At 28.4% G+C, this 72,089-nt stretch overlaps 1 protein-coding gene and 1 long non-coding RNA gene across 2 annotated transcripts; one reads left to right on the top strand and one right to left on the bottom strand.

Moving 5' to 3' along the window:
* The first annotated feature begins 24,987 nt into the window (after positions 1–24,987).
* Positions 24,988–45,787, top strand: LOC136080524 (uncharacterized). Its single transcript, XM_065797301.1, has 4 exons — positions 24,988–26,029; positions 28,684–28,740; positions 34,458–34,552; positions 45,132–45,787. The coding sequence occupies exons 1-4, from the start codon at positions 25,294–25,296 to the stop codon at positions 45,498–45,500; spliced, it is 1,257 nt and encodes a 418-aa protein (XP_065653373.1). The 5' UTR covers positions 24,988–25,293; the 3' UTR covers positions 45,501–45,787.
* An 820-nt stretch (positions 45,788–46,607) lies between these two features.
* On the bottom strand, positions 46,608–52,133 carry LOC136080523 (uncharacterized). The gene is made up of 3 exons (XR_010638503.1): positions 51,907–52,133; positions 47,054–47,122; positions 46,608–46,749 (listed from the first exon to the last, which is right to left on the bottom strand). It is a non-coding gene; the product is annotated as an uncharacterized LOC136080523 (long non-coding RNA).
* Positions 52,134–72,089: the final 19,956 nt, after the last annotated feature.

Genomic DNA, 72,089 nt, shown 5'->3' with positions numbered 1-72,089 from the left:
ACTGTTTTTAATTGTTGGAAACATAATAAATCAGAGCAAATAAACTTTTTATTTTTTTTATTCTCTAGTTATTTCCTATTTGAGAATATAGCATTTAACATTTCAATAAGATAATTACAACAATATTGATAAAATTCTATACTTCCTCACGATCTATTTCATTTTAAGCACCAATAATGGAGCTTACTTATTTGCAAAGTTAATATAAAGCAAAAGAAATATAAATAAAATATAGTAAGTAAGTGTTGCATGCAATTTGTAAAAAATTAGCTCAAAAGTAAGCATTGTTTCTTGTTGCTATGCATTTCCTAAGGGCTTCCTTTTGAGATTGCAATTATAAATTAACATTTTATATTACTAAATTACTCATAAACGTAGTAAAAGTATACATTTTTGCATTGTAGATTTTAAAAATTATATTTTGCAAAATTGAATAAAAAAATTCAAAAATGTAATATTTTATGGGCTAGTACCTCCTTGAAAGACGGAGAAAAATCAAACGTCAGTAATTATTGCCCTATTTCTATCCTTCCTACGTTTTCAAAAATATTAGAAAAAATCATCTTCGAAAAGATATACAACTACCTGATTTCAAATAATTTACTATATAAAAATCAATTCGGCTTTCAAAAAAATAGTTCAACTGAACAAGCCATTATTCAGTTTACACGTGAAGTCTCAAATTCTTTTGCTAAATCACAATATACACTTGGTGCTTTTGTCGATTTATCAAAGGCTTTTGATACAGTCAATCATGAGATCTTACTTAAAAAACTTGATTTCTACGGATTAACTGGTAAATTGATCAAACGATATAAAAGCTACTTGTCAAATAGAATGCAATTCGTCTACCACGGAGAAGAATTGCTTCCTATTGATCTTCAAAATAAAACAATAATTGAAATAAAATGTGTTATTCCACAGGGTTTCACAGGGTTCCACAGGGTTCCACAGGGTTTCACAGAGTTCTATCCTTGGTTTACTTCTCTTTTTAGTATACATAAACGATCTAAATAAGGCCCAAACCTTATGAGGACCATGTTTACAGACGATAACTAACCTTAATTATTGATAAAACAAAATGAATTCTTTCCCACTCCTCAACAAAAAATCCTTTTTATTGCTGCCTGGGGAATTACAGGTAAAAGTAAATTGCAATGTCTTTACCGGCATCAGTAACATGCAATGCGATTAATATTTTTTTTTAATCGTTTTTCAAATACAAAAACTTTATTCAAAGATATGAATCTAATTAACGTTTATGAACTTAACTTGTATAATACTTTATGTTTTACGTTTTGTTGTATGAACAACCTTTTATTACATGTTGATAAAGATTTATTTACCGTTAAAGTAAAGAATAAATATAAATTGCAAAATAAAAACTATTTAAAAGAACCTTTTTGTCAAACAAAGTTAAATCAATTGACATTTTGCCAGATAACGACACCATTATAACACGCATTGCATTTTGAAATCGCCTGGAAGCAAACAATCCTATTAAATATATAATTCTATGTGAAAACCCATCGATTATTGCATTAGCTTAGATTATTATTCTTATTTATTTGTTTGAATATGGTTTTTTCTTCAGTAGATTTGTCAAAGTGGAAAGTAGATAACTTAAAAACGTATTTATTAACAAGAGGTGTCCCGCTTGGTTTAGGAAGTGCACAAAAAGCACTTTTGATAGAAAAAGTTATTATGGCAGAAGCTTTAAACCAACCATTGCTACCTATCACTGATAACCGTATCAATAAAATAAATAGCAGTCAAAGAAGGAAGTTAGTTGTTGACGATATTCTACATCTTCCATTTCCTGAAGATTTAAAAAGTAACTGACAAAGTGGAAGTCAATATCTTGCTAATGCGACTTTAGAAGTCATTAAAGAATATGCTACTAATAAGAGTTCAATGAAGGCGTTTAGAGAAGGAAAAAACTTGCAATATTCTGGGCATGTTAAAGATGTCACCTTTAATAACATTGTTGAAAGTATTCGGTATTGTTATGTCAGAGCTACTGTTGTTCCACAGACAAGAAAAAAACGAAAATCCATATTTAGTTTGGGTATGTTTTTATGGTTCAGAGTATGTTTTTACTGCTGAATGTTCGTGTATTGCAGGTTATAGTTCATCCTGTAAGCATGTCTTCAGTTTATTTCATTGTATTGAGAATGAAGTCAGGTTAGGCCATAATAAAACATGTACTGGCAAAAAATAACAATGGGATGTACGAGTTGAAAAGCGTCGAAAAATACACGAACAATGTGAGATAAGTTCAGTTAATTTTAGGCAACCACATCCTGAAAATGATGATGTTAAACCTGGTCCAAGTAGAAACTTTTATGAACCTCGTTCACGAACAGACATTGATGTCACATATTCAGCTGAGGACTGGGGGAATATTTCTAAACCTACCAATGGTAATGCAAGTGTTTTGCAGTTTAAAAAAACAAGTTTTTATAAAACAGATATTGATTTTACAATTGCTACAGAATATCCTAAAATGATTGATAAAATAGTTTGTATAACCGATATGAATTTGTTTCATTATAACTTAAAAACCTGTCGAACAAGTTCTAATATTAAAAAAATTTGCAGTATAACAAAAGACCAGTCAAGTTCTGTTAATTGGTTTAAATATAGAAATGGTGTTATTACATCATCAGTATCCCTTGAGGTAATTCAGAAAGTTAGTGATAGACAAACAGTTACAAATCCAACATCCTCTTTTAACTTATGTGTGAAGATTTGTGAACAAATTGAAACTATTTCCAGTAGTGCCCTATCATTGGGACGAAGCAATGAAGAATTTGCTTTCAATTGTTATGTTAGAAAAAACAAAAGTTTACATAAATATTTTAGTTGTAACATAGCAGGCTTGACAATATGCTCTGAATATCCATTTCTTGGTGCAAGTCCTGATAGAATTATCAATTGTACTTGTTGTGGATTTGGTTTATTAGAATGCAAATGTCCTTTTTCAGCAAGAGATAAAACCATTTCAGAATACTTTTCAATGCCTTCTTGTTTTAAGTAAAAAGTAATGAAAGTTTTGCAATCAAACTTAATCACCCTTATAACACCCAAGTTCAGCACCAACTATTTGTTACAGGTGCCAATTATTGTAGCTTTGAAATTTATTTACCCAAAGAATCTTGCACATTTCGTTTTGCTATGGATCCAAATTTCTTTTTAAAATGCCTACCAAAATTAGTTACATATTTTAACGATTTTATGCTTCCATATTTATATGACATATATTTTGTAAGAACCACTTTCACCAGCAGTAAAGTTATATAAAAAGCCTAAAAAGGTAAAAAAGCAAAATACAGCAGTATTATAATTAAAATAATTAACAGATAATTACCAAATGTAAAACTGTAGAAAACTATATAGTCAATATATATACATAATCAAATAAAATAAAAAATCAAACATCAATATATATATGTATATATATATATATATATATATACATATATATATATATATATATATATATATATATATATATATATATATATATATATATATATATATATATATACATATATATATATATATATATATATATATATACATATATACATATATATATATATGCATATATATAAATTATGTTAGTCTATTTTTAAATAGAGTGCTCAATGTTCTTAAAAAACAGCAATAATAAATTTGAAAAAAATACATCTAATTTTCTTCAACAAATTTTTTCTCAGTCAGTAGGTTCATCAGGAAGTGTGTGTATATATATATAAATATATATATATATATATATATATATATATATATTTATATTTATAAATATATTTATATATATATATATATATATATATATGTATATCTACATATATATATATATTTATATATATATACATATATATATATATATATATATATATATATATATACTATATATATATATATATATATATATATATATATATATATATATATATATATATATATATATATATATATATATTTCATACAATAATTTATTCAACAAATTGTTTCTCAGTCAGGAGGTTTATCAGGAAGTGTGTGTAAATATATATATATATATATATATATATTTATATATATATATATATTTATATATTTATATATATATATATATATATTTGTATATATTTATATATATATATATTTGTATATATATCTTTATATATATATATATATATATGTGTGATAGAGATGCAATATTACGACCATGGGACATTAGTTCAAGCTTAGAAGCTAAAACTGGTCCAACTATATTTATAATAATTTTTGTGATTTAAGAAGAGAAAGGGCATCATTGGAAGAACTAGCCCAAATGTGACAACAGTATTCCATACAGGGACAATTAAGAAATTTGTAGGAATCAAAAGTATGAAAATGGTGAGCAAATGAATGACAACCTTAGCCGATGTTAACTTTGGAATTGTTTGTTTGTAAGGTTTTCCCGAGAAGTGGTTACAATAAAGTAATCCAAGAAGACTTAAAGTAGATGTCTCAGTAGAAGTGTTACCATTTATCAATATAGGAATATCATCAGCATAGAGATAATTACTTTCAGTACACTACTATGTATAGTTCTTTATTTATTTTTAATGTCAGTTTATATCTTTGATTATTTACTAAAGTAGAATTTCTTTACTTGGCACAATATCTTTATTTCGTTTTTTTTTTTTTTTTTAATACAAACTTGACATTTGTAACATTGTTAAACTTTTGTATATCCAGGCACTTTGTAACAATTTAATGTAATAATATATAAAATTAAATATCACATGCGAGGGATTAGCGAAACGTCAGAGAATTCAGGGAATGTCTGCAAAAAAAAAAAGAGCTATCAGGGAAATAGGGTTGAATTTTGGAAAAATCAGGGTAATCTCAGGGGCAATAGCTGCAAGCTGGTTAGACATCTATCAGTCGTATATTTTATACATAATGTGGGCAGATTGCTTTATGACCTATATACTTTTTTGCAATGTAAGGCATTTTTTTTAAAAAAATCAAGTGCTTTTTTTCTGAAGTTAAATTTTTGTAAGTATAAGTTTAATCAGGGAAACAGGTCAAATTCAGGGAAATCAGACTCTCTGACATCGTATGCGCGCTCAGCACTATGCAGGTGCAATCACACTGTGACCTGAACTTTTAAGGGTTCCTAAGTATAAAAAAAATACTAGTTTTAGAAGCTACAAGAGGTTTTAGTGTTAGCAAGATTTTTAGTTATTAGGAAAATATTATCGGATCCATGGTATACACGGTTCAGGGTCAACGACACCGGTTTCGAAGATGTGGGGGATCATGATCATCAATTTGTAAAAAAAGTCCTCGATATCTAGATTTTTAAAAAAGAAAAAAAATAGTGGAGGTTACGTGCCCCCCTTTCTCTTGTCTTTATGGTTCTGACATAAGTCCTTAAATAACTATTATAACGGTGCCTCTTTTTTTATGAAAATTTAATTTTTGTGATCAACATAACTATCCACCAAAACTTCTTGCATCCGTCACTAGGAATAAATATAAGTTTTTGATACAAACTTTGTTGTTAACATCTACATTAATTAGATAATTGATAATAATAGATCAGATATTAATTTAATCTTCAGTGATAAAACAATCTGAGGAAGATCCAGAGTAACCTTTAGAAACAAAAGAGATAGAACCGCCTTTAGTACAAATTATTTCCGGTTATGTTAAAAGAACGTAAATGTATGTATGTTTATTCGTTTTTTGCAATGATTATGCATTTCAAAAATAAGTTTTTATAAAAAATTTAAAATTAGGCTATTTCACGAAGACGGTGTAACCAGATTTAAGCCTACCATTGGCTATTGATATAATAGTAGCACTATCATTACACCAAAGGATTTCGCTTTTTTATTATTTTTCAACTATCTCTACTAATTTTTTAAAATTAGGTAACCGAAACGAAATAATAAATTTCTATTAAACTATGTAAAATATACTTAAATTATGTAGAACACACAGAATTATGTAGAATATGAAGGACTAGATATATTCGCAAAAGTTATGAAAAAGAACGTCAAAGCTATTCGACGACAAATGTTTCAAATGGTTTTTTTTTTTTTTAATTTATAATAAAATACGCTTTTTTTAATACCAAGTTTGGCTTATTTAAAAAAAAATTACGGGATAACAAAATGTAGCTAAATATATATATATATATATATGTATATATATATATATATATATATATATATATATATATATATATATATATATATATATATATATATATATATATATATATATATATATATATATATATATATGTATATATATATATATATATATATATATATGTAGATATATATATATATATATATATATATATATATATATATATATATATATATATATATATATATATATATATATATATATATATATATATATATATATATATATATATGTATATATATATATATATATATATATATATATATATATATATATATATATATATATATATATATATATATATAAATTAATTTACTTTCTTTTAGATAATATTTACAATAAATAAAAAACCGTACATAGAAACTAAACAAAAGGTCAAACCCTAATAACCCTGACAATCACTTAAATATTCTTTAAAATGCGGAAACTTGTAAGCTAGATACTCGGGCAAATTAGAAAAAAAAAAGTAATGTTTGTTAAAAATATTTATAAAAAGTAATAAAGTTGTACATTGTATTGATGTCAAATCCTAATAATGTCAAATGCTAAATTTGGCATTTGACATCAGCTGTCTGGACATTTGACACCTTATTATGTTTGCATACCTATAATGACTATAGTAGATGCATAAATAAATCAGTGTGACAATATATCCTGAAGATTAAAGCTTATTTGTCTATAAAACTGCAGTTTTTCAAAATAAATGATATTTAACTGTGCAAGCAAAGATATTAAAATGCGAATAAAAAAAAAAATTAATCAAACTCATAACATAATGCAATAATAACCAAAATCTAAGGAGCAAAATCCAGGTCAGAATTCAGCACCTTCGGACCGTTTTCGAGACTCACCCGAGGGGGGGGGGGTTGAGTCTCAAAAACGGTCCTCTCTCAAACGGGTCTCGGAAAGGGTCTGAGGATGCCGAGTTATGACCAGGATTTCGCATGCTGCATAGATATTAAAATGAAAATTTAAATAAAAAATTTCATAAAATAGCACAATTATAACTAAAAATTAAACACAACAGCCTGCGAAATTCAGATCAGAACTTGACAAACCCCGAACCGTTTTTGGGACCTGCCTGAAGGGAGCAACTAACCACTGTTCCTTTTTGAGAAAAGATGAACAGTGGTTCGTTGCCTCTCTCAAAAGAGTCTTAAAAAGGATCTAGGGAGTGATGACTAGAATTTTGTAGGCTGCAAAGATATTAAAATACAAATATAACAAAAAATTAATCAAATTTCATACAATAGCACAATCAGCTGACCACTGTTTTTTTTTTCAGAAAAAATGAACAGTTGCTGGGTGCCACTCTCGAACAGGTCTTGGAAAAGGTCCAGCAAGCGCCAAGTAACAACCAGGATTTTGCAGGCTGCACACGGTACAACTAGTTCAAAAAACAGATTTCAAAAATAACATCAAAGAACAACAATTTATGCTGCTGTTGCTTTAACTAGAGGTGGTTGCAGGTTAACAATGGCAGCAGCAATTATCCATATATCATCTATAAGAGGGATTAATTTAAAAGGTAGAGTGTTCTTTAGAAGTCGAAATTCTTTCAGCCTTCCAATGACACGTTCAATGTAGATAGAAATAAATCTTGAACATTGAAACCTTTATCAAAAAATGCAATAAAACCGGGAGTGAATCTTCTTGCAACATTGCAATCTTCAGTGATAAAACGATCTGAGGAAGATCTAGAGTAACCTTTAGAAACAAAAGAGATAGAACCGCCTTTAGTACAAAATATAAGTTTTTTTAATATGTTTCTACTTTTATAAGAACTATATGTTTGATATTGAGCATTAGCATTGGCAGATTTTTGAATAGTTTGTTTAGTACAGTCACCAATACCTTCAACATAAACAAAATCTCCAATAAAATGAGGATGTGTAAAATTTAATGTTTCTTCTGGAGTAGGCCAATATATTAATGGTTCAAATTCTCAGGCTAATAAATTAATAAATGTAGTTAAAATCCTAGATGCGTGACTTACTGAAACTTTAACGCGAAATGCTAAATCTTGTAATGGTGAGTCAAGTCGAATACGCATTAAAGTAAGTAACACTTCATCTTCAACAAAAAGCTGTCGTGATGGACCAGGTTTCTTTTTACTTAAAGGTTTACCAGCAGGACTAAATTGATATTGCTTTGGTTCAAATTAACGTTTATGATCCATGAAGTATAAAATTTTATGTTTAGCTTGAACACGGCTAACAATATATAATAAAACATTTTCAGTTGGACACCCAGTTTACAATTTTATGACTTTGGGTAAAGAACGCACTGCCACCCATGTTAAGTTTTTATGACTACTTTGTTTATAAAGTGTTGTTGGTGTTAGATAAGTTGCTGGTGTGTTAGGAATTAAATTGAGTTGTTGTGTAGAAAGTTGCTTACCAGATGCTGTTGATGATAGACATGGAGGAGATATTGACAGAGAAGACGGTTGGAGAATGTTGTTGTTATTGTTACTGCTACTAGTAGTGGTGCAGATACTTGAAAAATGTGTATTTTTTTGTTTTTTAGGTTTTTTAGAAACTTTGTTAGGTGCATATATTGGTAATTTTCTTTTATTTTGAGGAGGAGATATTTCGCATCCTTTCAAATATAACCTTGGATGAGGGGATAGCTCAGTTGGCTTCCCATATTCAAAATGATTTGCACATACTTTTGTATTCTTATTTACAGCATACAGCTTTCTTTTTTTTGATAAAGGGTCGATTATTTCTCTGTTAATAATTTTACTCCATGTGGAAAAATATTTCTCTTTGCAAGTAAAAAATTTTAATTCGCTGAAACTAAATGTCTTCCAATCATGATCTTTCAAAACATACTTTTCTTTGTATCGACAATCGTTGTTACAACCAAAAACTGCACAATGATCACTCTTACCCATTAATAAAAAGTGTTGCGAATAAAAAAAAAAATAGTTGTTAACCATATAGATAATAATGATCAACTTTTAAAAAACTAATTAGAAAACAGCAGGATATTTACAAATTTAACTATTGTTTGCTCCCAAGCAATCCCAAAATGCAATGCTAAGTTATAATGACGTCATTATCTGGCAAAAAGTCTATTTTGTATAGATTATCGAGTACCATATCTCCGGAATAAAATTCAGCTTAATTTTGATTCATCTATCTCTTTTTCTGTTTTGAAAAACAAGTTAAAGAATATTATTTTTTCAACGGATAATGCATTGAAATATTTTTGAGATATTATTTTAACCATTTATTATTTCAAATGTTTTAGATTATTATTTTGTTATAAACTATTTGTATTATATTATATTTATGTTGTAATTTTTATATGGTTTTGGCGACAAGATCGATATGATCTTCTTCCAGATTCCAAGTTTATATGTTTATATTACATTTGGGTGTGTCGATTTTTTTTTTCTTCAAATATCAAAAAATAGTTGTGAAAAAAAGTATTTTTATGATTAGTTAAGAACAGAAAAATTTTAAAAATCAAAATTCATTAAGCGCTAGCTCGGTAAATTTTGATATGAATTTTTACACTTTTGGTCATTTTAACGTTCATTATTGTTTTTTTAATAAAATTGCACTGATAACTGTTTTTGTATCTATTATCATGAACTACAACGTTCTTAATAATACTGAAATTTAAAAATGCATATTTATATCAAGTAAGCGCTGATGTTACCTATTCGTCATTTTTACAAGGCAATGCCGTGGCTGACGCCCCCTTCCCCCTCCCCTCCTCCCCCCCCTCCTTCCCTCCCACACACACACAAAATTAGGCGAAAGGGCAAAAAATTCTATAAACCCTTCTTCGATTAAGTATTACTAAATTACTCCATTAATTTGATAAATTAATAATAAATGGGCTGTTTAGGGGGGAGGGGGTTGGAGTTAGACTTGCCACGACCCTGTTAAAAAGAAAGCATTTTTCTTTACAAAATAAGCATTTTTCCTTGTTCATGTAATTCTTGTCCGCGAATAGAATATAAAAACTAACCCTGTCTATAATTTTAACTATTAAAAGTATTAAAGATACATGTTTTTAATTAAGACATCGCTTTTTAGTCTTTAGCTACTCCACCTGTATTTTAACAAGGGTTGCCATATCTTTTTTGTTTCTATTTCTTGACATTAAATGTCTACTTGCAAGCTGAGCACGTATATAAGATTCTCTTCTTTTGTGTGTGTAAACATGGCTTCAGTAACCATTTTGACGCATCTTTCAACTGACTGTGTATGATAAGTCCAAGAACTTCCATCGGATAGTTTACAAACTCTTTGATGGTGGCAGATGTAAGAGTACAGATAAGTCGTGGCTCAGTAACATTTAAGTCCTATGTTATAAGGTCTCCTAGCTGATCAGCATTAGGATTTATTTCTGGTGCTTTTCTTACTCTGATTCTATTTATCTCCAACTTGAGTTAATTATCTCTTTCTCCTCGAATCTTAAGAATCTTAGTGCGATGGGTAAACTCCAACACCACATATCAAAAAAATGACAGCTTTTCAGGAGAGCCAAAAAACGTGATGTTTTTCAAAAAAAACAACAGAAATAAAAAAATAAAAAAACGTCAAATTATTAAATTCTTTTGTTTGTTTATTTAAAATTTTGATTTGATTAAAATATCAGGTGTAAAATTGGCCATAGTTTCTTATTCACTACTTAACTCAAAACACCCCAATTTTGAGATACGTGGTGTTGGAGTTTAGCCATTGAGTTAGAGCTTCTTTTCTTTTTTCTGTATTTTTGGCTGCAAAGCATGGCTTGTAAAACGGCTTCTAAATGTGCATACCTGATTGCCTTATTGTTGGCATAACAATATCTAAAACATTTTTATTCTGTGTTTTTAGTAACTCTAATTGATACAAAATATGTCTAGGTCCCTCTATTCAATTTGATTTCACTTTAATGTTAAACCAGCTAGGTATGTAAACACTAACAATAAAATTTACAATAACTTGTAAATTTTTTAAATTTTTACCAAAAAGCCCATGATTAGATACCCAAATTCTGCAAAATTGAAGTGCTTTTGTTAGCACTCTACTGTGACAGACTTACGTCACATCCTAGCAGGTTAGCAATGCTGGAAATCGGACAGAGGTCCAATTTCCAGCATTGCTAATCTGCTACGCAAAATTCCAGCCTTTATTGCTTGGAAAATTTGATAGGCATAACTTTGATCAGTGCTTTAATTCTTAATAATCTCCTGACTGAGATATGTTAAAGGAGGACCTAAATTTATTATAGTGAAGTTTGAATTGTTTTCAATTTCCGTTGCTGTGTCAAGCATTTTCCCAAGTGGTCCAGACCATTTATTATAATAAAGTGTTGCGTTATCTAAACTTTCAATTAAATGCCTTAACCCTAACTCACCAGTGTGTAGGTCACAAACAATCCAACTAACCTTCTGTTTAATTTTTTTTCTACCCATTGCATGATACTACCTGCCCAACCTGTATTTGCATTTGTGCTATCTCCTTCAATAGCCATAAGATTTTGAATTTGATTCTTACTTTTTAACCAGTCAACCAAGTGATCTGCAATAACTTCTGCTTTTATTTTATCAGCTGTCACATCTGAAACAAAATGAAAAAGATAGTCACCCCCAGTCAACCCAGGGTCTTTTGCAACAGAGTAATATTCCTCTTTTATGAGAATAGAAAAAAAAATTTCATTCATCTCTATAAACATTTTTGTAGCATCTACTCTCCCATCAAAAAAAGACATGTGACATGGTTTTTTTTAGGTCTACCTCAAACTGATTGTCTAATTCTTTTGCTAATTTGTCTTCAGCCCTTTTAATCTTGTTATGATCTATAACAGATGGAAATCACTCTCGCTTATAAGTTTTGCATCTATCAAATTAGCTGTGGCTATTTCAGCTGCTTCTCTTAAACTTGTTTGATGTTTCATGCTTGCCAGAGCAATATTTTTGATTTTTATAGTATTATACATTGAAAATTTTTGATTCAGGGAAAATTTACAGTTAGTTGGACTATCTACTTGAATTATATTCTGCTCACTATTATCTTGAAATGCTATAGAGGAACTATTTGCGTAAACTGTGTTAACAGTTACGTGACATACATAATCCTAAGAAATGTAAATAAGTTCTTTTTATTTTTAATCAGTATCTAAACAAAAATATATGCAACTTTTATTGCGTCTCTAAACATTCAACATTCAATTCAATTCAACAACATTCAATTCAACAACTTATTTAACACCCCACCCTACCAAATTTCATACTTTTCTACAAAAATGCCAATTAAATTTTTAACTCGACTTGTATGCATATATGTTTTGTATATATTTTTTTATAAATGCTTGTATATATTATATTGTAGTATTTACAAAATATTTTATAAAGCCTTCTAATTAACCAGCTACCTTTTTTTTCTTTATCATTGCTATTTATTTTTTTTTCAATTTTTTTAGATTCTTTCCTATCTGCACCACCAATATGAAAAGTTCCAAAGCTTCATATTTTCGTTCTCTGAGAATGAATGAATTGAAGCTCTACAATTGATATTTTCTCTTCTCTCATAAATTTGCATTTTATATGAATTTTTTCTATACATTCTGAAGCACATTTGTACTCTAAACAAAGAATTAAATAACATTTACATAGTAAAATGTCTACAAGTTTGTATAACTTAAAATAAAATCTTGCTTTTTTAGCTTTTTTCCCACGTCCATTACTAAAATCAACAGCCAATTTCCATAAATATTTGTGTTTTTTAAAAATTGTTTTTTTTGGATTACAACTGGATATACAAAAAGTGCATTTGCCTTTAACCATTGACCAAGTACAGCTGGTAACATATCAGCGAATAGCTGATATACAGTATAGTTCCTCGTATTTTTTCACTAACAGTATATTTCTCATAACAGTATACCATATCGTAAAATATCTCTGGCTGTTGGAAGCTCAGATACATAAAGTTTTTATCCTTGGCCTACAAGTTTGCTCATTTTAATAAATAATGCATTCCTTGTTTTATTTGACATCTTTTATAATCTAAATAAGTTTACCAGAGCTTTCATTTTGGTCCGAATATGAAGTATAAATGAAAAGAAATGTATAGTTAGGCATTTTTAGTACTTATTTTGGTAATAACCAAAATAAGTAATAATAAAATAAAAAATTAACAAGCTAGCACTTGCACTGAAATAATTTCATTTTTAAAGATATCACTCCTATTAAAGAATTAAAAAATTATATTTTTTTACTCCTCTTTTTTCTAAATTTAAAAAGTGCATTTTACCATAAAAATTGAGACATCCTAATATTACATGTAAATCACGTCAAGTAAATAATGACTATTGGTAATGATTTTTTTAAATAATATAGAAATAATATAAGTATTTAAAATAATATAAATAATAATAGTTGCAGAATAAAGTGAGTTTAATAAATTAAACTCAGAAAAAAAAGCAGCTAATTCTGACCTTGACAAGCCTGGAAAACTTGACAAGCCCTTTGGATTTGTCATCCACAGCAATAAATTGCGACGCATTGATGTCTCACAGGAAGTTCAAATCAATGGATGTAAAAAGCATCCTTTCATCAAATGGAGAGATGCACAAGCAGCCAGAATTACAAAAACACAATGAATCAAAATGTTTATTTTATGCATTAAATACAAAAATAAAATCTGCAAAATATAACCCTAAAAATACACTTTTAAAATGTTTTTATATTAACGCAAATTCTCTTAATCCTGATTAAACGAACGAATTATCTGCTCTCTGTGACATAAACATGTATAATTTAATCTTTATTTCTGAGACATGGTTTACTGAAATAGTTTATAATGCACATGATCAATTTTGTAAACCCTTTAGGATGCTTCAAAGTCAAAAAGTTGCTAAAATATGTGTAAAAAACGTGAAAAATATATTAATACAAGCAATACATCTTTGACATTTAGAAACCCAGTAAACACACAAACGTCTATTAAACGTCAAAACAACGTTTTGACAAAACGTTTAGATTTGATCGATTATGAGTTTAAAATGAAATCCAGATTAACGTTTAGAACAAACGTCCATATAACGTCTATATTCAAACGTATTTTAGACATCTATGATAGGATTATTATAGATATATAAAGCGTTAAGATTTTGTCTAATTTACGTTTAAATCTAGTCTAATTAACATATATAAAGCGTTTAGATTAAGTCTAAGTAAACCTATATTAAACTTTAAGATCTTTTCTTACAGTATCTTTGATTTAGTTAACGTAATTTCAATTTATTTAACTTTTAAAGCTTATATAAATTAAAACTACGTTATAACTTTTTAATTTTATATAAGTTATAAGAGCTATATACAGCTCTATATGCAGAGCTATATACAGCTATATACTATAGGTCTTGAAATTTATAAACAAGATATAGTTATAAAAGACCTGGCCTTATTTTTTATATTTTTTATAACTATTATAATATGTTTATAAACTTTTATACTATACTATTATAGTATAGTATATATACTATATAGTATATATATATATATAGTATATATACTATACTTTTATGTTACAAAACTATATATATATATATATATATATATATATATATATATATATATATATATATATATATATATATATATAGTCTTATTATATAAAAGTATAGTATAATGTCATTGTATATTACATAATTTCATTATATATTTATAAATTTATATATAGAGTTATAAACTTATAAAAAAGTTTTTCATATACGGGGGATTTAGAGAAAAAATTTTCGTGCACAATATCTGTTTATGCCTCGATAATTAAAAAAAATTGAATGATCAAACTTTTTGCAAATAATTGATATTTTAAAATATAGAAAGATTTAAAGCGAAGATTTTAAATCCATAAATGTTTACGTTTAATTAAGGTCGATTAAAGGTTTACAATACTGACTAATGCCAGTCGATATTCTAAACGTTAGATCGACGTTTAGTAAACGTATATATAAAATGGTTCGAAATATACATTTCAAATCAAGCGTTAAATTTTAGTCAATAATAGGTCGCTAAACGTTTTATCCATTTATCGACCGATTTCGACTAAATTACTGAGAATAATCTATACTTAGGTATACTATACCTTTTATGTAAAAAAAATTTTGCGGTACTAGATTTACCGCACGTTAAGATACGTTAAGATGAAATTAATTTAAATGCACACTTTATAACTTTAACTAAAACTTTATAAACAGATTTTTTGCCCCCAATTGCCTCTTCCCTCCTTCTCCAATTGCTACATGTTGTCAAAAGTTGACTTGACCAAATTTTGAAAATTTTGCTGAAGAATTACTTTAAAAAGAATATATGTGATTTACTTAAAATTTTTTATTCATGTTTTTAGTAGTTAAATAAATAATAAACGCTACCAACGTAGCATTGAGGCTAGACAATAGTAGATATTGAGGCTGACATTATTTTGAAGGGTTTGAATATATTGAATGAGAAAAAAAGGGATATTATGAACGATCTTAGAAGGAAATGGAAAGAGAAAAACAGAACTAGGACATGGTTTGAGGCTAAGTTCCAGAACTGGTTAGACAGCGATGTCAAGCCTGTGGAGAATATTCAACCTGCAGATCCGCCTGTTAATCCTGGTAATTAAATAACGATATATGTATATAATAATCATTTAGTGTAATATGTCTTCTATGCAAATGTAATGTTGTCAACGCCAATATTTGAATGTTATCTTTATCATGTCAATGATAAAGATAACATTCATAAATATTTACAGTGTTTTTCAGCATGAATGGGTTGAAACTCGTATAAAATTATGCATCCTTTAAAGCATTTTAGATTTCAAAGACTGTTAACCCACACTTAACCCACACTTTTTTAGCAAGTCAATATAACAGTTATTTAAATTCTTTTAAATTCTAGAGTATTACTTATTATTATTATTCTATTATTAATCTTTCTTATTATTATTATTCTAGAGTATTATGTATACAGATACCAAGTGCTATTATAAGTATAATATGTATAAAAATGAGTGGATGTCCCACCTTTGGCAACTTCTACCCGAGAAGTTATAACTGAGTGTCTAATTTTGAAAATATAATGCTCTTCTAGAAAGATTAGATACATTTTTTAAATGCCTTATTATTTTTCAGAACGAGGGAGACCTTTGTGGGATTTTCTTATAGATCGTACTGAACAAAAAAAAGAAATTCGGAAGAACTATGCAGCCAAAAGTTCACAAATGAGCTATTATCTGCTGCTATGATGCATCTCAAGATGGATGGAAGGTTAAAAGATTTACAGGTATTGCAGGAAATACTCAGTAATAAAGATGATGGAATAGTACAGCAGAGTGGTTGCAATTGTTATAATGAAGCACTTGCGCTTTTATTGCAATGCAAATTATCCAAGAATGATTATCAAATATTGCGCAATCGAGTGAAGTAAAGAGGATGCAGCAAGATGTATCCTAAATATAGTTCAGTAATAGAGGCAAATGAGTACTGCATCTCTGCCTCTGCAATACAAGTAGAGGATTACTCAGCTGAGGTAGGACTTCAAGATATATTAAACAATACGACAAAGAAGATAATGAAAATTGCTAATACTTGTTCTCCTAATTGCAAACTTTTGCTAACCAGCAAAGTTGGATTTTATGGCAGTACAGGACAATCTGTTTACAAACATAAAACTGAAGATTTTACTCGTGAAGATTCTTCTGTTAAGGAAAGTCTATTCCTGACTTGCTTGGTACCACGTCAACTTTTTGTAGTTCCTACATCTAAAATTCTATGGGTTAATGAGAAGCCTTAATCAACTTTAGACTGCAGGCCTATACGTTTTAAATGTGTTAATAAGAACAAAGATGTTCTTGTTAAGGAGCTAAACTACATCAAAAGGCAGGAGCTTTTTTCTAGTTGATGTTTAATAAAATATTTTTAATAAATAATGACCATGTTAGTTGGCAAGGTAACAACACCCCTCAGTAATGTAACTGATTCAAACCTTTGTTGTTCTATTTGTGGGGCAAATATAAGTAAAATGAATAATCCAGATACTATTTTCGAGAAAAACAACGCATTTAATATATCTAGATTTTCCTATAGAATATCTACTTTTGATGTATGAATCAGATGTATAGAGTGTCTTCTCCAGATCTCATATGGAACAGATTTTATGAAATGGAAAATTAGGGGAAATAAAAATAAATTAAAGATGAAGGAGAAAAAAATATTGGTTCAGAGACGATAAAATTGGTTTGGTAGTGGATGTTCCTAGATCTGGCGGATCTGTAACATGCAACGATGGTAATACGTTTTTTTAGGGTATGTTTTTTTTAAAAAAATCTAACGTTCCCTTATGATTTTTATAGTTTAAGTTAAACGATATATGATCTACAAAACATTCATAAATAAAAATATTTTCAGGACTATTCTGTTTCTGATGAAGTATTGGGTCTCGACGAGAAACTAACAAAGCGTTGGTACATCATACTCTGTACTATCTTCTGTATGGAAGTGGTAAATCCTGTGGTTCAGGATATCTATTGCAAAGAACCAGTCTAACTTTTTGTTCATCTATACCCCTGGTATTATATGCCGAAGGATTTACACAAACTGTTAGCACAGTTTGTTGTAACTGGTAGTTTGTAGCAAAAGCTTACCTATTGGTATGCTTTCTGAAGAAGCACAGGAAAGCAGAATCAAAGATGTAAAAAAACTTCAGAGAATTCTTTACACTTAAACTCTCTAGAAAAAATATCCTGATTTAATAAGAAGACTTTTGTGTAGCTTAGACCCAGTGATCAGCTTGCTGCGAAGCAAAGAGAAAGAAGAGTTGCTTCTTCCGAAAAAGTTAAACTTCTACTTTTAGAAAGCATGTAACTTACATGAACTTGTTATGTTCATATCATTTCACAGTTTAAAACATTTTTATTTTTTTATATGGAATGCTAATTAAATGTAGTTTGACCCTTAAAAACAATATAGTTCCAGTGGCGCAAATTGTTCTTTTTTTGTTGTTACAGATTTAACGCTTTCAGACGACGCGCAAACTCTACATTTAAGTACGTTTATGCTAATGTCAACCAATTATACTTTTCGAAAAATTGCGGTGATTAGAGCCTGGAAACAAAAATACCCAAAATAAATTATTCCCTTTTGCCCCGACAATAAGGGCGGTGAGTTAATGAATGAATTCGTTAATTATATTAAACTAAGTTTGACTACCTTGGCATGATTTAAATTTCATGGAATAATATTTTAGATTTTGAAAGTTATGACTAAATAAATTTTTAACCCACCTCAAACTGAAGGGGGTTGTATATTTTAAATGGTCATAACTTTTTATCTCTGAAAGGTTATTATGTGAAATTTAAAACCTGCTAGTCTAATTTAGTATACAGTTGTAACAAAAACTAAATCATTAACTCATTACCGTCACTCTTGGTGTATAGGGGATTTATAACTTAGGCATTCTAATGCTCCTTGCCTTGATAAATTTAGAAATTTTGGCATATTTTTTTATTACTGCCGTTTTCTTTATATCTCTGTTAACGACCTGAAATAAACATGCAAATAAGTAAATAGCCATTTATTAGTTGTATATGGTTAGTGAGTAATAATAATGATAATAGAAAATCTGCTTCTAAAATAATTGTTAATACTGTGTGTGCTTGCGCATAAGTCGAGAAATTTAAAAGAAAGTCAAAAACGCCACATTATAGTCAAAATAACCACATATTTAAAAAGTCAAAATAGCGTCATTGACATATGCACGTATCATAAAAAGTAAAAACTAATTTTTAAAATTTAACTTTATAATGTTAACAAACTGTTTGTACTTGCTTATAAGGTGGGCCGTCTCGAAGAGATCTTAAAGAAGGAAAGCGGGTGATATATCTGATTTTTTGCCGACTAACATCTAAAAAATAAGAAAAAAAAAAAAGTCTTAGTTGTTTGACATTTGCCGACTGCCAAGGTAAGGTATATATTTGCCGACTAATTTTTGAATATAATTTTTGGATGTAACTTCTGAATATAGTTTCTTAACATTTTTTCCTAGCGGGGTTATACACCCTAGAACCCCCCTCCCTCCTTCCCTTGAATTAAATTAGGGTAATTTTACTAAACTTTTGAAATTTTACGCCACTTGCCAGAAAAGAAGGCGTTATCCTAGGGTGGTGAATTTTTGAACAGAATGTATAGAGGCAACTTTTTCGCCCTACACCGAAAGCATCATATAAAATTTGCTTTTTTTGAAGTCTCCCTAGTCTACAATTATGTGTACTAGAGGGCTGCTTATTTAACAATATATTTCTTTTCATGATGGCTTATTTATCATGCAGCAATAGCTGCATGATAAAAACTTTACTAGTTAAATTGGGCCTTAACAACGTTTGTATCAGTAAATCTTTATTTATATATACTTTAACTGGAGACACCATCAAAACCACCTTTAAAGTAAAGTTTTGATTAAACTTTCCCTCACTTTTAACAAACATTCTCATAGAGACTTCACATTCAGTTAAAGTTAGTATCCTTGATTAAACATATCCGGTAGAGAAGTTGAAGAAGATGTTTCTATTATAACTGTATCCTCAGAGTAACATTTCTGTCTTTTTTCGAAATTTTATACTGGTTTTCCCTGTATCAGCCTTTTAAGAGTGAACCTTTTAAGACTGATATAGGTAAGAACAGTTTAAAATTTGTTAATATAAAATGTGAACTACATTTTATTAATAATATAAAATGTAATTTATACTTTATATAAATATCCGAGGTTCGAAGCCCGCACTAGCCCAATAAGCGACATTGGTAAAGAGAGAAAAATCTTAAAAAAGGTCCGAAATTGTTGAGTTCTTGGGTTTAATCAAAAGACAACTAACTATTGCCTTTTTGTGGTATTAGTGACATTATAGTTCAATTTAATAGTTCTTTTCAATTATTTTATTTGGGTGATTTTTTGTCGGATTTTATAGACTTTTGTGTATTTTTAGAAATTTGAATATTTTTATTACAATTTATTTACTTTTCATCGCATTTTTATCATCGCTTCTGTTGTTATTATTATTATTATTACTATTATTGTTACAGCTATTAAATATCTGGTAAGATACGTGTGCAGTAACTTTTGATATAAAGTTATATACAAGGGGCGAATTAAGTAATCACCAATCGCAAAACCTGGAAATATTTCTGTTCTCTGACTTCTTAGTTTTATTGTTCTCATTAGTTTATTTTTATCATATTACAGAAAAAGTTTTGAAAAAACAAAGCAATAAATCTACGACTGCAGAAATAAGACATTAACAAAATGGCTTACCAAATTTTAAATTTTTTCCATAAATTATATATGTACACCAACATCAATGTCGACGTCAATTATTGTATCCCTTGTTAAATCGTACAAAAAATCTTTAGATAGCCCGAGCAACTAACGTGGTATTAGCATTATACCAATTTTTACAAAGATTCTAGAATCCTCATCATCTGGATATTAGAGATACTTAACCCCTTCAACTTGGATTCAATGCTAACTGTTCAACGCTACATGCTGAATTTCTAATTAGCGAAACAGTTAAGCATTACAACAGCAAAAATTCCCCCGTGTACCTATGCTCTTTAGATGCAGAAAAAGCTTTTGATAACTGTAACTGGGATATCCTTTTTATAAATTATATTTTGATAAAAAATTACCGCTTATAAGTGGTAATTTTTTATCAAAATACAGTCTTATAACAAGGTTGTAAATCAAACTCATCTAAAGCAAATATGGATTTTTTCGCCTCACCTCTATAATATTTCCACTGGAAGTCTTCTTAAAACTAATAAAAATCAAGGTATTATTGGCACATCTATATACAGTAACTTTATTGGTGTGGTAGCATATGCGAATGATATCAAACTTTTAAACTCTTCTCTCTGTGATCTCAAAAAGCTCATAAAAACATGGAGTATTTACAGTAATTTAAATTATATTAAACTAAATGTCGAAAAAACTGAGTTTTTGATTTCAGGTAAAGCACATATTTAAACCAATATGATAATAATTTCTGGTATTGAAAAAAATCTTTAGAACAAACTTAGACATCTGGGATTCACACGGGAAACTAAACATTCAATTTTTGCTTCACTAAAAATTGACGCCGTGTATCTGACGAAATAAAGCTATTAAAGTTTTAATCATATTTTCAAATAAGAGTAACAATAACATGGTTTTATAAAGACGTTTTTAACATAATTTCAAGATCAATGCACAAATATTTTTAATTGAATAAGAACAATTGAGTTTTGTGATAAAAAAAAAGTTTAAGGTTTTTAAAAACTAAAAATTTAGTGACCGAAAGTATTTACGGACATCGCAATTCCCGTCTCTTGATTTCGCCCCTTAATATATTATTCTATATTTGCGATTTTTTCTTTATTAATTTGCAAATAAAAACTAGAAGGTTATATTAACTTATTTAATAAACATTCAGACATTTAAGGTTATCAAACAATGAATCAAGTTTTAATGAAGGGTATGGAAAAAAGTATACTCAATTTTTTTTCATTCAATTGTCAGTTTATTTGTTTTCATATCATTCAGTTAATTTAAGAGTTCTAAGTTGATTGTTTTAATTTGTGTTTTTGCATCACTATGAAAAAAAAAAATTATATTACAAAATGTTATAAAGTGACTACAAATGTTGAGCATAAAATATTAAAATCTCTTTGTTTGTCACGCTGATGTAGATAAATAAAAAGTGATTGTGAACTTTAAATTCTCGTAAAAAATCACAAACGTGATAATCCTTTTTTCAGTCTGCCACGTATTAAGAGAGTAATTCTATCTATTTGATAAATAGTTTTTAACCCAAGCTACTTTTGTATTTTTGATTTCGAAGTTTCCTAATTTCGTAAATTAAACAATTTCTTATTTTTATCAAATGAACAATACTGTGAATGATGGAAAGAACAGCATAGTTAAATTGGGGATGTTTTAAACCCAAATTGTTTACTATAAAGAATACTTTTTACTTCTAAAAAAGAGTATAGTTTGTAGTACATTTTGCGCTCTAATATTTTAGAAAATAAAGAAAGAATAAAGACAATAAAATTTTTTATTATCTCCATTTTTTTTATTAGACATCACCCGATATAAAACCGGTGTTATTATTCAAGTTTTGGATTTTTCTGAATGATTTTTCACAGTGAGCACAGGATAAAATAAAAAACGTCTTTTGAACGTTTTATACGTCTTTTAAACGTCTTTTGAACGTTTTGGACTTTTTTTGAACGTTCAAAAGACGCCTTTTTAAGGTTTACATATACATCATGGTATTAACTACGAACGTTATTTCAAGTTATATCAGTTATAACAATGTAAAACTCTAGTTCCTTTCATTGCCTTACTAAAGTGTATTCTGTGTCATCATTGACGTCGCTGTTTATCTTTCAGATGGAATCCTTCTAAAGTAAATCAACAATTTACTAATTGGTAAAAGGCTTTTAATTTATACTTTACGCTGTCAGTTAATAGTTTGTAATTCTCTTAAGATAAAAGTGAAGGAAAAAATCAAAGGACTTAAACTCTAGTATGTTAGAAAAGCAGTAAAATTGCATACATAATATACTTCTTAAGTTATGCATACGTTTAATATCTTAGAAAAGCAGATAAGTATAAAAGTCTGGCGGTAGTTTGATTATAATGAGTAAATGCTTTTTGTGTTCATCCGCTTTTATAAAAGCGTGTTACTTTTGCTGACTTTAATTGGTCATGAAAAACGTTATTTTTAAAGAAAAGGTTAAAATTTTGAATACAAGTTTTTTAATAATATCCAAGCAGCTTTTACAAAATCAGTGTCAATTTCATTCAGAACTGCACTCTCTATTGTATTAAACAGGCTAAATACAGTTAAGGACACTAATTTTAATAAAAAGTTATTAAATATCTTATGCAAATCGCTCGTATTATATTATAATTTACGCGTTCTGTTACGTGCTATTTATTTTTTTATTATTGTAATTATAATACGGAATAATTTTAAGGAAAAGTTTTTCTGGTGTAGCAATTTTCGGAAGCTTTATTTAAAAATATAACCTAGGAATAATAAATAGATTGAAGAAATTTAAGAAACTTAAATTTGAGCTGTGGTAGTTTGTTCCAATATCTAAAAGGATTAAAAATAAAAAAGACAAAGTTATTTAATGGAAAAAATAAAAATGCTAATTGGTTAATAAAGCTCAATTTCAGAAAATACAATAAAGATAATAAGATATATTATAAAGATAATAAGATATATAAGCTTAAAGGCAAAGTTTTTTACAAACATATTGTTTTACCAAGCATATCTTCACCGAACATCTATATCAAAACCTTAAGAAATTAAACAAAAGTTCTGCTTTACATAAACATTATGATGTATATGGATAGTTCTGCTTTAAAAATAGTAAAAACTTTTTTCATTGATTTGCAAATATATCTTCAGGAATTCATAAAAACACAGAACATCATCCTTTTGTTAAAAACTTGATCACCAAAATCTCATATATCGATTGTAACAAAATGTAATAAAAACATTGCACGTCATGTCTGCATAAAAAGCCAATATGTAACGCCTGCGTGTAAGTTTTGCGTTTAACACTTTATGGTCTTGAATTTTCTATAGAGTTTCCACAAATAAAGTTTGTAAAATATATTCTCTATTAACTGCTATAACTTCATATTTTAAAATTATATCAATTAAAAATGACCCGAAAAAATAATACTTTGTCATTTTGCATAACATCTTCTAAATTTTGAATCGGCCATGTTGTAACTTTGATTGCCATGAAAAAAGTAGCTTGTGTTAAAGTATTTATGCAGTTTAAGTTTTTTTTTAATCTAAAAAGGTTGATAAATATCTAAGGCAAAACTTTGCTTAAGCAACCTTTGCCTAGATTTTTCAAGGTTCCTAAATCCTTAAAAAAATGCTATAATAAATTACTAGTAAGCGAGTTTCATCTGTATTATTTAGTTGTTTTAGATTAGCGTAGCAATTGAGTTGAATTAATTGTTATTAAGCATTTGACAAATCTGCCATCTTTTTGCAGCTCTTAAATTTGTTTGTTTAAACAAGTACTTCTATTCTATTATTTGTTTTATGGATATTGCATGACGCATTACCAGATTAAGTGCGATCATAGATCTAGAAAAAATGCGTTTTTCTCCTTGCTCCGTCATTAAAACAGCAGTTTTAAAATTTAAAATAATATTTAAAACAAAAATACTCGTGATTGCACTTGCTATAAATTTGATAAGATATATCAAGGGTTCAGTTTTAAAAGATTTTACTTTGTACGTTCTTGAAGCTTTTAAGAGTGTTGTTTCTGAAATACCTTTGTATTCGAGATTTTATTTTGCTATTTGACTAAAGATTCTGAACAGTGCGACGTATTTAGTTTATAATATAGAAGTTTTCAAAATATATAACGACATGATGTGTTATAGTGTATAATAACAACATGATGTTTTTTTATTACTATCAGATTAGGCTCAAATTTCAGCTTAAAAATTTTTCGGCAATGCTTATATCTCAGTTAGGTAGCATTTCTCCGCCCTGTTCATTGCAACAAATATATTTAGGCATTCGTATAAAGGTATTTTTTGACAAATAATTTATTTTAAAAGAAATTGAGATTTGAGTAATTTAAATGTGTTAGTTATCTTAAAAAACTGTAGGACTCTCCCTGTAAGTTTATAAAAACAAGTGCGTTGTTATTAATTCTTAAAACGAAAGAGCTTACAACTTAGTCATAATCTTATTAACCGGTATCGAAAGACAGCGAAGTAAAATAAAAAGAACAAAGTCAATTTTAACACATTTGTTTTGATATTTTGTTTAAGGTGTTAAAAATAAGCTCTTCTTTTTTTAAATTTATTATATTCTTGATATTATATGTTCAATTAAGTTATTATCGGTTTTGTTAGATTCAAAATTTTCTAACGTTAATTAGACAATAGCTATTAGACTTGATAATTACATTTATTCCGACGCGAATGAAAAACAATTAGATTTTGTAGTTTATTGATAAAGCGAAGAATCATTTCTCATCTTGTTTGAAATATAAAAAACACTTTGTAAATTATTAGTTCCAATGGAAATTAGAGATTCGGAGCAACCTAAAGACGACTCTTTTAACGATGATGGCTTTTTATATGAAAAAGAACAAAAGACAAAAACATTTTCAAGGAAACTCTCCGATACACTTCGTATGAGGTCCTACTATGCAGAGAAAATTTCTAGACGATCTTCAGCTCCTAACTCTAAGAAAAATACTGATATTAATAAAGAAAATAACGCTCAAACAAACCAAGTTGATTTTGTTTCGACTAACCCAGTAGTAGTTGGTACTAAAAAAAGTATAACATCATCCTTACAAAGAAAGCTTACATCAAAAAATGACGATTTATTTAAAATATTCGATGAACCCCAAAACATCTCAACCACTCAATCATCTAAAGATAAGCTGTCTAAAAAATCACTAAAAATGCTAATAGGATCAAAGACTGTTGATGAAGATAGTGTAATAGCAAGAAACGAACGTTTGCTCAGTGCACCTGGAATAATACAATCAAAACGGTTGCTGAATAGACATTCGCCAAGGGAATGTTATGAAACTATTCCAACAGCTAGCTTTAATACAGGTAAATTTGTGCAGAATTCGGAGAGAAATTCAATATGTTTGGACTTTGAAACAGACGACGAAATAAAGCAAAAGGAAAACCTGGACTTAGAAATAAAAAAAAGATTTTTATTTAAAAACGAAACGTCAAGAACAATTGATAAGTTTAATCTGCTCTTAGTTGGTTCAAAGTCAGTTGGCAAGACAGGTTTGTTCCAAATATTATACAAAATCAAATATTATATTAAAATCAAAATATTTTAATTAAAAACTTAAATAAACATCTTTTATTAAAAAAATTAAGCAAAAGTTATTTTCATCTAAATTAAAGCAATTATATAACTTATAATAACTAAAGTTAAGAAATTTCAAAAAAAAAACTATTCACAGTTTTGCCGTGTGTTTACATGACGTCATTGTTTTTCCGGCACAATTTAGTTTTTCTATTACTTTTGAAAACTTATTGATACTAAGGTATTGTTTTTTTGTTGCGGATTATAGACGAACCGTATCAAATTATATTATTGTAAATTCTTTATTGCTCATAGATGCTAACATTGTTTTCACCTATATCGTGAATTACTGTTTTAAAAATTTCCTATATTCATTTTAAGCTTATTTATTTAAGATCTCTGTTGTTTTTTTCGCGCATTAAAATACATGTATGAGTGTTTCCATTGTAAAGGAGCTATTTTGCTCCATTGCATATTATTGTAAACTGCATTCGCGAGAATAATTTTTATTTTTGTAGTAAATATAAAAAGTGTTTTGACATTAATTTTGACGGACCTTTTCATATAACAAAAAATAATAGTTTAAAGAGTTTCACACTCGGCTGAAATTATATAGTTAATAAGCATAGGTGGTTTCATAGTGTTGCGCATTAAAATAAAGAAGAAAATCCACAGAAAATTTTTAAATTGCGAATTAATTTAGTAATAATAGGCATTTAAGTATTTAAAACAATAAACAAATAATAAATTTATTATTTAACAATAATAGTTTTAATAATAATAACATTTAGTATTATATCCGGAAGAATATATTGTTATCGAGCGCAAAAGCCCGCCTTTTTTTAAAATCGTGATATTGGTATCCATGAATTTGTAAAGAGCAGAATCTTAACTTATAATATTGTATCGTAAATATACTTGGTTAAAAAAAACAATTTTAGTTTAAACTATTATTTATTCACATATTTGTGCACAAGTGTGCAAAGTTCAGACATGAACTTTATGTTAATTCCCATTAAACTCAAACTCACAGTTATTTACTTCAATTCGTTTATGATACAATATTCATAGTATGCAATCATTCATTGATGATATGCAATCATTTATTGATAGTATGCAATCATTCATTGATAGTATGCAATCATTCATTGATAGTATGCAATCATTCATTGATAGTATGCAATCATTCATTGATAGTATGCAATCATTCATTGATAGTATGCAATAATTCATTGATAGTATGCAATCATTCATTGATAGTATGCAATCATTCAGAGAAGTGAAAACACTCATGAAGTGAAAAATAAAGGAGAAACTTTAAACATTCTTTAGTAAAAACAGTTTTTTTATAGAATAAAACTTTTTGTGTTTACCGATAGTGGACGTAGCACTTTTTGGACTTTTCGGAGTCGAGATATTCTAATCATGGTCACGGTAATACCTTAAATTAGAATACTATTTATGGGTGGTATTTTTTAACTATAAAATCTTTTTCTGTACTTTTTTTATTTAATAAAATGCCATAAGAAGACCTAATGGTCTTACAACAGAGCACCGCGAAAAAACATATAGCTAGGAAGTAAACGGCTCCTTTCTAACCAATATTGCTTATCCGAACAGAACTAACATCAAACCTCTTAGTTCTGAGCCAAAACTCAAACCACTGCGCCACGGTTGCTTTCTACTACTCATGCTATTTCTAATTTCTCTTAATTTTCTCTAATTTCTATTAACTAGTGATTTAATTGTTTGTTTTTAAAAAAAACCTATTTATGTAATTATAGTTATTAATACAAACAGTTAAAAAAAAATCAAATATAAATAATACTACAAGCAAGAATAAAATATCACTAAACATTTTTGATAAAAAAAATGTGAACATTTTATGTTGTTGCTTTGATTAATTCGTATTTCTATTTTGTTACTATTTGGTTACGTCAGACCAACTTCAGTTGACGTTAACTTCAGTTTGATTTGGTTACTCTACATTTTTGAAAAGCATTTATTCAACTTTAATATTTTTATAATAAATGTCTAATAAATATATATTTTATTAAATTAGAGTAGCTCATAAAATATTCGAATGAAGTACTTTTATTCTAATTGAGTTTCTAAGACAACAGGCAATTTAAATCCGGATGCCTTGTTGCAATTGTTAGATCAACAAGAGAAGATTGGAATAAGTTTTTATTTTAGAAGAAACAGCAAAAACCAAACTCATTAAAACATTCTAAGCCATTAACTTATTAAAACATTTTTAGTTAAATACTGTTAAATGGAAGTTTAATGTTGTATCCTAGCCTGCAAGGATGCACACAAATATTAGTTTTTGAAAAAATAATGTAAAAACTTACAATGGACCAATGATAATAAGTAGAATAAATGTGTAAGATTGGGGAAAAGTTCTTTCATTTCTATAACAAACCAGAGATATTACAGTATGGAACATAATTTGCAGTTTTAAAACAAATAATTAAGATATTTCAATAAAATAAAAGCTTGTACTTTTGGAATTAATAAAATCTTTGAATATTAAAATAAAGTTCATTCTGTAAAGTACTAAATGGGTAAGAAATAGGCCATATTTCTCAAATCCCTTTAATATTAATTTAAATTATTTTTTTTTTAGCTTTGACAGTAAGATTTCTTACGGGGAGATATATACACGAATATTTGTCATTGCCAGGTAATCATTTATAATTTTTTTTGTTTGTGTATAGTAATGAGGATGTACTTTTAAAAAAGACAATTATTAATATAGCTTTTTCATAATATGGATTTCCTAATCAAGTACTTTTGATAATAATGTATTTTAATAAAAATGCTTTTCCGATGGTTTGGCTAGTAAAAGTTTTGAAATTTAAAGTTTACTTTTAATTTTTTTTAATTTTTTTTATGTTAAGCTTAACTCATTTTCGCAAATTAAATATAAAGTTTCTGATCTGCGTTGTTACCATACAAATAATAATTTTGTTTAACTTAAGGTGGTAACCCTAGAAATAATTTATTTTTTGAGTTTAAGCTATTTATTGATATTTTGTAGTAAAACTTGATTCTATTTCAAAAAATTAAAAAAAAAAAAATCATTCAAAATATTTTTTTGCCTTGATTATCCAGAAAATAAATAAGTTCAACCTCAAACAATGGGGTATATTTTTGAAAACACATCATCTCACTATATAATACAGCTTTGAAATTTTGCAGAAATGTTTATTATATATAATATTTTCATTTGTCATAGGATATTTTGATTTGCCTTGATAACTCCAAAGTTATGCAAAATGTTTCAGAATTTATTTATTTAGTCACTCAAATAAATACTAAATTTCATATAAATCTGAAATTTGCTCTTAATATTACAAAATCCTATGAGAAATGATTTATCTATGTCTTATGAAAATGTTCTGAAAATTTCAGTTCATAAATCCATACCGTTTTTAAATAACCATGTTTTAAAATGTGTAATGTCTCGAAAATTATTAAACCTGGGAAACGAGACTTTTAATAAAGTATTTCAAAAATAATGTTTAAAAACCACCAGGTATATATGAAGTTTGTTTTTCATTTGAAACCTCAACATCCACTATGCCTTTTTTAATTTTTCTTAGTTTTTTACGCTGTTTTAACATCATATTAGAAGATTTGTGCTTCATATGTTTAACACGTTTATTATCAGCCTCCATTAGTTTCTTGGAAGTTATTTGTCCTTTAATTCCAAAACTTTCCAAAACAGATTTTACTCCTTCACCACCATCATTGAAATGAAGAACTGCAGAATTAATTGCCAATTCAAACGTTCCTCTGGATAAGAATACATTTTTAGGACAGCGAGTCCATATTATTGCGTTAAATGCTTCGTTTGCATTTTGGGTTTGTCCATGGAGGCATTTGGTCAATAATTTATCATCAGATAAATCTTGAAAAATTGGTTTCAGCTTTAAATAGATCCATATTGGTAAATTAATTTTATCTTTATGAAACTTAGTACCATTTAGTTGATCAAGTTGCCACTTACACCAAGAATTTTTATCTCTGGGACACATAGCATGGCGACCTGCAGGATCATTAAGTGCGGTGCAATGGTAGAGAATGGCTCCTATAGCTTTCTTCATTGCATATACATTATCAGAGTTTCTCTGAATAGCAAGACCATAGTAGTTTTGCATGGAATTAATAATAGTATCAGTAAGTTTCCCTTTACCATGTATTGGAGTTTTTGTCCCTTTAAAGTTTTTCACTAAATTTCAAACTCTAGTACCAAGTCGCTTTTGCACATGGCCAATACACTCTAATTTTTCAATGTTAATTCCATTCTCCTTGTAAGGATTAGATTCAACAACTTCTTTAAAAGAAGAAGTATCTCCATCTCCTAAATATTGGGAATAAATTATATTGTTTTTCTGGATGGAACGTGCAAAAATTTGAATAGCACCAGCAGCTTCCATGGCACCAGAGGATTTAGTATGGTTTATATGACAATTATGATTTACTTTCCATCTATCATGTTCAGGTGTACCTTCCTTGGATCTCCACATTGTACAACCTTTACAGTGTTTTGAGAAAGCCTGATAATCTAAAACTTTATCACCAACAACAGCTGTAACTACACCATTCAATGATGCATGACCTCTCTTCTGCCAAGAACCATCTATTGTAACGCGTTTGCAGACTGGCTGATTACTCGCTTGAGAAAATTCACTGGCAGCTCTTTTCATTGATACTTCAGCTAATTTAGCATATGCATTTGAAATACAGTTGTCATTTAAGTTGTCAAAAGCTGATTCACCAATACCATACATGTTAAAACAGTTAGTAAACATTTTCAATGCTGCCTTGCCCCGACCAATCTCACGAAAACTAATGACTGCTCGAACATTTGACTCTTTGCGACCACGTTTAGTTTTTCGATGAGAATCATGGCACTCTTTACTTGTGAAACAGGAATTAATCCAACCACAGCTCATACATTTCAATTCTAATAAATGAGCAAATCCCATTCTTCTTTTCAGGTTATCAATAAATTCTATCGGTTGTTTGTTATCACATTTAGGACAGTACAGAATTGGTAAAATTAACTTTTTCATTTGCTCAATATCCATAAACATAAAATATTTACTACCATCATTATTACTAGATTCAGTAACAAAACCTGCAGTTTTAAGTTTCCTGGAGCTTGCACATTCAGTTTCTAAATCTGCTTTAGTTTTGTTGTTGTTAAAGTTTTTTTCTTTGGTTTTAACCATGTGGCGATTCTTTGGTGGTATTTTTTTTATTTTTCTTTGTAAATTTTGTTTTGTTGAAATCATTTTTACTAACTAAAATCTAAAAAATAAAAAATTCAAATAAATAGACTTCAAAACAAAAAAGAAATTTGCCTTCGATAAGCAATTCATGTCACCAGACAAACTTCATGCTTATCCTTTTAACTTTAACATGTGTTTTAGTTTTTAAAGTATAGCTTATAGTCACTATATAGTTTTAAAGTATAGCCATAAAAATGTTTCAAAAATAGTATTCTGCTGCATTTTTTAGGGCATTTACATGTTGCTAGCGCGTTGCTAGGGAAAAGTAACAGGAACCAATTCACAATTATATCAATATATTGACAATCATATTAAAAAAACCTATTCACGTTATACATTTTTGTAAAGGTATTAAAATTCTTAATTAAATACAATAGAAATATTTTTTTTGAAAATTTCATCAAAAATCAACTTTTATTTCTAGGGTTACCACCTTAATTAAACAACCCTTAAGCGATTTTTTCGTGTAGACCAAAAACTCATAAATAAACCCATCAGAATTTTTTTAGAGTAACTTCTTAGTATTGCTTTATTAAATCCAGAACTTTATGCGGCCTGGTTCTTACTAAAAGCTTGTGACAATTCCAATTTATAAAGGTGATCATTTAGCTTTTTGACTGTTTGTGAGGATTGTGTATGACCTTAATCCTAAATCATTTTTCAAACTTCTCTAAATACTTCTTTTTGAAATTATACGTACACAGGCCAGTTTTTAACTTAAGGCGCATTACTTCCGGTTCAAACGGTTTTTCTTATTTTGAAACAATTAGTTGACCTGGAGATGATGAGAATTCAATAGAGCCAGGCTCAGCGATTATTTTACACAATTGAGAAACCTGAGTACGGCACCCCTTTTGGTTTTGCTCCATTTTGATGCTTTAAAAGTACCAATTTTTAGAGATCATTTCTTTTCAAAATAAAAAATTGTTTGTAGACGAATCTGAAAAAAATTAAAGCATAAATGATTTTATATAAAATTAAATGGCAAATCTTTTAGAGAAAAAATTAAATCTTTAAGTAAGAACATGACGGAGATAAAGCAAAACCAAAAAGTCCATTTCTTCATGCGCTATTTGTTATAAAATGTATTTCAGAGATATCTGTGAACAGTGGGACGAAGTTTACCACATCCATGCAGTATATGAATTTGCAGCATAATCTTAAGACAGGACTATGTAAAGGTAAATTATATGTACAATAATAAACAAAGATCAAAAAAGTATAAAAGTACTACATTGATGCTACGTTTATTAAACAGTTGTTAATGGAAACAACATATTATTACACTTCAGATGGAAGAAGTGCAGAACTTTTATAAATTCAAATCTTGAAGCGGAAACAATCTAAAGTGGAAGCAGATGATAATACAGCTAACAAAGACCCCAAACCTTTTAACATTGAAATTCCGAAGGAAAAAAGTCAAAATCATTTTTCCTTAAAAACATACATTTTGGTAAGTGGCTTCCAATTAGAAACTCTTGTAGTGTTCTTAGAAGCTTGGAAAGGGAAGTAGTTTTTTTGAACCCAACTTAAGAAAAATACCTTGTGGTTGAAGACAGTGCTCTAGATTGTATCTTTGACGTTGCAGAGCTTTAAATTTATAAGAAAACAAAGCATTTAGTCTACTGCAAAAATATTTTTGGGCTTATTAATCAAGTAGTGGAAAAGAGAGAAATATCCCTAAATTATACTGTAAAGAATGGGATAGATAAAGGAGGCGGGTTTTTAAATGCTTGTTTAAGCATTCTTGATTGTGAAGTTAATGAAGGCCAAGTTCTTATACAAAAAGGGTTTAAAGCATGACAGGATTAAGGAAGGAGGAGGTACGAAATTTATCATCATAACTATTGTTCAAGAGAACCATCACAACATCAAGCAGGTGATAAATCTATTATTATAAGGTTCTTAGCATTTAACTTAAAGCTTGATAATATTTATTTGGGATTAAAGCAGCTACCTCTACTCACCCCTGCGGCAGGATATGCAGCATTTCTCAATCTTTTGATTATAGAAGGTAACTGGGAATCGGTTATTAAAATTATGTTAATATTATTAAAATTATTTTCTGTTGCACAAATAAAATATCGTGCTGGATACTTTATTTCAGGGTTTTAATTTAGGTTTTTTATTAGAACACTGGATATGATTAGAGAAAATACAAAACAGTACAAAAAGGCTTGTGCAACTCACAGAAAAAAGGTAAATTTCTGCTGCAGTCTTCAAGAAGAAATGTCTAAAATTTTTTGTTTGATCTACCAGATAATACGCCAGTATAAGAAATCTTCTCTCCATTGGAGCTGAACCTATTTTCTAGATGTACACCCCGCTTCAAAGTTATTAGACAACACAGAAACATGAGAAATAGTCTTAAATCCAAGTTTGATATTGTGCATGATAAATTAAGAAAGCTTATGTACAGGGACGATTTCAGGAACAAAGCGAGTCCTTAAAAAATGCCGACTGCTTTCTAAATATAAAAATGGTCTTCAAACTAAAAATCTGCCGAGTGAAATATGTCGAATAAAATAATTATTGCGTATATAAGTGGGACATTTTTTTCGGTTTGAACCTGTTTCCTCTAGGGTGTGCTTATGATTATGGTAATTATTCAAGTTCTATTATAGAAAAATAATTTTATAAAACTTTTGTATAACGTGGAAGCATTGCAAACTAATTTTTTATTTTAGTTTAATTAGAAAAATTAGTTGTTGCGAGTTTTTTATTAAAACAAATGTATTAAATGATAAAACAATCGTCCTTTATTTCTTTAATAATAAATGTAAATAAGGACACCTCAAAGATAAAAAAGTTTTTAATGCTTTTTTAATTTATTTTGTATTAATAATCAAAGATTTTGTCAGATCTATGAAACCCGATTATATCGACTCAACAGGTAACCGTTTGAGAACAAACGTCTCAGGATTTTAGTCTTTTTTAATGACAGTAGTATTTTTAAATTATAAATATTAGAATTTTTTAAAATACTTAAATATGTGAATAAATGGAATAAGGAGATTAATGTACTTATACTTTATACAGTTTTTTATTTTCCGGTAATATTTTTCTACGCTTTGCAACAAATGATAACTTTGTTTTTAAGCTGAAGTGTATTCAAGAAAAGTGAAATGGAATGAACAATCCGTTGGAGTGGAAATAACTGATAAAGACATAGAGAATATAAATAAAGAATCTTTGGTAACAATCTTTGTTTATTTACTGATTTTTGTTAATTTTCAAATGTTTATTTTTTGTTTCCAATTTATTTTTAAAGATTTATGTCGATTTATCACTTTTTATATTGTCCTGTAACTTAACAATGTCCTTAATTACCATAAAACCAATATTGGCTTAATCTACCACAAGCAAATACAAAAGTAATGGTCTCAAAAATTGCAAAAATTAATTATTTTAAAGTAAATTTTTTCAACAATTATGCTTGCTTTGATGCAATGCTTTTTTAAAACAGCTTAAAAAAAACAGTTTGGTTTATTTTATTGCTAATGGATGATATCCTTCGGGTTTAAATTTTTTAGGGACGTTTTTTCACGGCGCATGTATATTTTATGTAACATTAATTACAATAGTTTGTAACTTTTAAAATTTTAAAAATTAGAGAGACAGAAAATGCATAACAAGTTACCTTGCCCAAATCACGTAACCAGGTAACAAATCTACGAGCTTTACCTTTAGCTTTTATTACAAGTTTTTTTACTTGCAAACTGAAAATGCATTCCAGTTGGCACATGTTGTCCGGAGGACGTCCGGTGGACGTCTCACGGACGTTTTATGGACAACGCATCCCCACTGGAATTCAGGCAATGAATCATTATGTTAAAATATATTGACCAAGTATTATTGACCAAGCATACTGACCAAGTAAATTGCTTCATTGTTGGTAGTTTTGCAATATATTGTCAGCTGAGAAGAAGGAGGTTGTATTTCCACATTTAATGTTCTTTTTGTTCAATATCAATAAATATTCTTCAAAGAGTGGGGCATCTGTCCACTAAATCTGTTTTAAAAATAGAAGACTTTAGGTAATATATAAATAACCAGTAGGACTTTCTGGCGCAAAAACATTACATGCTAAAACTCAATTTTCTCGGAAACACGAAAAAATGGACATACGGCGTCTTGGTTCTTGGCTGACGATAATCTAAAAAATGAATTAAGGAAGTTTAAAAACACTATATTTTTTACTAACTTTAAAAACTTACTTTTAACAAGAAAAAATGATATTATTAAAATTAAGTAACCAATGTATTTTAGAAAAAAATAATGATAAAATTAACTTTGAAGAATTAAATAAAAAATACAAACATTATGATAAAAGGTTTAAATTAAGATTTAAAGTAAATAGTAATTGCTTTGTTGAACAAGGTTGTAAGGTGGCGGTGGAAGTGTTAATGTTTGGTGCTGTTTCAATTTTAACGACGTAAGTGTGCGTAAAGTTTATAATAGCATAATTAATCAACACACCTATATTGAGTCGCTAGAGAACTACAAAGTTGTATCAGCAGACATGTTGGTTGATCAAAACGAATGAAAGCATTTTTTTTTTAAATATGTATATATATATATATATATATATATATATATATATATATATATATATATATATATATATATATATATATATATATATATATATATATATATATATATATATATATGTATATATATGATATATTATTTTACATTATTAAACATATATATTAATAATATATATGTATAATAATGTAAATATAATATATTTATATATAATTGTGTCATTTTATAGAACTTAAGAAGACTTGAAGGGTCTATTAGCCTTAGAAGTTATGCGTATCTAACGTTATTGAATTGTTTGTTGTGATAAAATAGATGATTTTATAACAAAAAGAATAGGAATTAAGTATGGAAAATTTGCAGTGTTATTGCACCGAAAGAGAAAGTATTTTTGGGTCATACAGACTTTTGAAACGTTATCAAATTAGTCTTGAAATTTTCCATTGTGACCTAACAACTATAAGAAAATTAAATTCCACAATTTCTTTTTTAATTTGTTGGGATTGTCTAGAATCATCTATTTTAAAGAATGAGGGTTTTTATTTATTTACTTAATTTTGGGGTTGTTTTGACTTTTGAATAACATTTTAACCGTAACTATATTTGACTTAAAATTTTCCAGTGTGATCCAACAGCTATAAGAAAATAAAATACCACAATTTTTATTTTAATCACTCTTGCCCAGAATCATTTATTTTACAGACTAAGAGTTTTTTTTGGAAAATAAAATTTGGAGTTATAATATAAAAACACCATGCTAATATAGATAAAGGAATCATAGAATCCAAATAACACAATATATTAAAATTACTGTATAACTTACAGACCGGTCAGTAAATTACTGCGAAAGGGCTTCACAAACCAATTGGGTATATTGGCTTGTTTTTAAACTGTTGTTACATTTGACTTGAAATTTTCCATAATGATCCAATTTTTTTTTTAAATCTGTCCAAATTGTCTAGAACCATCTATTTTACGGACTGAGGAGTTTTGACTTTAGTATTAGTATTAGTAACTTCTGTAACTGGTGTGAGCAAGTGAGTGTGGTATCAACACACTATGACAGCCAATTCACTAGATTGATATTCATCCAGCAATCAAGGTTTGCTTTAAAACTGTTAACTGATTGTGCTTTAACTAACTTGCTCGGCAAGTTATTCCATAAATTGGCCAATCTATTAAATAAAAAGATTTCACGGCATGCTTAATTAGTGATTTCTTTGACACTTGACATTCTCGTTTGAGCTTGTTGAATACTAATTTTTTTGATTGTTTCCAAATTGTTTAAATCGTTGAAGAATTTAAAAAGTTGAATCATATTTCCTCGTTGTCTCCTTTTTGTCAAGGTAGTCAAGTCGAGAGCATTTAGACAATTCTCATAGTTGATTTTTTTAAGTGATGGTGTTAATCGAGTTTCACGATGGTGGACTCTTTCTAATAACTCAATTTCTTACTTTCAAATAGGTGACCAAACTTGTACTGCAAACTCTAACAGTGGTTGCACAAAAGAAACATAAAGTATTCTCAGCAGTCTAATATCTAAACAAACAAAGCATTTTCTAATCCAACCCAACATTTTGTTGGCTTTGTCTACGCATTTTATTACATAATTTTTCCATCTCAGATTGCTTGAAAAGATTATTGCAAGATCACTTTCAGATTCTTTTATGTTTAAATTTTGTTTATTAATATAAAGGGGTGGTTTCTTGTTATTCCGGCTAAAATCCATGACCGTACAAGATTGGCTTGTGAAATATTAAATTTCACAAGCCAGTCTTGAGTCCACTTAAAAGCTAAATCAAGATTGCAAAGAAAAAGTTGATGCACTTGAGAGCATTTCATTTAAAATTTTGGTGTCATCTGCATAAAGCTTGGTTAAATTTTTTAGAGTTTCAGGCAAATCGTTTATAAATAGTACAAGCAAGAGTGGTCCAATTACTGACCCTTGTGACACACCACTGGTAGAGGATAAATTTTCGCCCATCATAACTCTTTGTTTTTTTTCTTTTAAAAATGCTTCAATTCATTTTATTGTCAGACCAGATATTCTATAAGCTGTAAGTTTAAGCAACAATCTTTTATGTGGCACTGTCTCAAATGCCCTGGCAAAATCCAAAATAATACCATCGACAGGTTAACCATTCTCTACGGCGGTTGAAATGGTGTTTTGAGTAAATTCATTAAACATGATTTCTATTTAAAATAACTGTGCTGTTGCTTGACTATTATTTTGAACTTATATAGAAAAGTTTCAAATTTACATCTGATTATACCTTCCATTATTTTACATGTAATTGCTAAGGTTTTTTCGCATTTTTTGTACAGAGGAGTGATATTTGCTGATCTGAATTGTACTGGCAGTTTGCTGGTTTGGAACGGCTTTTTTAAAATATAGGTAAGTGGAATGGCAAAGACTGATGCACAATTCTTTAAAATAGCTGAATGTAAATTATCAACACCACTTGATTTGTTACCTTTTATGTTTTTTAATCTAAGATAAACATCTTCATATGTAAAATCTTCATTTGTCATAATGAATGTTTCAGTAGTTCTTAAATCAAAAGAAGGCAGTTGGACCGTCATCTTCTTTTACAAATGCAGCATGAAAACTTTTGTTTAAGATATCAGCAATAACTTTTGAATTTTGAGTGGTTTTACCAATTGCTCCTTTTAATGCTTTTAAAGTATCTTTGACTGCTTGTTGATTGTTCATGTAGCTGTAGAGAAGCTTTGGGTTCTTGATGGCTCTTTTTACCAGATTAGGCGCAAAGTTTTTCCTCACTTTTTTAATTTCGTCTGCTACATTTTTGCTAATCATTTCAGGCGCGGATTCAGTTTTTTTTTTATGTTTAAGAACTTCCTAACATGGAACAAACTCCAAAAATTTATATGTTTATGTTTTTGTCAAATAAAAATGGTTTGAAAAAAAATGCGTCTGGAAACAAAAAAAGCCCTAAAATTTTTGCCACAACTGCCCCAAACAAAAGAGCAACAAGTTCGTAAAATATTCTTTGTACTATTCTTAAATAAATTTATATTCATCGATAAATTCTAAACTTCATTTAATAATCTCTTAGCATTCAAAAATTATGACCTTATAAAATTTGTAACCCCCTCAAATTGAGGGGAGTTCAAACTTTGTCTAGCCATAATTATAGAACAATAAGAGATAATTGTATGAAATTTAGAATTTATTCATGAATATAAATTTATTTAAGAATAATTCAAAAAATATTTTACGAACTTGTTGCTCTCTTGTTTGGGGCAGTTGTGGTCAAAATGTTAGGGCTTTTTTGTTCCCAGGCTCCAATTATTGCAATTTTTTGTAATGCATCCTTATTTGATATAAGTATAAACATTTAATTTTTTGGAGTTTGTTCCATGTTAGGAAGTTAGCTAACTCAAACATCAGAAAAACCTGGATCTGCGCCTTCGTTTCATATTTAGATTTCAAAACAGGGTCTTTCCATTTACATAAGCAGTTTTTAAATCTTAAATTTTGTTAGCTTCTAATAAAAAACTTTAACCTAGCATTAACCCAGGCTGGTCTAGTTTTTAAAAAGTTTAATGTCTTTAATTGGAGTGAAATAGTTACATGCCACCTCAGTATAAAAAATCAGTTCATCAAACATTTCTTGTACATTTTTATTAATGAAGCATTGTATCCAGTCAACATTTGAAATTAGATCAGATATTAGTTCTAATTAGCAAACATAAATCTTTGTTTACTTTTATTGTCGCGGATTTTTTTATCAGACAAGATGAAACTGAAACATATTATTAGATGGCCTTTGGGTATGTTTCCCAAAACAAGTTTTGAATTTATATCGTTAACACTTGCTCACTGAGTTGTAAAAATTAAATCTAAGGTATTCCCAAGTTGTTCATCTGACAGCTGGAAATTTGGTATGTTAATATGCTGATAAAGAAAATCATCATTTGAAGTATCTGTAAATATATTCAATTCCATTCTCATTCGAAATCGCATCAACACAGCCATTTGACCAGCTGATTGGTGGGAAATTGAAGTTGATAAGTAAGCCTTTGAACTTATTTTTGTCGATATTTTGCATGCCAGGCCAAAAGCTACTTATCCAAAAAGCCATATCCAAAAAATCATTTGGCCTGTAGATACATCCAAGTAAATACTTGTCATTATTAAATTAAACAACTGCCCACACTTGTTCTAGTGTACAGGGAATTAGAACAGCATAATTTAGTTCATAGTAGTCTAATGAGTTGTCTATATATAAACAAACACCACCACCTTTTTGTTCGTCTGATCTGTCTTTTCTATACAGATGGTAACCTTCAGTGTATACAACTGAACCACTTTTAAACCATGTCTCAGTCACAGAAATTATATTTGGTTTATATTGTTCAATTACCACTTTGAACTCATTTAACTTGTTACCGAGAGGAGTAGCATTTAGGTATAAACATGACAGCTTTTTAATTTCATTGCAATCTGACACTGAATTATGTAGATATTTATTGATCTGATTTCATTTTGAATTTGATGGTCTTATTGCCACGGATGGCATATCATTCTTTTTATTTATACCAGTTCTGATGTTAAAGTCTTGGAGTCTCTGAACCTCAGTCAAATCTGGACTAAGATAAATATCTTTATGTGCGACATTAATTCTCAATTTTTTAGCTTATGCTAATATTGTGTTGCCAAGAATATCCTCAGCTAATTCATCAAGAACTGGACCTGGTTTATTAGTTTGAGATCTCAGCCGTCTAACAAATTTTGGTATTACATTGTCATGATTTAACCTAAGAACTGAAATAAATAAAATGAATCAAGCAAGAACAGAGAGTGACCCCTTATGATATGCCATCCGTGGCAATAAAACCATCAAATTCAAAATGAAATCAGATCAATAAATATTTACATAATTCAGTGTCAGATTGCAATGAAATTAAAAAGCTGTCATGTTTATACCTAAATGTTACTCCTCTCAGTAACAAGTTAAATGATTTCAAAGTGGTAATTGAACAATACAAACCAAATATAATTTCTGTGACTGAGACATGGTTTAAAAGTGAAAAGAGCTTAAAAATTTCATTTACTTTTGACTCGTTCTCTTTTGATTTTATTTCGATGCTCTCTTCAGTTAATTTGGCTATTCCATAATGGCATTTTTTGCTCTTCCTTTTATTTCGTCTAACTCATTAATGGCTACATTTATTACCATCAGCAGCTCTGTAGGCTTCTTTTTATGTATACCCTGTTTGACAATAAGCGACCAGTCACTGATAGACTTGCTTGACTCAGCTGCTTTATTTGTTTCTGTCTTCAGATTTTTAATGTTTTTATTATTTTCAGTTTTTGTTGTTTCAAAAACACCTCAAAAACCTAAAAACCTCTTTTATATGAAATGAAAGTTCTTAATATATACGAACTAAATGTTTTTAATATTTTATGTTTCATGTTTCAATGTAAAACAAACTTATAGCCCATTTCTTTTCAAAATCTATATCTACAAAAAGACAGAAATAAATATATATTAAGGAATAATAATTTAATTCGACAACCGTTTTCTCAAACTAATTTTGGAAAATTTTGTATTTCTTTTCGCGGACCATTTTTATGGAACAATGTAATTTTAAATGCTTCAAATGATATTTCTCAACAATGTACTTTAAATTCTTTTAAATTTAATCTTAAAAAAACTAATTTTTTCAATCACAAATATATTGATTTACTTTTAAAATATTTTATTTAATAAGTTTATTTAATTATTTTATTCTGTAGACAAATGTTTAATGTGAAAAAAACGTTATTTGTGTATATACTTTTTATATTATTTTAGACTTAAAATAAGTGTTTTACTTCAGTGGTTCTCGATGACAAGACCTGCCGGTCTTCTTCGAGTTTCCGCGTTCTTTATTATTTTTATGTCAAAATCTTTTTATTGTATTTTCTTTCTTCTATTTAGATTTTTATTTTTTTATTTATAAAAACTGTAAAATGATTTATTAAAAAGTTGTAATAAAGAACAAAAAAAAAAAAAAAAAAATTACTGCGAAAGGGATGCACAAACCAATAGACCATGATTCATTGTATATGATAATATATTATATTATCTTAAACCATGATATATAACAATAATATATTTATAATATTGATTACTGCAACAAGATAAGAACTACAACAAATTATACTATATGAAGCAAAATGATTGTTTTAAGTAAAGCTTAAGTTGCTAGGCATCTACTGTTTAGTGTGCTAAAATGCATCGCATTTAAAAAACATGTTTAATGATATCATTAAACATAACTATGTTGAATTACATATTTAATCACCATTTTTAATAAACTTTTGCTAACTCTTCTACTTATTAATAAATGATGTCAAATTTTAGACGAGTGTATAACTCTTTCAATAATTATAATGTAAAATGAAAGCTAAATGAAAAAAGTAAACAAGCGTTTTTTTTTTTTATTAAACACATTTGACGGAAAATTTCGTGATCTATACATACGAAATATTCCGTCAAATTGGTTGAATGGGCTGGGGTGAATTAGATCCATTTAGAGTCCGCGTCCTGCCTGTAAGCCCATGGTACCCATATGAACATGTGTGTGTGTGTATATTTATATATATATATATATATATATATATATATATATATATATATATATATATATATATATATATAAATATATATATATACATGTATATATACATATATATATATATATATATGTATATATATATATACATATATATATATATATATATATATATATATATATATATATATATATATATTATATATATATATATATATATATATATATATATATATATATATATATATATACATATGTAAATAAATATATTTAAAACTTTCTCAAATTTCACGGTTGTGTTTAGATCATATCTCACTCGCAACAATTATGATATTAGTATTTTGCCGAACAATAAAATGATGGATTGGAATACTGCATCTCCAAACCGAAACCCTCAGTTGATTTGTGTTCACTTGACTGCGCCTTTCCTTAAATAAGTCCTTGTATGTACACTCTAATGCCCCTATCCCAAAATCAGTCGATAGACTGATTTATGGATAGGCGCATTAGAATGTACATACAACAACTTATTCAAGGATTTATGCACACTAATTTATGCACTAATTTATGCACATTCACAACCTTTATTCTTAGATATTACGTTGTTTGGCAAATTACTAAAGTTGTCACTTAAATTCATCGCTAATTGGTTATGATCTAGACACAACCGATAAAGTTGATAAACGGCCTCGTAAGTGTTTACGGCCAAGGTAACTTAATAACAACAGTACTTCATCGTGAAAGACAATCATGAGGAAATACCGTATTGTTTATGGTGTAGTACTATTAATTTCACGGTAAAGTTTTACAGTGTACTTAAGTGGGTAATAATCTACTGAAATGAACAATATAGATATATTAACATGACAAGAAGTTTATATCCAGCTATAGCAAGTTTAAGAGCCTTGCTAAAATGAACCCTGGATTCATGCCCTTACTAAAATGAACCCTGGATTGTTTAATTAATTAGAAAGCTATCAAAGCCAGAAAGCTCATATTACCCTAATCTACCCTATATAGTCCCTAATCTACCCTACAATCTACCCTATATCGTTCCTCAAGCGAAAACTAGAATATTTTCATAAATAATAATGCTGGATCCAAAGCCAATAATTTGCCAATAAATAACTTTTAGGGATCCCTACTCATGATCCACTTAGATATTTGGGCACCCGAAATATTTTCTTAAAAACACAGAGATTTTTAAAAAGTAGCAAAAGTGCTCGTGTTACCCAGACCACTAGGTAATATGAGCACTTTAAAATAGCTCAAAATAATAAGATTAATTAAGTAAATTAATACCATCCTGACAATTAAAACTAATTTTTAGAATATAATAATTCTTTATTAACAAATCTTATCATTAAAAGATCAAATTTGAAGCCACTTTTTATTGAAACATTAGTACTATGTTTTCCTTAAATAGTAATAAAAAAAAATTAGTTCGTTGTTTCTTCAATTTTATTAACTCAAAGCTTTTAAGGATAAAAACTCAAATTTTTTGAATTTAATTTACAATAAAATACTTAGTAATATTGATGTATTAAAATTTTTCACTATGTTTTGTTTTTATTCAGAAAGCAATTAAAACCACTGCTATTTTAGGGCTTTATCTAGATAATTTCGATGAAAAACACTGGGTAATTTGAGCATGCTCATATTACACAAAAATGGCATCTTTAAATAAAGTCAAAACTAAATGTTTCTATGCAATATTTTCAAAACAAAAATGGATTGGACTTTTAGCTCACATATTTTTATTTATGAAAAAAAATTTTTTTAATTTTAGCACCAAAATTTTGCGCCACATTTTTATTCATGCGTGATGATATTATTTTAACAACGCAAAATATGTAACAGTATTTTAATTAGATAATAGCCGTTAATTACCGCAAATGAATTTACGCTAATTGTATTGATTCCTGCTGTCACCACATAAAGTCGATTCAAAACATACAAAGCAACTTTAACTTCACTGCTTACATCTAAGAAACCTTTAAGTATGCTCATATTACCAAGGTGCTCATATTACCATCACCTACCCTATATTATTATTGTTACTTTTGCAGCTGAATTGATGATTTTGCATCTATCAGCTTTCCGAGTTGTAAACCTAACCCTTTCTTTATTTTGAATGTAATTTTCTTTACTTTAGAACCGTTTAATATTGTTTTTTGTAAAGCTAATTTAGGTTAATGAATCGTATTTACCCCGTTTTACATATTTATCGTTGCTGTATATGGATTCATTATAGGCTCTTACAAGTTAATTATAGCTGTGAATACATTCATTGAAGCTACCAAACAGATAGTTTAAAAGTTTATTACATAGTTTTCAATTGCCTATAAAAACATTTAACCCTTTACCTTATTCCTAGTGGGCATGCGTCGTCCGAAGGTCGTTCGTAAGACGTTCCTTAGACGTCCAAACGTGCGAAGGACGTCCCCCAGACAACGCATGCCCACTGGATTAGCTAATAATGTAGCTATTTTTAAAGTTAACTAGTTACATTATGTTCTAGGAAGTTTTACCAGGATATCTTTGTTAACTACTTTTTTATATATTCGGGTTTTTTTTAGTGTTAAATTTGTACAGGCATTAAATTTAAACAGTTTTTAAAACTATTTCCTACTTTTTTTAGAATGACGAGATAGAGCTAAACCAAAGTTCTGGGATCATGATTCTTTATTCAATAGTAGATCGAGCTTCATTTTTTGCAGCAAAAGTTTTATTAAAACATTTATATGATAACTCAATAACACATTTGTACCCTGCTTTACTGATTGGAACAAAACGAGATCTATCAAGGCTGCGCACAGTTAGTTGTAAAGAAGCTTTACAAGTTGCTCATCGTTACAACTGTACATACACTGAGGTTTCTGCTGCTGATAACATAAAAGTAATTAACTCTTTCCAAAAACTGTTTACTGAGATAGAAAAAAAACAGTTATTTTGTGAACATAAAAATATATTAGATTCAACAAAAGAACATCCAGTTGTTGCTTTGTAGTTGCAATAGTGATGCAGTTATTGTTTTGTAGCTTCAACTTCCTGTGAAATTAAACGAGACAAAATACCAGAAAAAATTATAGCTGTTAAAGTACTCAGCCATTCATCATTTAGTATCAATAGAAGTTTGATAATGAAGTTACATAAAACTGTTCTATATATATGAATGAGGATCAAATTTAAAAACTAAAATTTATTTATTAATAATTTAGTTATTTGTAAATTATTAACTTAACTTGTTTTTAAGAATCCAACATTTATTACCAAGTAATCAAAATGGAATAATAAGATTTTCAGCTTATATATGATTTTAGGCAAATAGAATGAAACTTTTTAAACAAAGTTTTGAACAAATTGCTTTAAAATTGATGTTTTCTAGGCCATAAATCGTCTAGCTTGAATTATTCTATTTTTGTGTCTGTGTGCACAACCTCGTAATTTCAAATGTTGAGCAAAATTATAATTTTTTTATTTTTCTGGTTAATTCCCAGTGAAAAAGCGCACATGGGATACGCGTGGATTTTTTCCACATGTAACCCATGTGGGGATTATTATTTTGTCCCATGTGGGTTTCATATGGTAAATCCCACATGGATTCCATATGGTAAATCCCATATGGGATACGCGTGGGTTTTTACCATATGTAACCCATATGGGGATTATTATTTTGTCCCATGTGGGTTTCATATGGTAAATCCCACATGGGTTTTATGTGGTAAATCCTACATGGGATTTAGGTGGAAAATACTGCATGTTATAGATCTTAAATGCCACATATTTTAATCCAAATGGTATAAAAGTAGTCAATACTAGACAAATGAAACTCCGAATGCTTCTATGATAATTTTTAAAATTCTTTTAATTTAAAAATTACTTAAATAATAATTTAAAATTAATCATCGAAGCTTTCAGAGAGGCTTAACTTAATCTGGTATTTGCTACTTTATCCCATTTGGTATTCAAAATGTGTAGCATTTTCGATCTTTTACATGTAATGTTTTCCACCTATAACCTATGTGGGATTCACCTTAAACTATTATAAAGAAATTTTATAAAATTAAAAAACGTGTTGCAAAATGAATTTATTTAAAAATAAATGCTATTTATCAATACATCCAAAACGAATATTAAAAATATTATTTTTTCTTTTGCGATTTACACGCCGTTTTTTGTCAATTGAATTAATTAAACCGTTTCGGCTTGCATAATACCAAGGTTTTTAGTATCTTCTAACTTTCTTCAAACATTTTCTAAAAAAAAAAATATAAATACAAATATATATAAATATATATAAATATATATATATATATATATATATATATATAAAGAGAGAGAGAGAGAGAGAGAGAGAGAGAGAGAGAGAGAGAGAGAGAGAGAGAGAGAGAGAGAGAGAGAGAGAGAGAGAGAGAGAGAGAGAGAGAGAGAGAGAGAGAGAGAGAGAGAGCAATTTTAATAAGGAACCTTATTAGTCGAGCAATTTTAATTATTAGCCAGTTTGAAGTCATTAATGACTACAATATTTCACAAATAATTATTTCATAATTTATTACTTACAATGACTAACGTATTATGCGTAATTGAACACATATTAAGCGTAATGAGCTTGAACCCATGAGGAGAATCCTGAAAAAAAGTGATCAATAAGGATAAGTAGTTAAACAAAAAAACAAAAACAAAAATGTAAAAACCTACTTTTTCAATGATGTAGACTTCTATAATAACAGGCCTTGACATCTCGCAAAATGCCGTAAAAACTGAAGGCCGATTAAACTTTCACTTTTACTTATATTGATATATTTTTATATTAGGTAGGGTGTAATGGCAGTCTATGTTTTCTAATAATAATCTCTAGTAAAAACGGAAATATAAAAAGAAAACCAAAAAATTGTTAAAAGATAATCATGCTTTTTGTATTTAAAATTCATTAAGAATATTTATGTAATATTAAATAGTATTAATAACAAGCAGAACCATAACAAAGTATATATCTATATATTAGAAAGATAAATGTATTTTTAATTTTTTTTGCTATAAATGGTAACAATAAAAATCACCAACAATAAAAAACACCAACAAAAGTTGATTCAAGCAAAAAAAAAGTTTTATCAATATATCTCAACAGGGTTAAAGTCCTTATACTTGGCAACTTGTAGTCAATACACAAACAATCATATAAACTTCGTCGCATAGCAAAATACTCATATGCTCTACATATAATATCTGAAGTATATAAAACTTTACCAACATTAACTTTTCTCATAGCATTAAGGTGTTCGAATAGAATATTTGACTGAAGCGAACTATCTTTATTTTTTAAAAATCTAACTGCTTCAAATAAAGCTGATTTTGTTTTTATTAACTTTAATTTGTTTACAGCTAAATATGAAATATTACAAGTTGTGCCATTATGGTTAGCTACAAATGAATAATCATTGAAAATTACTAAAATAAATAATGGAACACCAAGTTTGTACATTTTTGATTGTATGTGCAAACTTTTTTTATTAAGCTGGAAAACAATAACATCGTTATTATCACTTAACAAAGATTGAATATCGTCAAATATAAGTTCATACTCTTTTAGAAAATCATTTAACTCATCTGGTAAAATGCTTCGAAAACCGCTTGAAGTTACATTTTTTCTAACTTTACTTGCTGGTGTGGCTAAACAACTAGGCAGAATATTTTAAAAACAGATGGTGGGTTTAAAGGTCGTTGCTTCCCATATTTGCTTTCAAAAGTTGCTTCATTTTGCCAATGCAGTTGACATAATGCTATATAGTCTGTAACAATAAAACCAGTTCTTGGGATAGCTTCACTACATCTTTTTCTCTCCTCTAGATTCTTCGGGAATTTATAAATTGATGTTTTTGTCGTAGTTGAGTATTGATATTTTTGTTGTAGTTGTAATTGATATTGTAGTTGTAGTTGAATAAATTGATATTTTTGTTGTAGTTGAGATAGTTCGACTTGCAAAGAGATACACAGTATTTTAAAGGCATTTTTAAGGCATTTTAATTATTAAAAAAACTTATCCTTAGTTTGACAATACTATTACCTTACAACGTTAACACCTTGAACCTTACAACGTTATCGTCTTGATGTTGGGCTAATAAATCTAATTTATAAACCAATCACATTTTAAAGATTTATTAAAAAAGTGCGAACACAAACTTTCGTCTAATGTTAAAAGATGAAAATGTAAACAAAGTATTAGGAATTGGCCTTCAGTTTAACAACTTTGTTGCGCGATGTCAAAGCCTTTTATTATAGAAGGCCGCGGTCACACATAATAACAATACACATAATAAACAAACATCGTAAACAAATAATAAACATAAAAAACACATAATAAACAAACATCTAAATTTCAAAAAGTAAATTTATTCCTTGATCATTGCCTTCATATCCTATCTTATTTTCATATCATAATCTATTATGGAATTATTTATATAACATATCACAACAATATTAAATTTGTGATGTTCAAATATCATATGAACATTCTCTAACATGTTCATATGATATTTGAATATAGTTCTTGAGTATATTATCTGCAAACAATTGACTGATGCAAGTTCTAATGTTGTCAAAAACCAAGCATGCATGCATGGGACACTGCAGTGTCCCACAAAGAAATGCAGGTTTGAAAGTCAAATTTTGTTTTATTAAAAAAAAAAATCAAAATAGGGGGGAGATAGGGAGGTTTCTGTAACTTTTTTTAGGCTCCAAAACTTTTAATTTTATATATAATAAGGTTCATAAAACTTAAGGGACTTACGAAGTACATCGAGGAACAAAAACAGGATATTTACAGAAACTTTTAAATTTTCAATCTGGAGTACCACAGTGTAATTGGGAATAAAGTCTCTGGGTCCAGTATTCAAAGTAATACAATCTAAAGTAATATATAAATTAAATAAAATGCTTTAAAATGCATGCAGTTATACATATAACTCCTGATAGTTAACTATATGTATAACTAGTTATACATAAAATTTATAATATAAACTTTTTTTTTAAGGTTATGCTTGAACAAATTAGAACCAATTAATTCAAATTCAAGATTTAGTTCAAGTTCAAGTTATTTGTTCATTGTTTTTTCACTATTTTATATTTATTTGTTCAAATTTGTTAACTAGTAATAATTCTTACTACAGTAAGAATATTTATCATTGTTGAACGTGATTTTATTAGTAACTTAATTTTACTATCAACATATTTTGACAACACTCTTTACATTTTAAATGATGACAGCTTTACTTTTCTATTGATGTTAAATTTATTACGTTTCAATAACTTATTTTGAATTTTAACTGAATTATTGTAAGCTTTGTAAGGGTTTGTTGTATCTCAAATGGTGTTGTAAATAAAGTAAAAATAATATATATATTATATATATATATATATATATATATATATATATATATATATATATATATATATATATATATATATATATATATATATATAGTATTTAGGCTATGGGATCATCCATAAATGATGCCAGTAGATAGAGGGGCAGTGTGAGTTTAACAATAATTGACAATGGGGAGGGGATGTTAAGACCAAAATAATCGCAATTAAAAAATTGAATTAAAAAAAAAGTAAAATATTTTATTTTAAAAAAAAGTAAAACAATTTATGCTAGCTATGAGCAGGTTTTAGAGGTATTTACACCAACAATGTGGTCTAAAAACTTCTTGTTTTTGTTGCTTAAAACTGTAGAGGATCATAGGAAAAACAATTTAAATTCAGAAATTAGCTTGCTTATCTGAAAGAACAATTTATGTTTTTTTTTTTTACTTTTAGTACTGTTGAGAATAAATGTATAATTGAACCCGAAAAAAATTGATGGTATATGCATTTTTTATATTATATTAACAATTCAGATATACCATCATAATACGATAACAAAAACTGACATCATTTTCAATGGGAGATGGCAAAAAATTGACTGAGTTTGATAAAGGGTGAAGTTGTTCAATAAACCAGGTCATCATCTGACATCATTACGCATAGATGACCCTACGATTTAGGTAAAATAAGTAATCAATTTGCCATATTTCTCTTTAGAAAGTGTAAGAAAAAAGCATTGTTATGCTGAGAACCTACCTATTGAGCAAGCTTTGACCACCTATTTTATAAATTTGAGAGACAGAAGTGGAAGTGCGAATCGCAAAAGAACTAATAACAACGCTCTAAATTGATTTTAACTTTGTAGACTAACATTAATATAGTATTTAGTAATAATAAATGCAGTTTACATGATTTTTATAATTTGTATTTATTTCCACTAATTATTAGTTGTCAGTCTCCATTTTATAAAATGAATTAAAAAACTATTTATTTATAGTACAATAATAATACATAAATACTGGTTTCCTAATGCTATTATCATCACAATGTTAATAGTATTCGTTTTAAAGTGAAATTTTGTATCAATTTTATTGTTTTAATGTTATATTTATATATATATATATATATATATATATATATATATATATATATATATATATATATATATATATATATATATATATATATATATATATATATATATATATGTATATATATATATATATATATATATTATTTTTACTTTATTTACAACAACATTTGATATACAACAAACCCCTACAAAGCTTACAATAATTCAGTTAAAATTCAATCTGAGTTATTGAAACGTAATAAATTTAACATCAATAGAAAAGTAAAGCTGTCATCATTTAAAGTATAAAGTCATTATTTAAAGTATAAAGGGTATTGTCAAAATATGTTGATCGTAAAATTAAGTTACTAATAAAATCACGTTCAACAATGATAAACATTCTTACTGTAGTAAAATATAGTACCAACTGATAAATTTGAACAAATAAATATAAAATTAACAAAAACAATGAATAAATAAGAACATTAACTTGAACTTTAACTGAATCTTGAATTTGAATTAATTGGTACTAATTTGTTCAAGCATAGCCTTAAAAAATAAGTTTTTATAACAAATTATATGTATAACTTGTTATACATATAGTTAACTATCAGGAGTTATATGTATAACTATATGCATTTTAAAGCATATTATTTTATTTAAACATTACTTAGATCATATTACTTTGAAAACTGAACCCAGAGGCTTTATTCTCAATAACACTGTGGTACTCCAGTGTTATTGAGAATAAAGCCTCTGGGTTCAGTTTTCTGTGGTTCTGTGGGACACTGCAGTGTCCCATACATGCAAGATTGGTTTTTGACTACATTTCAACTTGCATCAGTTAATTGTTTGCAAATAATTTACTCAAGATCTATATTCAAATAACTATTATATTATCCTAATAATACGTCTATTTGCACAAATCTTAATCTTATTTCTATAAAGAAAGATAAAAATTATTCGTGGTACTTACATACTTGCTTGCCATTCTCTTTATTAATATAAAATATTATCACACAATATAAACGTAACGCAATGCAATGTTGATTTAAAATTTTTTTTTTTAGTTTCCAGCTTTTAAATTAATTCACATGCAAATCCCACAGGAAACCCACGTGGGATTTCCCATGTGTGTAAATACCATATGGTTCCCACATGTAACCCATGTGGGATTACCCACATGGGTTTAAGATGACAAATTTCTATACGGATACCACATGGGAAAATCCGTCCCACATAAATCCCATCAATCCCACACGAAACCCACGCGGAACCCATGTGGGACGCGGTTTTATTTTTCACTGGGTTAGGTTTTAAATATGATAAAGTGCTTGTTCTGAATCGAATTAACATTATCATTTAACAATATTTAACAATATTCTCTTCATTTAACATCATTTAACATCATTTAACAATATTCTCTGGTAAAACTGTCGTTGGTACATAATATATGAAGAACACGGAAACTCGAAGAGGATCGTAAGATCCTGTCACCGAGAAAGTTTAACAATACAAAAATTATAAACCAATTATCTTAAAAAAATATAAAATGAAAAGTAAATACCGTTTAAGAAAACCTTCCTACAAATGAAATAAGGTACCTCAATTATAAAACACCGTTTAACAAAACGATAAAAAATAAAATCAAATATTTTAAATTAGTAAATACCGTTTTTATGAAAATCTTCATATAAAAAAAATACGATTAACAAAACAATAAAAAATAAAAACAAATAATTTAAATTACATTTAGATAACACTTATAAAAGAGAAACGAGATCAGAAGAACTCGAACATATTTTCTGTTGAGAAAATAACTTTTTTCAGTTTGTTTTTGAAAGTAGAAAAATTCCAACTTTTGAAAAAATCAAAATTTTTTAAAACTATATGGTTCCACAAAAAAGCTCCGCGATAAGATTTTAGATTAGGATACAACGTTTCATTTAAAACTTTATTTTAAAAAATAAATTATTCAACTGAAAAAAATTTTAATTTAAAAAAAAAAGAAAAAAAAAAAAGTTTACTAGTTATAATTCCATGACTAAAAACTGGTTTAAAAAAAATCTAATAATTGTTAAAATTCGAAATCGAATAGTTGAAACTAATTCGGAATGTTAAATTCGATTCGAATTACTTTTAAATTTAAAATCACAGTAAATTGAAATACAATGTTTAAAATAAAACCCGAAAAGTTATGAGGCGATTCTTTCATAAAATTTTTAGTTTTTAATTTATGACTAAAAAACTATAGAATTGAATTTTTTTTAAATGCCAGTGGATTTTACTTAAACGCTATTGCGTTATAAATAAAATCTATAGATAGATTCAATGTTGAACTAAAATAAAAAGATTATTTATAATTTTCAATTTGTGCGAATATTGCAATCATCAAAAAGCGCATAGTTAAAATGTTGTTAAAAAGTTTAAAATATATTTAAATATATAAACAAATATTTAAAATGTTTAAATATATTTAAACATATTTAAAAATATTTAGAATTTGAATAAATAAACATATATTTAAAATCCTTTTGATTTTAAATTTGATTTTGATGAACTGTTGACAAAGGGAGGCGGGACATCTAGGAAGAAATTTTCCTTTTCAAAAAAATCTTAATTACTTAAAAAAACGGAGAAAAAGGGCTTTTAATTTTTTTTTATTTTTTTAAATTTATTTGAAGGAGGAGAGGGGGAGGGGGATGGAAAGAGTCTAAATGTTGACGCAATTTGATAAAGGAGGTCTCTGGAAGTTTGACAAGTTGTTGACAATGGGGAGGGAAAGGGAAAAGAGGGAAAAATCGCCAAAAAAATTGACATAATTAATGGACAGCTAAGTAATCAAAACCTAAGTAGTTTTTGAGGCTTAATCTTATTTTTAAAATAAATGTCGCAAATAGATTTAAAAACACCATTTTGTAAAAATTGTATGGCAAGAAATTGATATGTTTAAAGCTATAAATTACTCTAATAAATCTCCGATTAATTTTAAAAATTCTAAGTAAAAAATTTCAATTTACGGTTTTTTGGTCATAAAATAAAAATTGAATATTGTAATGATTAAACCGCCTCATTACTTTGTTAATGCCACCATTTCCGTTATTATAGCCTATTTTAGAACTTCTTATGTTCCTTGGAAACGACTTACTTTGAGTCTACAATGCAAGCCTTTTCCAAAAACTACGTTATCTGTCATAGTTTATTCCTCCCGCCAGATTTATTCCATCCCACTGCGTAAAACTCAAAACGAGAAGGCGTTTTTAAGTTTTAGCCGTTAGAAATGTCCGAACATAGTAAGAAAAAAGTTTCGTTTTTTATGCCGTGGGATGGAATAAATCAGGCGAATGGAATAATCTACTGTAATAGTTGATTATTCCATCCCAATGTGTAAAACATCAAATTAAAACTAATTTTACAATTTTTTTGTCTTGTTTTCATGTTTATTTTATAAAGATAATGGTTATTTAAATGTCGTTTAAAATTAACCATGGGTTTGAAATAATGGCAAGAGTCTCAGTCCAAAATATTGCATTACTATTGTGGGTATTTCTTAGTGGCAATAAGCCATTTAAATGAATTTTACGATTTATTAATTACGCTTTACATATCTTGAAAGACTTGACTTTATGGTTTTTCTTTTACGAATTTTTAAATTACATCCTGTCTGAATATATTCAAAATAATTCAGTGAATTATGCTTTTACAAATACTTTTATATTATAAAAGTATTTGTACAACTTTTTTATGTAAATATATAACTAATTAGTTAACAGCTTTTTATTTATTATCACTATAACTCTTTCTTTTATTGCCTTTCTAATATTACTTTTATGTAAGCTAGAATTCCTATCCTCAAAGCGTTTTTCTCCTTGCTTATGTTATCAAGGTAATACGGACGTGTAGGTACACTTCTAACAGTTATAACCCAAAATCTTTATTTTGTTTTGAGTTTTACGCAGTGGGATGGAATAAATAAGGCGGAATAAATAAACTACCACATATCACATATTTTTTTCGAAAAGGTAAGAAAATCAAAAAAGTTTTGTTTAGGTAAAGCAATTCGCATAGAATTAAAGTTGGATATATTTACAGGAATTATTTACAATTACATGGTTGATGGCTCTGACTGATCACTCAAAATATAAGTGATCATTTACCAGTATTGATTGAAATTGGAATTAAGGGACAATTATTCTTCTTAAGAAAATATTTATAAGATTTGAGACAATTGCAGCATTCCAAACTATGCTTGAAAAACACTGATTTTTTACAATTATGTAATGACCGCTTAAATACTAGTTTTAAATATCACAACTTTATGAAAAACAATTATGATGGAGAACTTATCAAAATTATTATTACAAAATCTGCATCTGAGGCCCCCTGAGCCTATTCTTATTCAAAGAAAAACCGTCGTTGCATTCAAAATCCTGCTTGACTGCTGAGTTAACACATACTAAAAATCGCTGATTTTTAATCGCTACCGGATGACATGATATTTCCAAAATCCTGTAAAAAAAATGCTAACATAGAGTAAAACCGGATCAAATCGCACACCACCTCATTCTGCACATTCATGGAAGATATCAAATAAAAACTGAACGGACATGGCAATTAAAAAAATAGAAATAGATTCAAATACAGAACTATCTTCTCTATTCGAATTGATAAAATGATATGCCGATTCAACTCCTTTTTTTCTTTTTCTTCTGCGACTTTAACAGGGAGTTAAAAAAAATTTTATACCTTTTTTATCGTTGCGAATAAAATAGCTCTTGAGCCGAAACTGATATAAAAATAATTTTAGCAATATCTTTTTGGAAACTTAATTTTCATTTTGATAGAATAATTTTTATGCTGCTAGAACAAAAAGTTAAATAAAAAAAGTAAAAAAAAACTACTCTTTTTTGTGATAAAAATGCGCACTTGATTAATTTCTTAGTTTAGCTTTTCCCTGATGACTGAGCGCCTATGTTTATGAATTAACTTAGTGTTAATTCCGGCTTAATTAAAAATGAGTTTCATGTTATTTGTCATTAAAATCATCACTTACTCATTAAAAATTCAATTGTTATGTTTATTTATTTCATTGAAATCATCACTTACTCATTAAAAATTCAATTATTTCTCAATATTATTATTACTCACTCAATTCAATTTAACTCACTCTTTTTAAAATCTCAACTAAAAAAACAAAAGCGTACAAGGAAGGTGGTATATTGATCGCACTAACTGATATGAAAGATACTAAAACATCACTGAGAAAAGCTGCATTTAAACAAGGTGTTCCACTCTCATCATTCAAAGATTGCAAAAATAGCAACAACAAAGGTTTCCATGTCTCAGGTACAACAACGGTACTCTCAAGTGAAACAGAAAGAATGATGGTGCGCTCCAATCACTTGGTGAATAGGGTTATAGTTTAACCCGGAATGAAATCCTCGAATTTGTATGTAGCTACTATAAACGCAAAGATCATTCGCAATTTATTAAAAATGACAAGCATGGCAAAGACTGATTTTATGCCTTTATGAAGAGATGGTCAAAAGCGAATTTCAACAAGAAAAGCAAACAACTTGGCATTTAAAAGTACCGCTTCCTGTACGCCAGAAACAATTGATCGTTATTTTGAATGCGTCGCCAAGCAATATCAACAGACTGGTATAAATTCTGGGTCGCATATTTAGAATTGTGATGAAACAGGTTTTTCAGGTGATCAAGGCAAAACAACCGTAGTGTGTCGAAAAGGGACAAGATTTAAAGTTACTGGCAACAATGAAAAATTCATTATACTGTAAACAACTGCTGCAACTCTGATAGGCATTTTGCACTACTATTTGTGATATACAAAGCCAAAGAAAATTTTTTTCTGACTGGGCAAGAGGTGGTCCAGTTTGTACCAAATATTTAATTTCAAAATCAGGTTGGATGGAGCGCGATGAGCAAATTGGTGGTATTTATGTTTTTGTATTAGATGGGCGTACAACTCACATAACTTTGGAAGCGGTAATACATGATGACTAAAAAATGAGTCAACTTTAAAATTGTTATTATAGCCATAGTTACAAAGCTATCAAATTTAATTTAAAATAAATTTATTAAAAATTATATGATATTTAAAAAAATATATTTATTGGTTTTCAATAACATCATTAAAAGCAATTCGACCTAGACGAACGGAAGTCATTGAGGCATAAAGTTTTGCCACTTCCGGATCCATTTTGTTAAGACAATTCACGATACGCCGTTTGAGTTGAGGAATGCTTGTTGCTTGCCAATTATCCTCGTAGACTAAGCGTTTCAACTGACCCCAAAAGTCCTCAATTGGTCGAACTTCTGGTACATTGGGTGGATTTTTTACCTTTGGCAGGTATTTGATGTTATTGGCATCGAGAAAAGAAACCACTTCATTTACATAGTGCAAGCTAGCTAAATATGGCCAGAACAAGTACTCTTCATTTTTATAATGTTCTTCAATGAAGGGTATTAACCGCTTTCGGAGACATCCGATGTATGCTTGTTTGTTGATTGTCTGGCCACTTTCAAAAAACATTTGTTTTAAAGTCCCTTATTACATTAATAAGTGCACCAAAATGTTATTGGTGATTGGTATCCAACAATAATCATTGATTTTCGGCCAGAAAAACTGTTCAGATGGACCGTGTGGATGCATAAACTTTATTTTTATATCTTTATATTCTTTATATTTTTCTTCAACTACTGCAATTCACCAAAACGAGTCATATGTACATGCGTAATATTTGTATTTCTGCATTAGCTCAAAATTTATTAAACTTAAATTTTGGTAACTTGATTTTTTAGTTATATTAATAGATTTTGGATTTATATTGTTAGTAGTTTTTTTAAATAACATAGATGCTTTCGAAACTGGTATGCAATGGTGAAATCCTCGACTTCCTGGTATTATTTTTTTCCTTTTCAAATCGTTTATTTTATGTAGCTCTAATATTAACCATAGTTCCTTTATCAATTTTAAAGAACTTTATTGTGAGCGTTTTTTGAGTGCAAAATTCAAACATTGCATCGATTGTTAGTATTTGATTTTTCTTTGGACGTTTTCTTGCTATTGTTCGTTTTACTGTATCACCTATTGCATCACAAGAAGATTTGCCATGACTATTTGCAAAAAATATCCATTCAGCTTTCAATAAAAAATCTTCTGAGTGATGGCATAGATTTTGAAAATTTTTATACTATCCTCCACATCCATCAGAAAAGTAATACAATTTGAAAATTAAAGAAGAAAATTAAGTCTTTGATATAATTACATAAAATATATTTGAAATCAAAATACCTTTCATTTTTTTTTATGCACTTTATAAACATTACTCCCATTTTTCTTTTCAAATCTTTTTCCAAAGTAGTGAAAATAGTGATTACAAATGCTGAATAGTTCTTCACAGCGGATCCACGATTTTTTGGTGTTTGAGTTAAATAACTTCCAGGTAAGCTCTATATTCCAAACCTTTGAATGTTCATACTTATGTCATTTAAAGATGTTTTGCAAAAATTTGCGCTGCAAAAAACTTGGGAACAAAAATACCCTAAAAATTAGAAATCTAAAACGTGGGGGAAATTTTTTGAAAAATGAATTCTAATATCCTAAACTAGGTAGAAATTTCTTAAAGGTAATAAAATTTCATTGAAAAACAATGATTTGTTTAGAAATCATACCTAATTAAACAACCCCACTCGTTTTGAGGGGGTTGTAAACTTTACATGGTTATACCTTCTGAATGCCAAATGATTTTTTGACAAAATTTTAAAAATATGTACAATTAAAGTCTTATTAAAGTAAGTAATTTTTCTGTTTGGAAAAATCAATTCCCTTCACGTTTGGGCGGATGATTTCTACTTTTTAGGGTATTTTTGTTCCCAGGCTCTTCGCAGCGCAATTTTTTGAATAAAATCCTTAAATGACATAAGTATGAACATTCAAAGGTTTGGAGTATAGAACTTAGCTGAAAGTTATTTAACTCAAACAATAAAAAATCGTGGTCCGCCCCTGCAATTATATATACATTTTTAGTACAAAAGTAAAATATTTACAAAACTATGTATTTGGCATAAATGATTTTTTCACACAATGTTCTTCAAACATACAATAACCTAATTTGAAATTTTAGACTTAAAAAATTTACCGCACACCTAAAAATTTTACAGTGGCTGGTGTCCATTATTTTAACATTTATATTTGATAGTTAGTAACTTTTTAATTATAAAATGAGTTTTTTATTTATATATTTAAATTCCTCACCTTGAGATTAACTAAGTCACTTATTTTTAGAATTCACACGTTTAAAGGCTTGGTTTTATAAAGAGAAATGTAAAATTAAAAATGGCGGGAAATGACCAAATCAATAATAGTAGCTAAAATTAAAACAACCATTTCTCACGAACCGTTGGGAGTTAGACCTTGAAATTTTGGGATTTATCTTATTATATAATGTACTAACTATGGTAAAAATATAAAAAAAATCCAAAGACATAGGGTTGCATGGCCTGGTTGTTTTGACATGGAATTACTCCGGAGCCATTTTAATTAATATTTTAAAACTATAATACAATTTTAATAGAGTATTAAATTCCCTATAAATATACTAATTTATTTCAATTGCATGATTATGAACAGCATGCATAAATTGATTTAAATTTGTCTCATTTTTTAGTCATCAGGTGTTATTGCAGAACAAAAAACACAATATAAACTTAATTTTTCTACCAGAGCATTCTTCACATATTCTACAGCCATTGGATAGAGGTGTTTATTATCATTTCAAACAAGAAATACTTATCAAGTAATACAAAGAAATGCCTACCAAGTATTACAAAGGCTCAAAATGTAAGAATATAGATCAACAAAATTTTCCACCGTTTCCAGTAGACTTTTTTTTCCAGTTAATTTTTTGTGTGTGTGTGTTCTTTATTACAATTTTTAAGATACATAAACAAATATGCAAGAAAAAAATTACAAGTGAAGATATTGTAAAAATAAATAAATAATAAATAAACAAAGAACGCGGGTACCTAAAGAAGACTATCAGGTCTTGTCACAGAGATCCGCAGAGGAAGAACTTCAAACTTAAAATTTATGCAAAGTATAAAAGTTGTTATACAAATAAATTAAATCGTTAAGATTAAAAAATTCTTTTACAACTAGAAAATATGAATAAACAAAAAATATACAATTATTTGATTCAATAAAGAAAAAGAAAGTGGACACTCGCAGAAGACCATCAAGTCTTTATCTAGAACCGCTCGTAAATTTAAAAACCTCATAAAAATCAAATGCATACATACATGGTCAAGTAAATAAAGCACAATAAAAATTCAAATGCATTTATATACATATTCAGTTTCATCACTGCACGAAAAATAAAAAAGTAAATTATATAATGTTTAAAAATACAAAAATACATCATCAATAGACAAAATTAATTCCTAAAGCTTTTTTTTTTGAATGAGAGGTAACTCCATTCCAAAGAAAAATCAAAACGTTTTAAAACTATTTTATTCCAAAGAGAAGCTCCACGAAATGAAATGCTTGATTTTCCAAAATTTGATTGAAAGAATGATTGACAAATTATATTATCATTTATTAAGTTGCATTTATTTTTACCTTTTAAGGTATAGGATAAGGCGGGGTTCGTCACTTTTGCGGCGAGTTTGTCATTTTTGCGGCGAATTCGTCACTTTAGCGGTGAATTCGTCACTTTTGCGACTCATCTTTAATATAATAATGCATAAAAACTAAAAAATCTTTTTAAAAGGTTTTTTCGAAAATTTTTCCACTGATATATGTAGAATATTATTAAATAAAGGTTTTATGTATATTTTCCTTCAATTACTCTTTAAATATTGCAAGTAAAGATTGAAGTTAAAAAAATATTTTCCTGCTTAAATGCCTATCGTCGAAAAATAATCAAAATGCGAAAATGTTTTGACACAAATACAATGTTTTGACAACAAAGTAAATTTTTTTCGATAGATCAATGTCAGTATTTTTAAAATAACAATTTAAGTTGCTATGTTTTTTCGTTTGGAATTGTATCGTTATGATTGTTAGCACATGCTCAAATGAGGGGCAACTTCGTCGTTAATGAAAATATAATACTTAAAATAATTAGGCTTTTCAGAATATATTAGTTCACAGTTAGCTTTTAAAATTTTTTGAAGTTTTAATTATAAATGGGACTCTGATGTGAAACATGTAAACAAGCTTATTATAATGTATAGTCTAAAATTATCTTATCTTTTCTAGTTATGTATATATAGTAAATAATAAGTATACAAAATTTAATTTATTGTTGTGATGGAAACGGCAGGGCATGCAATAGTTGCTCCATGACCTTTTTAGTTATTGTGCAAAATATTTTGAATTTTGGAAGTTATCTTGTGGTGCCCCATGGCGTCCCAATTTTATGACTGCCAAATGGTTCAATTTGGTTTTAAAATGGTATAGCTTCCAATGAAGTACTACCAAAAGCAACCATAATTATAATTAAGGTCAGTAAAATTGAGTCAGATAGTTAGGTAATGCAACAGACTGCTGTAAATATTCTATGCTTTCTCTATTATCACTTATTCATAACGAAAGTTACGTAAATACTATACAATCAATTTAATGTACTTTTCAGCAAAACAAAGAATGTCGGAAGTTATTATGACATCCAGTAGCAAACCAAAGAATCTGACTAATTGCCAGGTAAGCAGTACGACTATATTTTTTACATTATTGCATTATTACATAACCGTAACCCTATTATTATTACGTGAGAGAACTTAGCAAATCATGCTAACTTGAGAAGAGTTAGGGTTAAAGTTAAAGTTAAAGTTGGGGTTAGGGTTTAGGTTTACATGCATCGGCCGCTTCTCAACAATAACTGAGTTTGTGTTGTTTATGTTTTCAGGAAACGGAAAAGTGCAATACTACATCCCACAGCGCATCGAAGAAGCCGACAAGAAAGTTCTAATGCTGTCCGGTTTTCGGTTATCCGCCCAAAGCCAAAGAGACCCAGCTGCCATCAAAGTCGGATACAATGCGAATCTTTTTTCAGATACGACGAGAAATTAAAGTGACAGACAGTGCTCCGGATTCTACAGTTTCCACAGTCGCAGAAAGAAAAGCGCAATATATCGAGCATATATGGATCAAAGCGTCAATCCCGGTAATATCACACAAGAGAATTTTAGAGAAAATCAGAATGCTTCACACCAGTTACAGAAACTTGCTAAAACCATATAAATCCAGACAATGTAATCCGACATACACCGAGTGACTTAAAAGATTTTCTACCAAAACAGATCTGCAACTATTTGATATTGCAATCTGCAAATGTATCAATTTTCCAAGTTGTAGATGCAAACTTGAACATAAGGTGCCGCCTGCGGAGAGAAGCTTCTTGACGGACCAACGAAATCAACGAAAAATGATGATTGGCGGCGTTGATGAACTACAAAGAAACTCGTGTTACGATAAAAACGCCAAAGACGAGTTGATGATTTCATGGAAAAACATCGCAAATGTATCAAAATTGATGAACAAGTTGACGATGTAAATGTTTCGGCGACGTCTGATTTAGACGACCTAAGAATGAATGCAATAGATCCGGATTTCAGTGTTACCACTGACACTAATGACAGTAAAGTTTTGGATATTGATAACAAGCAGCGCAAGAAGCAAATGCGAATAGAACTACCAAATGTAGCTAAGATGTGCAGCAGATTTAAAGTTCCAGGTTGTTGTGCAGCAACTATTTTCAGTGCAACATTGCAAGATTTGGCTCTTATACACAAGGGGGACACATCAATGGTAATAGATAAGAATAAACTTGTCAGAAAACGGTGAAAAGTTAGAAAGCGATTACAAATCCAGACATTTCAGCAAAAACTGAATGGACTCTATTTCGATGGCCGCAAAGATAAGACCAGAGTGCAAACTAGAAAAGGTAACAAAAACCATAGACGGATTATTGTAGAAGAACATGAGTGTCTAGTTCGCGAGCCAAATTCAGAGTACCTAGGCCACATTACCTTCAAGTGGAGGAGCCGAGAGCGTAACAACAGGTATCTGGGACTTTCTAAAGGAGAATAAAGTCAAAACAGAGGATCTAATCGCTATTCGGTGCGATGGCACTAATGTCAATACCGGCACACACCGAGGTGTAATCCTTTTGCTCGAAAAACGCCTTGGTAGACCGCTTCAGTGGTTCGTTTGCTTATTGCATGCAAATAAATTACGGCAGAGGCATCTGATTACTCATCTTAATGGAGTTACGAGTAGTCCTAAATTGTTTTCTGGACCCATTGGAAGTATACTGCCGACATGTGAAGAACTGCCCGTTGTACCATTTGTGGCTATAAAGTTTGACAACTGTTCTCCTGGGGATTGTAATTGACTTGAGCACGGATCAAAAATATTTTTTCAATATGTGTAAAGCAGGAGAGACTGGGCAATGTCTTGAAGATCTTGCGTTGCAAAAGTCCGGGCCGGTGGTACATTCAAGATGGTTGATTACCGCTAACAAGCTGCTTCGGTTATATGTAGCGACAGCTATACCTTCCGAGAATCTTGTAGAACTTATCACGTATGTCATGACTGTGTATGCACCGCTATGGTTTCACGTTAAATTCAGGTCGGCGTGTACGGAAGGATCGCGACATATGTGGAAACTAATACAGTTTTCCAGATACATGAAAGCTACCGAGCGACATATTTGTCAAGTAAAATTTTTCAACCTATAAGCTTTCCATCATCTCTACAATTTTTCCTGCTATAATTTTTGAGCTCATAATAAAAAGAAAAATAATAATTATAAAATTAATTTTTGCAAATTTAACATAACTAGATCATAAAATATCACTACTGGAATCTCTGCAATAGCTCATTGAGGTCCTACGCATAAATGAAATCTAGCTCAGGCGTAATACTAAATTACTCCTATTAAATCAGACTTATCAATTCTTTATTGTCAACCCAAGAGTTAAACAACTCAGGATATCCATACCACTTTACTAATGATTTGTTTTTGAGTTTGCGAATAACTTTTTCAATTCTAAATATTTTTTGATCAGTTTTTTTGCAGTTCTTGTTCATAAAAAGTACCTTGTATTTCTTTGCCATTATCGTCAGTTAATTTTAAGTTGGTGGATCTGTAAACTGAATTTTTGAAACAGTAAAAACTTCTTCAATTCATCTCGGTGTGTATCCTTTTTCAAACGTTGTCTTATTTTTAGTTATCCTAACTCTATCACCAATTGAAAACTTTAGGTTTACAGACTCTGATCGTACATTTCCATTTAGATTTAACCAAACAATATTTTCATTCTTTTTATCGCTAGCTTCAACTGGTGTCTTTTTAATTGATGAATGTTTTGTGTTGTTGTATGTATTTACCATTTCATCTAACACGTCAATATATTTTTTAGTAGAATTAGCTGAAAAGTACTTGAACATTTTCTCTTATTGTTCTATTCCAACGTTCAACTACACAGCTTTTTTCTTCATTTTCAGTTGAATATAACTCTACTCCTAATGCTTTAACATGTTTATTATAAAATTCTAAGCCTTTATCTACCCATATTTTTTTACAGTTTTTTTAAGATCTTTTGATTTTTTACCTTTGGATCCATGGAAATTTGAAGAATTTTTAAAGATTTTATTTAAAGCATTAGCAACATCAACTCCAGTTTTACTCTTCAATGGAACAATCCATCCATATTTTGAAAAAACATCTATCCCCATTAATAAGTATTTTATACCGTCATTGAATTTGGAGAAAGATTGCATGTAAACTAAATCAGCAGCCCATATTTCATCAATTCCATTTACAATCACTTTTCTTTTTCTGAAATGTTTTACAACTGGTTTATGAAGTTCGTTTGCAAGTTCGTAAGTTCATTTTAAGTTGTTTTTTTTGATCGATTGTAGTTTTTTTGAATTTATTTAGATCTTTCAGATCCATGCAAATTCGAAGAATTTTCAAAACTTGTTTCAACACCTAATTCATATGGGTTCAAAGAACCTACTTCGGGACATTTCATACCTAATCCAAACTTAGCTTTAAATGCTTATATATAGGAATAGGTTTTAAAATACTTTGTTCAATTCTTTCACGAGTTGTTGGATTTTTTATAGCATCCATTTCTTCAATCATAATTCCATCAGCTTTATTTCTATTAGCAGTGTCTGTAAAGTGTTGATAAGCAAGGTCATGATGATAAGCTGCAGTATCAACTCTATCTATAGGTTTACTCCATTCTTTATATGCATCAGTAGAAGTTAATCGTTCATCTAAATTAGTACCTGGACCAGCAAAGTTCATTCCAGGTAAATGCATTTCACCAGGGAACTTTGCCCAAGGTAATTTTATTTTTTTAGTTATTAAACTAATTGAACTAACTAAATCACCTCCTGTTTTAGGTCTTTCAGACTTATTAGAATTAGATCCTTCGGATCCGTGCAAAGTGGATGATACAAATTGAGTTTTTGTTGTTCCACAACAAGCGCAAGTTCCACGTGACATATTTCTATTATTTTTGCTCACGACGCTTCGCTGGTTTAGTGTATTTGTTTTGTTTCTACATTTGACTCAGTACATTTTGATATATATAGAAATTTTTATTTATATAAAATAAAAATCTTATATATAAAAAATGGACATTATAGATTTATCATGGAATGTAAATAAAAATAAGCGAAGTAACAACTTGTTATTACCTAAAAGTATAAGAGGATTATTGTTTTTATTATTGTTGGAATTATTGTTGGAAAGTCTGGTTGTGTAAAAACTACTTTATTATTGAATTTACTTTTGAGACCTGGTTGGTTAGACTATAATAATTTACAAGTTTTTGGATCTCATTTTCAACCAGAATACAAAATATTAAAAACCTCTTTTGAAAAAAAATTACAAAAAGAAGTTATTCTTGAATTGTTTAAGCTTTAAGGTGAAATAGAAAAACTAAATCCAAATCCAGATTTTGTAATTGAAGAAGTTTCAAAAAATTTGAAAGATAAAGCAGATATGGAGTGTAAGTTTTATGAAACAGCTGAAGATGTACCAGATCCTAAAGATCTTGATCAAAATTATCTTGCACAAAATTATTTTGAGTTACCTAGGAGAACTATAAGAGAAAATGCTAATTTTATTTGCTTATTTCCTCAAGATTCAAAGAATTTAAATCACATTTATAATGATCATGTTTCAATTGATAAGACAAAAGATGAGTTTAAAAGATTGTGCAAGATTGCTTGGTCAGAGTCTCATGGATTTGTTGTTATAGATTTATCTTCTAAAATAGATAATGGAAAATATAGAAGCGGATTAGATAATTTTATTTTCCATCTAAAGTTTAAAATAATTTTTTTGTATATAAAAACATGTATATAATATTGAATGATAAAAGTAGTCATATAAAAGAGAAGTTTGCTCCTATTATACAACTAAGTGAAGATAAAGATCATGAAATGGCATTAGTTGGTCTTAAAACATTCTACAGTTTTCCAAATGTTGATTCTTCAAATAACAATTTTAGATATAGTTCAGATAATGGAGCGACTTGGATCGATATAAACATTCTAGAAGGTAGTTATGAGATTGATGATATAAATAATTATATTGTGGAAAAAATTACTGAAAATAGTAAAATTGTAAATGGAGTAGAAACTAGTATTATATTTTCAGCAGGTAATAACACATTGAAAACAACTTTAAATATTGAAGCTGGTTATAAAGTTGATTTTACACTTATAAATTCAATTAGATCTATTCTTGGTTTTAACAGTCAAGTTTATTATACAGGATCTCATGAATCAGATAATAGAGTAAACATTTTAAGTATTAATAGTATAAGTGTAATAAATGATATAATAGCATCATGTTATGTATATGGAACAACAGAAAACGTTATATATTCATTTTTCCCAAGTGTAGGTCCTGGATATAAAATTATTCAAGAACCATTAAACTTAATTTACTTACCAATAACACTAAAAATAATTTCAAAGATGGAGACTAAATTGGTTGATCAAGATGGAAATCTGATAAATTTACGAGGAGAAAAATTAGCTGTTAGATTTCATATGAGAGAAAAAAAATAAGAGAAAAAATAATCTTACTATAATAAAATGAGTAGTTATACTAATATTAAAGTAAACATTTCACAGGGGCAATTGGGAAAAATTAAAAAAGCAATTGATGAAAATAGTTATGGAGCTATTATTAAATTATCGCATTCAGATCTTAATGGTAAGCATGTATTAGCAGTAACAAAAAGACAATTGAATAAAATTACAAAATTAATTGAAAATGATACGGGTGTAATAATTAAATTAAGTAAAGCACAACTAGTACACAATTCTAAAATAGAGGGTGGATTTATTGGTGCACTTTTACCGTTTCTTGGTACTTTAGCATCAAGAGTTATACCATCACTTGCAACAGGACTGCTTTCAAGAATAGGCTCAGCAGCTGGGTCAACTTTGATTAATAAAATTGCTGGAAATGGTATTGTGTACATGAAAAAGAATGGACAAGGAGTTAAATTAACATCTGCAGGAAATGGTTTATATTTGAGACCATGGAGTAAAAGAAGTTCTGTAGGTGATGAATTATACTTACGTAGTGGAAATGGATATACATCAACAGGATCAGGTTTATTATTAGGACCAAATTCTCTATTTGCTAATATTCCATTTTTGAATATGATTTTTTGATTTTTCTTGTAAAAACTCAATATAAAATTTATATATAATAAAATGTCAAATAGCATGCCAGTGCATAAATTTACATACTAATATAAAAAACCCGAATTATCTCCTATAGTTTTTAAACCACATAAAAATTTACAGCATCCTGCAATATTAATAAATGGAAGATACGATGTATTTCGCAATAAGACATTAATATAAAATTTTATCACAGCAAAATGTTGTTTTAAAGTTTGGCTTATTTGTAAGAAAAGGTGTTGCATTAGTTTCATTAAAACATGAACTTAGATTAACAATGTTAAGTTTACAAGATTGTATAATAGCAGAGTCTTTGGATGATATTATAGTAACAATTGTAAATAATTCTTATTCTGATGTGGTAATAAAAAAAGGAGATTGTTTTTGTTCTGTTAATTTTTATTTTTTTTATTAAAAATGGAATACAATAATAAAATGTACAATAACATTTAATCAACTCTTCCTAATGCACCTGAAGAAAAATCTATTAAAAACCGAGATCAATCATATCGGTTACGAAAATTAATGAGATTCAAAAAGAAATAGAGCGTGAGAGAGAAAAGAGAATAACACTAAGTAAAAAATATTATGGAGCCGTAAAAATAATTTCTGCAATTGATAATGCATTACTAGCAAACACTATGGCACTTGGAACTATTGAAATTGGTTTTTTATCAACAAAAATTGCAGCACCAGTAGTTATTGCATGTGAAGGTGCAACATTAGGAGCAGGTGTTTATCAATAATAGGCGGACAAATTAATAAAAAAATGAATTTAAAAGCAGAAAGCCATGAAAAGATTAAAGTGTTAAAACGTAAAACGTAAAACGTAAAACGTAAAACGTAAAACGTAAAACGTAAAACGTAAAATGTAAAATGTAAAACGTAAAATGTAAAACGTAAAACGTAACGTAAAACGTAACGCAAAACGTAACGTAAAACGTAACGTAAAACGTAACGTAAAACGTAACGTAAAACGTAACGTAAAACGTAACGTAAAACGTAACGTAAAACGTAACGTAAAACGTAACGTAAAACGTAACGTAAAACGTAACGTAAAACGTAACGTAAAACGTAACGTAAAACGTAACGTAAAACGTAACGTAAAACGTAACGTAAAACGTAACGTAAAACGTAACGTAAAACGTAACGTAAAACGTAACGTAAAACGTAACGTAAAACGTAACGTAAAACGTAACGTAAAACGTAACGTAAAACGTAACGTAAAACGTAACGTAAAACGTAACGTAAAACGTAACGTAAAACGTAACGTAAAACGTAACGTAAAACGTAACGTAAAACGTAACGCAAAACGTAACGCAAAACGTAACGTAAAACGTAACGTAAAACGTAAGTAGCTGTTAGATTTCATATAAGAGAAAAAAAATAAGAGAAAAAATAATCTTACTACAATAAAATAGGGTATATCTAAATTGCAAGATCAAGCTATCAATTTGCACTTACCTTTTCAAATGCATATCCTGAAATACTTACTTATGGATCTAAAGAAATAACGCCTTCTGATGAGGAAAAATTTTTAAAGTTGGGAAAAATTGCAACAGACTATCTTAAGATGTATACTTATAGTAAAAAGTCTACAGACACTATATTTGATATATATTCTAAAGAGGGTAAATTATTTATAGGAAAAGTTCCAATATTAATTAATAATGATGATATAGATATAAATGAGATAAAATACATTGGTACTCAACCTGATAAAGTTACACAAAATATAAATAATATAAAGATGGGGTCTTAAATAAAATCAACAGCTATAAGGATAGAAGATCTAGTATAAAAAAGGCCGCGGTCTTCGATTGGCTTAATTTTTTTATATTTATTTTCCATTTTAAAAAATTTTTTATTTTGTAAATAAAAAAAATGGCAACTTCTGATGTATTAAATTTTACAGAAATCCCAACTGTAGATGATGGAATTGAAAGATTTGAATTCCATGAATACGAACCAGTAGCTCGCACAAATCTAAATAGCTCTGGAGAAATAAGAATAAACATTGAGCAACAAGATTTGTTCACACTTCCATCTGAGGCTTATCTCTTGTTTGAAGGAAGACTTCTTAAACTTGATGGGACAGCTTATGTTAATGCAGATGTAGTGTCACTCACAAATAATGGTATTATGCACTTAATTAGTCAAATATCATATCAATTATCAAACCAAGAAATAGAGTCAGTTTATTATCCAGGTCAAGCAACAACAATGTTAGGAATGCTTAAATACCCTAATGACTTTCAATTAGCACAAGGATTAAATTAATTGTGGTACAAAAATTCTTCAACAACAACAGTTGATAACACAGGGTTTACATTAAGACAAACATTTATATTTCAGAAACTCACTACAAAGGGAACATTTTCATTTTGTATACCTTTAAGACACATTTTTGGATTCTGCAATGATTGCAACAAAGTTTTTTACGGATTTAAACATACACTAACTCTTGTTAGAAAAGGTGATACCATAGCAATTTTTAGAAACGCTCTTGCAGCTTCAGGAAAAGTTAACTCTTGATAAAATATCATTGTTCATGCCACATGGGATTCCATCAGATTTAGAGAGAGTTAATCTTTATAAAAGTATTGAATCAAAAGTGACACTTCCAATAACTTTTCGCGCAAGGTAGTATGATACTATAACTGTTCCACAATCTACCACGTTTTCTTGGAGACTTAGCGTAAAGACATCTCCAGAAAAACCAAGATACATCATTGTTGGATTCCAAACAAATAAGGATGGAAATCAAGAAGTCAATTATTCGATATTTGATCATTGTGACTTGAGAAATATGTATATTATGCTTAATCAAGAAAGATATCCAGCTGTTGACTATAACTTATCATTTCCAAATCATCAATTTTCAAGAGCCTATAGAGATGCATCTGTTTTTAGTGAAAAAGTTTATGGAATGAACGATTTGATAACACAAAGCAACATAACTCCTTCAGACTATAAAGATTTATACTCTTTGTTTTTGATGTTAGTAGACTATCCGAAAAATTAAAATCATCAGTAGTAGATGTACAAATTAAAGCAACATTTAATGCAGCTGTTCCACCAGATACTGAAGCGTTTGCTGTTGTAATATCTGATAAGTTTTTACACTTTCAATTAGACGGAAATAAGTTGAACGTTGTTTATTAACTTTTTTTTGAATTGATTTAAAAAATTTTTTATCTTTAAATAATAAAGACGTATTATACAAGAGAAAACTTGCAGAAATTGTTAAAAGAAAATAACATTTCACAAACATATAAAAATTATATCACATTGTTAATGATTGCTCTAGATAATGGGTTGATATATAAAGAATCAATCATATCAAAAGCAACAGAAGCAACTGATGAGAAAAGACCAGTTGAAGACTTAGAATACATCCAGTAAAAGAAGTAAATGAGAAAAAGTCAGTTGGAAGACCCAGAATACATCCAGTAAAATAAGAGAAAAAAAAAAATAGATCCAAAATATGAAAGATTAAAAACAATTAAGAAAAAACCAGTCACTATTAAATTAACAAACATGGAAACAGGAGAAGAAACAATATATAAATCCTTATATAGTGCTATGCGTGGAACTGGGCATGGGTATAGATATCTTGAATTGCGTGATGGGAAGATTGATAATGGTTATAAGATTGAAATATTAAATTCTGAAAAATTAAAAAAAAAAATCTTGATATATAAAAAATGGGATCTAATAATTTATTTACAAATCCAAATGCAATTGAAATATTAAAAGATAATTTAGATAAAGTAGATTGGACAGAGTTATCTGCAAATCCAAATGCGATTGAATTATTAAAAAATAATTTAGATAAAATTAATTGGTTTATGTTTTCTTCAAATCCTAATGCGATTGAATTATTGAAAGATAATTTAGATAAAATTAATTGGTATGCTTTATCTAAAAATCCAAATGCAAATGAATTATTAAAAAATAATTTAGATAAAGTAAGTTGGTATGAGTTTATCTAGAAATCCAAATGCTATTGAAATATCAAAAAATAATTTAGATAATGTAGATTCGACACAGTTATCTGCAAATCCAAATGCGATTGAATTATTAAAAAATAATTTAGATAAAGTAGATTGGTATTGGATATCATATAATCCAAATGCAGTTAAAATATTAAAAGATAATTTAGATAATGTAGATTGGACAGAGTTATCTTCAAATCCTAATGCGATTGAATTATTAAAAGATAATTTAGATAAAATTAATTGGTATGCTTTATCTTCAAATCCTAATGCGATTGAATTATTAAAAGATAACTTAGATAAAATTAATTGGTATGCTTTATCTTCAAATCCTAATGCGATTGAATTATTAAAAGATAATTTAGATAGAGTATATTGGTCACTTTTATCTAAAAATCCAAATGCAAATAA

The sequence above is a fragment of the Hydra vulgaris genome, chromosome 05 (assembly GCF_038396675.1).
Source record: "Hydra vulgaris chromosome 05, alternate assembly HydraT2T_AEP".
In the NCBI taxonomy this organism is placed as follows: domain Eukaryota; kingdom Metazoa; phylum Cnidaria; class Hydrozoa; order Anthoathecata; family Hydridae; genus Hydra; species Hydra vulgaris.
This window is presented reverse-complemented; position numbering and strand designations above follow the sequence as displayed.

What these genes read in the sequence shown, in the direction of transcription:
- LOC136080524 (XM_065797301.1), top strand. Translation starts at nt 25,294, where the DNA reads ATGGAAATTAGAGATTCGGAGCAACCTAAAGACGACTCTTTTAACGAT. An exon ending in CGAATATTTGTCATTGCCAG is followed by an intron (nt 28,741 to 34,457) that starts GTAATCATTTAT and finishes TTTGTTTTTAAG; the next exon opens with CTGAAGTGTATTCAAGAAAA. An exon ending in ATATAAATAAAGAATCTTTG is followed by an intron (nt 34,553 to 45,131) that starts GTAACAATCTTT and finishes TACTTTTTTTAG; the next exon opens with AATGACGAGATAGAGCTAAA.